The following is a 72,089-nucleotide window of genomic DNA, read 5'->3' as shown; positions in this document are numbered from 1 at the left end:
TGTCAATATTGAACTTTTGTCTTGAATCTTTCAGATCTGAATATTCATACCACAATTAAGATAATTACATTGAAATTATGCCAAGTAGCATTCCACATCAAAAATTCTGTTTTTATCATTTACCTACTCGAGGACGAGCAGGAATTAAGCTTGGGGATGCTTGATACGTCTCCAACGTATCTATAATTTTTTATTGTTCCCTCCTATATTATATCATGTTTTGGACATTATTGGGCTTTATTATACACTTTTATATTATGTTTGGGACTAACCTATTAACTAGAGGCCCAACCCAGAATTGTTGTTTTTTGGCTATTTCAGAGTTTCACAGAAAAAGAATATCAAACGGAGTCCAAACGGAATGAAACCTTCGGGAACGTGATTTTCGGAAAGAACATGATCCCGAGGACTTGGACCCTACGTCAAGAAAGCAACCAGGAGGGCACGAGGTAGGGGGGCACGCCTACCCCCCCAGGCGCGCCCTCCACCCTCGTGGGGCACATGTTGCTCCACCGATGTACTTCTTCCACCTATATATACCAACGTACCCCAAAACTACCAGATACGGAGCCAAAACACTAATTCCACCACCGTAACTTTCTGTATCCGTGAGATCCCATCTTGGGGCCTTTCCGGAGCTCCGCTAGAGGGGGCATCGATCACTGAGGGCTTCTACATCAACACCATAGCCTCTCCGATGAAGTGTGAGCAGTTTACTTCAGACCTTCGGGTCCATAGTTATTAGCTAGATGGCTTCTTCTCTCTTTTTGGATCTCAATACAAAGTTTTCCCCCTCTCTTGTGGAGATCTATTCGATGTAATCTTCTTTTACGGTGTATTTGTTGAGACCGATGAATTGTTGGTTTATGATCAAGTTTATCTATGAACAATATTTGAATCTTCTCTGAATTCTTTTATGTATGATTGGTTATCTTTGCAAGTCTCTTCAAATTATCAGTTTGGTTTGGCCTACTATATTGATCTTTCTTGCAATGGGAGAAGTGCTTAGCTTTGGGTTCAATCTTGCGGTGTCCTTTCCCGGTGACAGTAGGGGCAGCAAGGCACGTATTGTATTGTTTCCATCGAGGACAACAAGATGGGGTTTATATCATATTGCATGAGTTTATCCCTCTACATCATGTCATCTTGCTTAAAGGGTTACTCTGTTCTATTGAACTTAATACTCTAGATGCATGCTGGATAGCGGTCGATGTGTGGAGTAATAGTAGTAGATGCAGGCAGGAGTCGGTCTACTTGTCTTGGACGTGATGCCTATATACATGATCATACCTAGATATTCTCATAACTATGCTCAATTCTGTCAATTTCTCAACAGTAATCTATTCACCCACCGTAATACTTATGCTCTCGAGAGAAGCCTCTAGTGAAACCTATGGCCCCCGGGTCTATTTTCCATCATATTAATCTTCCAATACTTAGTTATTTCCTTTGCCATTTATTTTATTTGCATCTTTATTTCTCCTTATCATAAAAATACCAAAAATATTATCTTATCATATCTATCAGATCTCACTCTCGTAGGTGACCGTGAAGGGATTGACAACCCCTTTATCGCGTTGGTTGCGAGGAGTTTATTTGTTTGTCTAGGTGCGAGGGACTCGTGCGTGGCCTCCTACTGGATTGATACCTTGGTTCTCAAAAACTGAGGGAAATACTTACGCTGCTCTACGGCATCACCCTTTCCTCTTCAAGGGAAAACAAACGCAGTGCTCAAGAGGTAGTAAGAAGGATTTCCGGCGCCATTGCCGGGGAGTCTATGCAAAAGTCAACATACCAAGTACCCATCACAAACCCTTATCTCCCGCATTACATTATTTGCCATTTGCCTCTCGTTTTCCTCTCCCCCCCACTTCACCCTTGCCATTTTATTCGCCCTCTCTCTCTCCATCCTCCCTCTCTTTCTCTATTTGCCTCTTTTTGTTCGTTTCTTGTTTGCTTGTGTGTCGGATTGCTTGCTTGTCACGATGGATCAAGATAATACTAAATTGTGTGACTTTACCAATACCAACAACAATGATTTTTTAGCACTCCGATTGCTCCTCTTACTGATGCTGAATCTTGTGAAATTAATGCTGCTTTGCTGAATCTTGTCATGAAAGATCCGTTTTCCGGCCTTCCTAGTGAATATGCCGCTACCCATCTAAACAACTTCGATGATTTGTGTGATATGAAAAATAAGAAAGATGTGGACAATGATATTGTTAAATTGAAGCTATTTCCTTTTTCGCTTAGAGATCGTGCTAAAGCTTGGTTTTCGTCTTTGCCTAAAAATAGTACTGATTCGTGGAATAAGTGCAAAGATGCTTTTATCTCTAAGTATTTTCCTCCCGCTAAGATCATCTCTCTTAGAAACGATATTATAAATTTTAAGCAACTTGATCATGAACATGTTGCACAAGCTTGGGAGAGGATGAAATTAATGGTACATAATTGCCCAACACATGGTTTGAATTTTTGGATGATTATACAAATGCCGGATTGAATTTTGCTTCTAGAAATCTTTTAGATTCGGCCGCGGGAGGCACTTTTATGGAAATCACTTTAGGAGAAGCTACTAAACTCCTAGATAATATTATGGTTAATTATTCTCAATGGCACACTCAAAGGTGTACTAATAAGATAGTGCATGTGATCGAAGAAATTAATGTTTTGAGTGGTAAGATGGATGAACTTATGCAATTATTTGTTAATAAAAGTGTTTCTTCTGATCCTAATGATATGCCTTTGTCTACTTTGATTGAGAATAATAATGAATCTTTGGATGTGAATTTTGTTGGTAGGAATAATTTTGGTAACAACGCGTATAGAGGAAACTTTAATCCTAGGCCGTATCCTAGCAATTCCTCTAATAATTAAGGTAATTACTACAACAATTCTTATGGAAATTTTAATAAGATACCATCTGATTTTGAATCTAATATTAAAGAATTTATTACCTCGCAAAAGAATTTCAATGCTTTGATTGAAGAAAAATTGCTTAAGATTGATGAGTTGGCTAGGAACGTTGATAGAATTTCTCTTGATGTTGATTCTTTGAAACTTAGATCTATTCCACATAAGCATGATATCAATGAGTCTCTCAAAGCCATGAGAATTTCCATTGATGAATGCAAAGAAAGAACCGCAAGGATGTGTGCTAAGAAAGATTGCTTTATAAAAGCGTGTTCTTCTAGTTTCCGTGATAATAAAGATGAAGATCTAAAAGTTATTGATGTGTCCCCTATTAAATCTTTGTTTTGTAATATGAATCTTGATAATGATGTGACTGAATATGATCCACCTTTACCTAGAAGACGTTCCAAAAATTCGAAGTCTTTATATCTTGATGCTAAAATTGTTAAAAGTGGGATTGAAGAAGTCAAAACTTTAAATATTAATGAACCCACTATTTTGGATTTCAAGGAATTTAATTATGATAATTGCTCTTTGATAGATTTTATTTCCATGTTGCAATCTGTGCTAAATTCTCCTCATGCTTATAGTCAAAATAAAGCCTTTACCAAACATATTGTTGATGCTTTGATGCAATCTTATGAAGTAAAACTTGATTTGGAAGTTTCTATCCCTAGAAAACTTTATGATGAGTGGGAACCTACTATTAAAATTAACATTAAATATCATGAATGCTATGCTTTGTGTGATTTTGATGCTAGTGTTTCCACGATTCCAAAGACTTTGTGTGATTTGCTAGGTTTCCGTGATTTTGATGATTGCTCTTTAAACTTGCACCTTGCGGATTCCACTATTAAGAAACCTATGGGAAGAATTAATGATGTTCTTATTGTTGCAAATAGGAATTATGTGCCCGTGGATTTTATTGTTCTTGACATAGATTGCAATCCTTCATGTCCTATTATTCTTGGTAGACCTTTCCTTAGAACGATTGGTGCAATTATTGATATGAAGGAAGGGAATATTAGATTCCAATTTCCATTAAGGAAAGGCATGGAACACTTCCCTAGAAAGAAAATTAAATTACTTTATGAATCTATTATGAGATCCACTTATGGATTGCCTTCCAAAGATGGCAATACCTAGATCTATCTTCGCTTTCATGCCTAGCTAGGGGCATTAAATGATAGTGCTTGTTGGGAGGCAACCCAATTTTATTTTTATTCCTTTCTTTTTGCTCCTGTTTAATAATAAATAAATAATTTATCTATCCTCTGTTTTGGTTGTGTTTTTTGTGTTTAATTAGTGTTTGTGCCAAGTAGAACCGTTGGGAAGACTTGGAGAAAGTCTTTTTAATCTTGCTGTAAAAAACAGAAACTTTAGCGCTCACGAGAACTGCTGCCATTTTTATTTGGAAAGCGATAGTTAGTTAATTTTTTTTGAAGATGATTAATAGATAAATTCGTCACGTCCAGAAATTTATTTTAGAATTTTTGGGGTTCCAGATCTTGCGTTAGCTACAGATTACTACAGACTGTTCTGTTTTTGACAGATTCTGTTTTTCGTGTGTTGTTTGCTTATTTTGATGAATCTATGGCTAGTAAAATAGTTTATAAACCATAGAGAAGGTGGAATACAGTAGGTATAACACCAATATAAATAAAGAATGAGTTAATTACAGTACCTTGAAGTGGTGTTTTGTTTTCTTTCGCTAACGGAGCTCACGAGATTTTCTACTTTAAGTTTTGTGTTGTGAAGTTTTCAGGTTTTGGGTAAAGATTTGATGGATTATGGAACAAGGCGTGGCAAGAGACTAAGATTGGGGATGCCCATGGAACCCCCAAGATAATCTAAGGACACTAAAAAGCCAAAGCTTGGGGATGCCCCGGAAGGCATCCCCTCTTTCGTCTACTTCTATCGGTAACTTTACTTGGAGCTATTTTTTATTTACCACATGATATGTGTTTTGCCTGAAGCATCTTGTATTATTTGAGTATTTATTTGTTAGTTTTCCACAATAATCCTTTCTGCACACACCTTTTTGAGAGAGACACTCATGATTCATAAATAGTTAGAATACTCTATGTGCTTCACTTATATCTTTTGAGTTATATAGTTTTTGCTCTAGTGCTTCACTTATATCTTTTAGAGCCCGTTGGTGGATTTGTTTTATAGAAACTTTTGTTCTCTCATGCTTCACTTAGATTATTTTGAGAGTCCTACAAAACAGCATGGTAATTTTCTTTAATTTTTTTAGGCATTCAAGATCAATAATAAAATTTTCTTATGAGTGTGTTGAATACTATGAGAAGTTTGATACTTGATAATTGTTTCGAGATATGGAGATGGTGATATTAGAGTTGTGCTAGTTGAGTAGTTGTGAATTTGAGAAATACTTGTGTTGAAGTTTGTGATTCCCGTAGCATGCAGGTATGGTTAACCGTTATGTGATGAAGTTGGAGCATGATTTATTTATTGATTGTCTTCCTTATGAGTGGCGGTTGGGGATGAGCGATGGTCTTTTCCTAAAAATCTATCCCCCTAGGAGCATGCGCGTAATACTTTGCTTTGGCAACTTGTAGATTTTTGCAATAAGTATATGAGTTCTTTATGACTAATGTTGAGTCCATGGATCATACGCACTCTCACCCTTCCACCATTGCTAGCCTCTCTAATACCGCACACCTTTCGCCGGTATCATACACCCACCATATACCTTCCTCAAAACAGCCACCATACCTACCTATCATGGCATTTCCATAGACATTCCGAGATATATTGCGCATGCAACTTTCCACCGTTCCGTTTATTATGACACGCTCCATAATTGTCATATTGCTTTGCATGATCATGTAGTTGACATAGTATTCGTGGCAAAGCCACCGTTCATAATTCTTTCATACATGTCACTCTTGATTCATTGCATATCCCGGTACACCGCCGGAGGCATTCACATAGAGTCGTATTTTGTTCTAAGTATTGAGTTGTAATTGTTGAGTTGTAAGTAAATAAAAAAGTTTGATGATCATCATTTTTAGAGCATTGTCCCAAGTGAGGAAAGGATGATGGAGACTATGATTCCCCCACAAGTCGGGATGAGACTCCGGACTAAAAAAAAGAGGCCATAAAAAAGAAGAAGAGAAAAGGCCCAAATAAAAAAATGAGAGAAAAAGAGAGAAGGGCCAATGCTACTATCCTTTTACCACACTTGTGCTTCAAAGCAGCACCAAGATCTTCATGATAGAGAGTCTCCTATGTTATCACTTTCATATACTAGTGGGAGTTTTTCATTATAGAAATTCGCTTGTATATTCCAATGATGGGCTTCCTTAAAATGCCCTAGGTCTTCATGAGCAAGCAAGTTGGATGCACACCCACTTAGTTCTTTTTGTTGAGCTTTCATATACTTATAGCTCTAGTGCATCCGTTGCATGGCAATCCCTACTCACTCACATTGATATCTATTAATGGGCATCTCCATAGCCCGTTGATACGCCTAGTTGATGTGAGACTATCTTCTCCCTTTTTGTCTTCTCCACAACCACCATTCTATTCCACCTATAGTGCTATGTCCATGGCTCACGCTCATGTATTGCGTGAAGATTGAAAAAGTTTGAGAACACCAAAAGTATGAAACAATTGCTTGGCTTGTCATCGGGGTTGTGCATGATTTAAATACTTTGCGTGGTGAAGATGGAGCATAGCCAGACTATATGATTTTGTAGGGATAACTTTGTTTGGCCATGTTATTTTGAAGAGACATAATTGCTTAGTTAGTATGCTCGAAGTATTATTATTTCTATGTCAATATTGAACTTTTGTCTTTAATCTTTCGGATCTGAATATTCATACCACAATTAAGAGAATTACATTGAAATTATGCCAAGTAGCATTCCACATCAATAATTCTGTTTTTATCATTTACCTACTCGAGGACGAGCAGGAATTAAGCATGGGGATGCTTGATACGTCTCCAATGTATCTATAATTTTTTATTGTTCCATGCTATATTATATCCTGTTTTGGACATCATTGGGCTTTATTATACACTTTTATATTATTTTTGGGACTAACCTATTAACCGGAGGCCCAGCCCAGAATTGCTGTTTTTTTGGCCTATTTTAGGGTTTCGCAGAAAAAGAATATCAAACAGAGTCCAAACGAAATGAAACCTTCGGGAACGTGATTTTCGGAACGAACATGATCCAGAGGACTTGGACCCTACGTCAAGCAATCAACGAGGAAGGCATGAGGTAGGGGGCACGCCTACCCCCCAGGCGCGCCCTCCACCCTCGTGGGGCCCATGTTGCTCCACCGACGTACTCCTTCCTCCTATATATACCTACATACCCCAAAACTACCAGATACGGCACCAAAACCCTAATTTCACCGCCGTAACTTTCTGTATCCACGAGATCCCATCTTGGGGCCTTTTCCGGAGCTCCGCCGGAGGGGGTATCGATCACGGAGGGATTCTGCATCAACACCATAGCCTCTCCGATGAAGTGTGAGTAGTTCACTTCAGACCTACGGGTCCATAGTTATTAGCTAGATGGCTTCTTCTCTCTTTTTGGATCTCAATACAAAGTTCTCCCCCTCTCTAGTGGGGATCTATTCGATGTAATCTTCTTTTGTGGTGTGTTTATTGAGACCGATGAATTGTGGGTTTAAGATCAAGTTTATCTATGAACAATATTTGAATCTTCTCTGAATTCTTTTATGTATGATTGGTTATCTTTGCAAGTCTCTTCGAATTATCAGTTTGGTTTGGCCTACTAGATTGATCTTTCTTGCAATGGGCGAAGTTCTTAGCTTTGGGTTCAATCTTGCGGTGTCCTTTCCCAGTGACAGTAGGGGCAGCAAGGCACGTATTGTATTGTTGCCATCGAGGATAACAAGATGGGGTTTATATCATATTGCATGAGGTTATCCCTCTACATCATGTCATCTTGCTTAAAGCGTTACTCTGTTCTCTTGAACTTAATACTCTAGATGCATGCTGGATAGCGGTCGATGTGTGGAGTAATAGTAGTAGATGCAGGCAGGAGTCGGTCTACTTGTCTTGGACATGATGCCTATATACATGATCATACCTAGATATTCTCATAACTATGCTCAATTCTGTCAATTGCTCAACAGTAATTTGTTCACCCACCGTAATACTTATGCTCTCGAGAGAAGCCTCTAGTGAAACCTATGGCCCCCGGGTCTATTTTCCATCGTATTAATCTTCCAATACTTAGTTATTTCCTTTGCCATTTATTTTACTTGCATCTTTATTTCTCCTTATCATAAAAATACCAAAAATATTATCTTATCATATCTATCAGATCTCACTCTCGTAGGTGACCATGAAGGGATTGACAACCCCTTTATCGCGTTGGTTGCGAGGAGTTTATTTGTTTGTGTAGGTTCGAGGGACTCGTGCATGGCCTCCTACTGGATTGATACCTTGGTTCTCAAAAACTGAGGAAAATACTTACGCTGCTCTACTGCATCACCCTTTCCTCTTCAAGGGAAAACCAACGCAGTGCTCAAGAGGTTGCACTCCTCGTCTTTTACCACACACTCGCACCGCTCGCCGTCTGCTTGTCGCTGTGCTCGCCACCATGGCCGCCCTACCTGCCTGCTTGTGCGCGCGTGTCCGAAGCCGTGGGAGCTCGTCGCTGACGCCGCGGGAGCTCGTCCAGATGGGAGACGGCGAGGCCAGGGAGCATACGGGACGGCGTCCACGTGCAGCGAGCTCTGGCTTCCTGTACGCGCGGCGGCTGGGCGTAGCTGCACGAGTGCAGCCGGGACGACGTGGGCGTGGCCGGGGTGGAGGAGGAGTGTGCGTGGCCGTGCTGAGCGGAGGAGGAGCGCGCGGTGGCCGGGCGGAGCGGCGCGGGCGCGGCCGTGGACACCCGCCTGGACGGTGCTGCTAGGACGACGTGGGCGTGGCCGAGGCGAAGGAAGAGCACACGTGCCCAGGCCGGAGGCGGAGCTGGAATGGCTGTCCAACTACATGGGTAAGGGTGAGGGGAGCTTCGCCACCAAGAACCTACACAAGCTGCAGCTCATCTCCGGCATCCCGTCGGGCGGCTTCCCCTCGGGGAATGGGCACCTGCTCCGGCGGCCACCGCCGCCACGTCGCAGCCCGACATCTTTCTGCCGGAGGGCCTCATCCCCAAGGCCCGTAGCATGATACTTTATTCAAACAGCAAGAAAAACAAAAGAAAATGGCATTCTAAGAATGGCAAGCATCATGTGAAATAGTAAAAACTTAGGATCAACCGAAACTAACCGATAGTTGTTGAAGAAAAAAGGTGGGATGCCATCCGGGGCATCCCCAAACTTAGATGCTTGAGACTTCTTGAAATATTATGTTGGGATGCCTTGGTAATCCCCAAGCTTGATATTTTGTGTCCCCTTAATTCCTCTCGTATCACGGTCTCCCTAAATCTCAAAAGCTTCATCCACACAAAACTCAACAAGGACTCGTGAGATAAGTTAGTATAAACCATTGTCAAAACCTTATCACACTCTACTGTAGCAAATCACTAAAATTATTATTCAACATTGCATACTAAATGCCTCTGCATATTTAATAGTCCTATCCTCAAATAGAATCATTAAAGAAGCAAACATATGCAAACAATGCAAACATAACAGCAATCTGCCTAAACAGGACAGTCTGTAAAGAATGCAACAACATCCATACTTCCCTAGCTCCAAAAATTATGAAAGAAAATTCCCATTGTAGTAAATTTATCAGAGCTTAATATGAAAAAGGTTTCAACATTTAATCACATTCTGACTTTTCTAGGGAATTATTGCAACAGCGGTAACTTTCTGTTTTCAAACAGCAACATGTGGACTTCTAAAATAGGCATAGTAAAGGCTATCAATGCCACATTTATTGAAATAAAAGATGCAAAATATTGTTCTAAATAACAGCAAGCAAATCTTGTCGTGATCCGCCGCTGCCAACCACCCAATGGCGTCCACCGGTCCATTAGCTGCCGCCTCTGCCGTCCCGCTGACGGCGCCCTCTGGTGTGGCTCCATCGCCAGTGTCCTATGGCGCGGCCCTACCGCCGCTGGCGCTCTCCGGCTAGCCCCGCTACGGGCCCTCTGGCGCGGCTCCGCCGCCGGCATCCTACGGATCGGCCTGATGTCTACTACACAACCTTCTTCTTGTAGACGTTGTTGGGCCTCCAAGTGCAGAGGTTTGTAGAACAGTAGCAAATTTCCCTCAAGTGGATGACCTAAGGTTTATCAATCCGTAGGAGGCATAGGATGAAGATGGTCTCTCTCAAGCAACCCTACAACCAAATAACAAAGAGTCTCTTGTGTACCCAACACACCCAATATAATGGTAAATTGTATAGGTGCACTAGTTCGGCGAAGAGATGGTGAAACAAGTGGTATATGGATAGTAGATAAAGGTATTTGTAATCTGAAATAATAAAAACAGCAAGGTAACTAATGATAAAAGTGAGTGTAAACGGTATTGCAATGTGTTGAAACAAGGCCTAGGGTTCATACTTCCGCTAGTGCAAGTTCCCTCAACAATACTAACATAATTGGATCACATAACTACCCCTCAACATGCAACAAAGAGTCACTCCAAAGTCACTAATAGCGGAGAACGAACGAAGAGATTATGGTAGGGTACGAAACCACCTCAAAGTTATTCTTTCCAATCAATCCGTTGGCTATTCCTATAAGTGTGACAAACAGACCTCGAGTTCGTACTAGAATAACACCTTAAGACACAAATCAACCAAAACCCTAATGTCACCTAGATACTCCAGTGTCACCTCAAGTATCCGTGGGTATGATTATATGATATGCGTCACACAATCTCAGATTCATCTATTCAACCAACACATAGAACCTCAAAGAGTGCCCAAAGTTCTACTAGAGAATCACGACGAAAACGTGTGCCAACCCCTACGCATAGCTACTGGTACATACCCTCAGCCCCAATAAGATAACTCCAAAGGGGAAAATCAATTCATTACAAGAGAGAAGAGGGGGAGGAGAAACATAAGATCCAACTATAATAGCAAAGCTCGCGATACATCAAGATCGTATCACCTCAAGAACATGAGAGAGAGAGAGATCAAACACATAGCTACTGGTACATACCCTCAGCCCCGAGGGAGAACTACTCCCTCCTCGTCATGGAGAGCACCGGGATGATGAAGATGGCCACTGGAGAAGGATTCCCCCTCCGGCAGGGTGCCGAAACGGGTGTAGATTGGTTTTCGGTGGCTATGGAGGCTTCTGGCGGCGGAACTCCCGATCTATTGTGTTCTCTGATGTTTTTAGGGTATATGGAGATATATAGGCGGAAGAAGTACGTCAGGGGGGCCACGAGGGGCTCACGAGGGTGGAGGGCGCGCCCCCCTGCCTCGTGGACTCCTCGCAGGTCCCCCGACGTGCACTCCAAGTCTTCTGGGCTTCTTTCGTTCCAAAAATGAGTTCCGTGAAGTTTCAGGTCAATTGGACTCCGTTTGATTTTCCTTTTCTTCGAAACCCTAAAATAGGGTACTCTGAGTTAATAGGTTAGTCCCAACAAATGATATAAAAGTGTATAATAAAGCCCATAAACATTCAAAACAGTAGATAAAATAGCATGGAGCAATAAAAAATTATAGATATGTTGGAGACGTATCACGGCCCTGCCACCGCCGGCGCTCTCTGGCCAGTCCGTCGTCACCCCGTCGCCGACGCCGCCTCTACCTGTCGACCCTTTGTTGTTTCACGGGGCGTTTGACGCGCCCATTCCCACGTACGGGAATCCTATGTACGGGGCTCCGCTCGTGTACGGATCTCCCGGATACTCGTGGGGTCGTCGGCAGGCCAGCACTCGCAGTAGCCTGACGGCGCCCAGTACCTACAGCATCTATCAGCGGGCTAGCAGGTTTTTCCGGCGGGCCATCCGGTCTACCTGGTACCAGAGTCGCAGCCGGGGCTACTACGCATACCGTTTGGAGAGTACCCACTGCCGCAATTGAGCGGTGGCTACGGCCTCCCCATGGCGTCTCCGTCCCCCTCGCCGGCCCTGCCGCCGGCGCCCTGGGACCCGCTGCTCCTCCCCGCACTGCATGCCGCTCCTACGCCGAATAACTACACTAGAGGTGGTGATTGGTACATGGACACCGGTGCTAGGGCTCACATGTTTGCTCATCCTGGTAACCTTGCCTCCTTCACTCCTGTCTTCACCGACCGTCGCATCATTGTCGGCGACGGTTTCACACTTCCTATCACACACATTGGCCCACTTATTTTCCTTCTAGTTCTTCTCCATTATCTTTGTCTAACATACTTGTGTCACCCCATCTTATTAAGAATCTCATATCCGTTCATTGTTTCACTCGTGAAAATCCTGTTACCGTTGAATTTGACGAGCTTGGTTTTTGTGTCAAAGACGCTCGAACCAGGATGGTACTTCACCGATGTGACAGCCCTGACGAGCTCTATCCGGTGCACTCGTCTTCATCCACCACCATCACACTAGTTGCTCTCTCCGCTGGAGTCAATCTCTGGCACGCTCGCTTGGGTCATCCCAATCCCGTCACACTTCGTCATATTCTTAGGAGTTTCAGTTTCAGTTGCAATAAGATTGAGGATCACACTTGTCATGCCTGTCGAGTCGGCAAACATGTTCGTCTGCCGTTTAACAATTCCACCACCATTGCTTCTTTTCCTTTTCAGTTGATTCATAGCGATGTGTGGACTTCTCCGTTTCCCAGTAACTTGGGCTATTTATATTATCTCGGTCATTCTTGATGATTATTCTCATTATGTGTAGACTTTTCCTTTGCGTAGAAAGTCGGATGCACTCTCTACCTTGACGGCTTTTTACTCCTATGTCCGCACGCAGTTTGGGCGTCCCATCCTTGCGCTTCAGAAGGATAATGCAAAATAGTTTGACAACCTCGCTTTCCGCACCTTTTTGTCGCATCACGGTACAGTTTTCCGCCTCACATGCCCGTACACTTCACAGCAGAACGGTCGAGCCGAACGCGTCCTTCGCACTCTAAATGACTATGTTCGCACGCTCCCGTTTCATGCCAACGTGCCGTCTCGTTTCTGGCCGGACGCACTCGCCACTACATCAGTTCTTCTTAACATTAGACCCTGCCGCCCATGGTGGAACTACGCACCTCACCATCTTCTCTTTGGTACGCCCCCATCTTATGACGACTTGCGTATTTTTGGGTGTCTTTGCTATTCCAGCACCGCCGACACTGCTTCTCACAAGCTTGCACCTCGATCTGTCGCTTGCATCTTCATCGGCTACCCCTCTAACTCCAAGGGATATCGGTTCTATGATCCCGTCTCCCACCGTGTGTTTACTTCCTGACACGTTTACTTTGATGAGCATGTATTTCCGTTTCATCAGGTACCCCCGGCTGTTCCTCCCGCCACCAGTGACGCGGGCTCCTCGACGCCTCTCCCAGGGCGCTCGTGCGCCTCTCTTGTCCCGCCCCTGGCTTTGAGGCGCCCTCCCGCATGCGGCGCCTCCTTCAGCCGCGCCGCTGGCGTCCCCGGTGCCCGCGGCCCCCGCGGCTCCCTCGGCGCCCTTGGTGCCCCGGTGCTCCCGCCCCCCCGGCCCCCTCGGCGCCCCCCTCGGTGTCCCCGGTGCTCCCGCCCCCCGGCCCCCTTGGTGCCCCCGGCCCCCTCGGCGGCCCCGGTGCCCCCGCCCCCCTTGGCATCCCCGGCGCCCCCGATGCCCCCCCGGCACCTCTGGCTGGTCCGGTCACCCGCGCCCGTGCGGGCATTTTTTTCCCGAGCTCGCGCTACGCCTCGGATGACTACGTGCATGCGGCGTCCACCTCTGAGCCGTCGCCGTTGCCGTCCTCCGTTCGAGCCGCTCTTCGTGACCCGCTCTGGATGGCTGCGATGCAAGAGGAGTTTGACGCCCTATTGCGTAACCGAACGTGGCAGCTTGTTCCTCGTCCCAGCATGCGAACGTGATTACCATAAAGTGGGTCTTTAAACACAAGCTCCATCCTGATGGTACCCTTGATCGCTAGAAAGCGTGCTGGGTCGTTCGTGGCTTCCGACAGCGTGCTGGCATCGACTTCACCGACACCTTCGCTCCGGTCGTCAAGCCCGGCACGATACGCACGGTTCTCCACCTTGCGGTCTCCCGTGCTTGCCCGGTGCACCAGATGGATGTCTCTAACGCCTTCCTCCATGGTCACCTCTAGGAGCAGGTCTTCTGCCAGCAGCCCATCGGATTTGTTGACCCGGCGCTTCCCGACCACGTGTGCCTGCTTTCGCGGTCCTTGTACGGACTCAAGCAGGCTCCACGCCCTTGGTACCAGCGCATCGCGGCGTTTCTCCACCAGCTTGGGTTCCGCTCTACCCGCTCGGACGCCTCGCTCTTCGTCTATCATCAGGGCTCCGACACGGCCTACTTGCTGCTCTATGTCGATGACATCATCCTGACGGCATGTACGGCTGGTCTCCTCAGTCAGCTCACGGCTCGTCTTCGCGCGGAGTTCGCCATCAAGGACTTGGGTCCTTTGCACATCTTCCTCGGTGTCGAGGTGGTGCGTCATCCCGATGGCTTCTTCCATCATCAGCGGAAGTACGCTCATGAGCTCCTGGAGCGCGCCAGCATGCTTAACTGCAAGCCCGCCGCTACGCCTGTTGATTCGAAGGCCAAGCTTAGTGCCACGGATGGTTCTCCTGCTTCGGATGCTGCTTTCTATCGGTCTATCGTTGGTGCTCTTCAGTACCTCTCTCTGACCCGACCGGAGATCCAGTGTGCCGTGCAGCAGGTGTGTCTTCATATGCATGCTCCTCGAGACGTTCACTGGGCTGCGGTCAAGCGGATTCTCCGCGATGTCTGTGGCACTATGGATCTTGGCGTCACGCTTCATGCCTCTGCCGACACCGCCCTCACCGCCTACTTCGATGCAGACTGGGCGGGATGCCCTGACACTCGTCGCTCCACCTCGGGCTATTATGTCTACCTTGGACCCTCACTCATCTCGTGGTCGTCCAAGCGGCAGCCTACGGTCTCTCGTTCCAGTGTTGAGGCTGAGTATCGCGTGGTGGCCAACGCCGTCGCCGAGTGTTTGTGGCTTCGCCAGCTGCTTCAAGAGATTTCTTGCCCTGTTGACCGTGCCACGGTGGTCTACTGCGACAACATCTCAGCGGTCTACCTCTCCGCTAACCTGGTGCATCATCGACGGACCAAGCATGTTGAGTTGGATATTCATTTTGTTCGGGAACAGGTGGCCCTTGGCCATATTCGTGTTTTACACGTCCCCACTTCCCAACAATTTGCAGATATCATGACCAAGGGCTTGCCTACGGCATCATTTGAGGAGTTCCGGTCCAGTCTTTGCGTTAGCTACGCTGCGGCTTCGACTGCCGGAGGAGGGGGGTGTTGAGTATGTGTGTTATGTGCATATTGTGTATTTGGCCCACCTCCTACTTTTCTTGTATAGTTGAGGTCCGTGGTCCACCTTTGTACATCATATATACGTGCCTATGCACGAAGAGCAATACATCGTCCAATCATAATCTTACAGGGGGCAAAGAGTGGATAGTTTTTCAACCCCAGACTAAATGTTTCGCCGGCAGCCCTTCAAGCGGCAAAAAAATGGCTCCTGAGAGGCTCAACGGCTGGTGATGCTGTTAGGTGTGTAAGGCCAACTCCACCGCACGACCCCAAATTGTCCGGGGCTGTCCGTTTGAGGTAAAACGGACATACGAGACGTCCCAACGCGCGACCCCATCCTAAAAAAACGTCTGTTTCTTGTCCGCCTCGACCCATTCTTGGAGCAAACTTGGTCTGGGTTTGGGTCTGAAACGGACACGCCCGGACGTTTTCTGCGTGGTCCTCGTCCGCCCCTGTCCCTTTGCATGTGACCCCCGGCCCACCTGTCATTGGAACCAGATGGGCCCGGCTGCCCACCCACCCGTCCTTCTCTCTCTCCTTTTTCTCTCTCTCTCCCTCTCTTCTTTTGCAGCCGGCGGCCACCTCCACGGGGCCACGACGGGGCGACGGGCGGCGGGGCGCGGCTGCGGGCGTGGTGGTGGGCGACGGGCGGCGGGGCGAGGCGAGGCGGTCCGGGCAAGGCGGGCGCGGGCTTGGTGGCGCGGGCGCGCGGGGCGGAGCGCGCAGGCGCGGTTGAGCTCGCGGCTGGGCGCACGCGGGCAGCGGCGTGCGAGCGCGAGCGCGCGGGGCGGAGCGCGCAGGCGCGGCCGAGCTCGCAGCTGGGCGCGCGCGGGCAGCGGCGAGCGAGCACGAGCGGTGGCGACAGGGAGCGGGGGCGCGCGGCAGCGGCAGGGGCATCCGCATGCGTGGCGGGGGCGCGGGCAGGCAGGGCGCGCGGGCGGGCGCGGGCGGGCGGTTGCGCAGGCGCAGGCGAGCGCGCTCGAGCGTAGGAGAGCACGCGCGGGCGCAGGCTGGCGCGGGCAGGCGGGGGTGCCGGCGGGCGCGGGCGGGCGGGGGCGCAGGCAAGCGCGCGGGCGCAGGCGAGCTGGCGCGGGCGGGCGGGAGCGCAGGCGAGCGCGTGGGCGGGCCGCGCTCGCAAGCGAGCGCGTGGCGTGGCGCCGGCGGGCTCGGAGCAACGCGGGCGGGCACGGAGCGGCGCGGGACGCGGGTGGAAAACGAGGCGGACGTTTTGGAGTAGAGCTGCGCGTTGGGCGCCTCCAACTTAACCCGGACATGCATATCCGTTTTGTCACCCATTGCCATCTCAAACGGACAGAATCCGAATAAAACATACGTCCGTTTGGGGTGATGCGGTGGAGTTGGCCTAAGGTCGCCGTGGCTCCACCCCTTGGCAAATATGATGAGACCTGCATGTCATGCGTGATCCAGATCCATCCATGGGCCACATCCACATGTAGTACAGTACCGTCCCGATTGACGTACGTAGCCCCCTGACGGGCGGCCTGACCGCCAGCCAAAACTGACTGCCAGCATCCGTACAATCTGGCCGCATTGTCGATCAACCGACCCATCAGTCTCAGGCTTAATACCATAAATGAATGTTGAAAAGCGAAAACGGCCCAGGCTTAATCTGTGCGCCACACGACAGCTCAAGTGGACAGGCATTTGATATCATCATGCATGCTCTTGATCGGCTAGCTAACTAAGCTAGCGTGAAGTGGTGCCCACCCTAGTGGCCGACCAATCACGGACAAGGTTAAAGGAAGAGTCTACAGCGAAGCCCGGACATAAAAAGGATGTATATACGTGCTCAACACTTGTCGAGTACCCAGCGTGAAAATAGTACAAGTATATGTACTAGCAGTTGCTTTGCTGTGGAACATGAGATGGAATAGCGCGACAGGTTGGTTAGCTTTGATGTGCGACATGTGATCAGCTATTGCACGTGGAATCATGACTATTTCTTTAAAATGGATTTTTAGAAAGTCTACAATAAAGTGAATTGCCATTTCTTATAGAATAGACTATGTGAATTGCCCTTTCTTAGAATAGACTATGGGAATATGGATTTGACTTACCTGAAGGAAACAGGTGGAGTCATGTCTAGCGTCGCCTTCACCTTCTCCACCGAATTTTCCCTCCCTCAGTTTCTCTATTTTGGTTTCCTTTTGGTTATTTTGGTAATCTCAACAGACACCACACAAAAAAAAAACTACATAAATAATTAACTTGAAATAATCAAAACAAAATTGATACTTTCCAAAACCATGTCATGCTTTAATTCAATAAAAAAATCAATTCTTACCAAAATTTCAACTCAATCGAAACTTTCTTTCCCTTCGCCTACACATACTTAAATCAAATCAAATATTACAAAATTCCAAATAAATCGAAATTTTACTTGTCTTCCCGTACAAGCTCTCAAATAAAACTAGATAACACCCGCGCGTTGCTGCGAAACTTTTAGCAATGAACTTTTGGAAAAATAAAATTAGAATATAGGAGACTAGTACTGCATGATTAAACCTAGAGCTTAATAGAGGGTGGATGCATGTTATATTGTCTGGTGACATTAAAGTTCAATTATTTAATGTTGAAAAATAAAAATAAAATGAATGATGAGAAGGGCTTTCATGTTCTTCAATTGTGCGGACAGCTTTGCATGTAGTAGAAAGTAAAAAAGTTGAATTGCTACATGGGCATTTGATGATTCGGAGGGGGTGCACGTGGTGAAAAGTTGATTGGTTGCATGCACTTGATAATGTGGATGGCTGCATGTGCATTTAAATGATAAGTGGTTGTGTGGGATATATCTGATAATGTGGATAGCTTGCATGTTAAGATAAATAAGATAGTGAGGTTGAACTTTTTAGGTATATAGGATTAATATGGGTTTTTTCTTTCCTCTCTCCCAAGGCGGCTTGGAAAAGGCTTCCTCCCCTCGATCTCCTCCAACAAGCCCGTAGATTCGCCTCCCCTCCACCTGCCGCTCCGACGGCTAGTGGCGGGGAGGAGAATCCCGGTGTCTCTACTCCCGCTAGTAGATAGGTAGGGTTTTAGTCCTCGCGGGAGCGGTTTTTGGACGGATGGCGGTGCTCCTTCTTCGAGTCAGCCTTTCGGGCTCCGATCCTCCTCAAGTTCGCCCATTGGGATGGATTAGACGGAGCTCCGGCGTAGATTCCTGCCAGTTCCTTGGCGTGGCGAGGTTAGGGTTACTTGTTGTGCGTACGCAACGGCGATATTTGGTGTCAAGTTCTTTAGATCGATTAGAGGAGTCAAAGGCGACGGCTGCGGCTCCAGGGCGCTAGTCCTTAGGGGCACGTGCATGAAGACTTCCCGCTGTCATCGACAAGGTCAGGCAGACTTCGGCATGGGAGCGGCGATAGCGGGGTGTCGACGGCTCGTTCTGGCGGCGACAATGGCCGTTTAGTGGTCCATGGACTTTGATATGATTTTTATTATGTTTGAGGTGCCTTGTACTTCCGGTGAATCTTTATAATAGATCTGATCCATTTCGCAGAAAAAGGTATATTGGATTAAATCTTATCAAAATCTTTAATACGACGAGTATAAGGTATACGTGAGACATGATTGATGTTGAACCACTAAAATATTTATGCCTCTGTTGCAATCCACATGTAAATAGCTAGTCTGTTCAAGCTATCAGTGTCGGGGTAAAAGTCGATGATGATATTGGTCATTTCGTGTAAACCTAAAATAGATTACATAGAGTATTTTATGTCACCAACTCTATTCAACATTCTTATTGATATTCTTGCATTGCTCATAGCAAAGGCTAAGATGGATGGCCTGGGTGGGTGCCCACATTGGGTCCATTAAACTAGTCATTTGACTCTTTGAGCAATTGTTTGCGCTAAAAGAAAATCACAAAAATGAATTATTCTGTTTTGGACGGACACATGTAAGAGAGGATTATCTTTACAAACAACTTTTCGGCTACGACATTCGTAAGCTTCCATTTAGCTACCTAGGATACTTATTCACTATCGAAAGCATGCAAATAAAGAGTGAAGGTGGATTGCAGACATGTTTGAAAAGAAAAATTAATGTCATGCAAAGGATATTTGGTCCTAGTAAATTTGTAATCACTATCCTATCTATGTTCATGCTCTCATTCTTTGAAGCACCAAATGGGGTGCGAAAAATACTTTATTATCGATCCAGTTTTTCCGGTAAAGTGAGAAACTTAAGAAAAATAATACCGCTTAGCGAAGTAAGGTATATTGTGTTGGCCTGAAGACTAAGGTGGTATGTGCATTAGGCCCCTTGAGATTAAGAAAACATGATTGCTTAGAAAATGGCTACATGAGCTTGTTACGAAGGAGGAAGGTGTGTGGCTACAGTTATTCTGCAACAAATACCTTCACTAAAATACTTTGTCTCGAGTCACGTCTCAGCCAACAGACTCACCTTTTTTATTTTTTTTATTTTTTGAAACTGGGCAAAAGATTTGCCTCTTTCATTGATTAAGAAGAAGGTTTAGAGTTTTTGGCCAAAGGCCGAATTACAAGACATCACTCTCGCGGCACTACAGTAATCAAATATTTGGCCCCTGCAAGGCAAAACACTTTGAAACATCTTTGATTCTTGCAACAAGAACCCCAACCAGCACCGCGGTGTTACGGAAGACGCGTGCATTCCTCTCGTTCCAAATTTCCCACGAGATCAACATAATAAGAGACATCATCGCCCGTCGAGACTGCGACGCGTTGGAGTCAATGAGGTTCCACCAGGCTTTCACCGAATGGACCGTCACCCAAGCTGAAGGGTTCACATCAACCAATCCAAGCCAAGATTTGATCATTTCCCAAACTCGAACCATGTAGCGGCATTGGAAAAGGAGGTGAGCCGCAGTTTCCTGAACTTGCTTGCAGAGGGGGCAGCGATCACAGTTAGTCCATCCACGGCGTTGGAGCCTGTCGGCCGTCCATATCCTATTGTTGATCACAAGCCAAGCAAAGAATTTTCATTTGGGGGGAGCCCAGATCTTCCACACCAACTGTTGCATGTTGGAGTCAACTAAGCCCAGGAACTGGACCTTGTAGGCCGAGGACGCGGAGTAAGAGCCATCATTAGAAAGCTTCCAAGAGATAGAATCAGCCACGTCGGGGTTGAGGTGCACCACAGATAATTTCTCCCAAAGGTTGACAAACTCGGTCAGGTGTGTAGCAGAGGTGATCCCGTCTGTTTTGACTTGAGAGACCCAGAAGTTATTATTCAAAGCCTTCTGAACCGAACATCCCCTTCTTTTTGATAGGTCAAAAATCATCGGGGCGATGTCTTTGGGTCTCATGCCATCTAGCCAAGCAGACTCCCACTTTTTTAGAAGGGCTTGATGAGAGCAAAGCGTGTGTTATTTAATAGAGGATGTTTTATATGGTTGATGATAGTTCTACTACACTATTTTTGAAGGATATATGGTTAGGTGATACACCACTCACACTTGCAGAAAGAGGTGTTCATTGGTACATTATTCGTTAAATATCCAGTTGAGATAAATCCCTCTCTTCTCCTCTTTCCATATTATCAAGTTGAAGAAACATTTGCTAGATAATGATGTTCAAATTGACAAATTTGTTGGAAACATGCCCTAGAGGCAATAATAAAGTTGTTATTGTCATATTTCCTTGTTCTTGATATGTGTGTTATTAACCATGATATAATTGTATTAATCGGAAACTCAAATACATGTGTGGATACATAAACAAATACTACCTCGTTGATTAAAGATGGTTAAGGTTTCCTAACCATAGACATGAGTTGCTAGTTAATAATGAGATCACTTCATTATGAAAACGATGTGATGGACAAACCCAATCATAAGCTTAACATATGATCGTATCACTTAGTTTATGTGCTACATATTCTTAATGTCAAGTATCTATTCCTTAAACTATGAGATCATGACACTCCCTAAAACCGGAAGAATGCTTTGTGGGTATCAACCAAAATTTCATAACTGTGTGATCATAATGGTACTCTTCAAGCATCTCAGAAGGTATTAGTTGGGTTGCATGGATAAAGATTGGGATTTTTCACTTCATGTGACGAATAGATATATCTGGGCCCTCTCGGTAATACAACATCCTAAGTAGCTTGCAACCATGTGACAAATGTGTTTGGTTATGCGGATATTGTATTATAGAACAAGTAAAGAGATATGGCCAGTAACAAGATTGAACTAGGTATGGATTGGATCTTGAGCAAGTAAAATATCGTGAAAAAATGAATGGAATACATGGTTGCTTCAATCGTCGACATTGTCACTACTAGGGAAAACCTTATACACAGAACTTTAGCAGTAGCGCTTGTTAAAAAAAGCATCTAGTGCTAACTAGCAGCGGCGCATTGGCTAAAATCGCGCTACAGATACATATGTAGCAGTAGCGCGTCTAACGATAAAAGCGCTACTAGTAAAATTCCCACTGTTAAGCCGATAGGCTACACATAGTAGTAGCGATCTTATAGAAACAGGGCTACCACTACTTATTTTGTAGCAGCGAGTTTACGAAGAAAGGCGCTACTGCTAATGAAAACAAAATTAAACGGAAAGCAAATAAAAAAGAGAAAGCAATAGCACTAGCGTGTGTTCAGAAATGCGCTATAGCTACCATAGCAGTAGCGCACTTCCTGTAATGCGCTACTGCTACTTTTGACTTAACCACGCGGTTTGTTCTTCCGCACGGCCACTTCCCCCAAATCTCAACTCCTCCATTGTCGCCGCCTTGCATCGCCATCGGCCGCCACATGCTCTCCCGTCGCTCTCCTCACACCCTCGACGCCACCCCCGACCCCGACCTCGATGCCGCCCCCGACCCCGACCTCGAGGCCACCCTCCGCCACACGCCCGAGCCCCGACCCTGACCTCGATGCCGCCCTCGACCCCAACCTCGATGCCGCCCTCCGTCGTGCGCCCGAGCCCCGACCCTGACCTCGACGCCGCCTGCCCCTCCCTCGCCACAGGCACCCGAGGTGAGCACGCCTCCTCCTCCCCCTCCCCTACCTCTGCCTAGCTAAATTTCATAGGGTTCATCAAATTAGTTAGGGTTCATCAAATTAGATGGTAATTAGGGCAGTAGTTCCTAGGTACTAATTAGTTAGTAAGAACTAGGGCAGTAGTGTTTAATAGAATTAGTATGAAATTTAATAGAACTAGTTGAACTAGTTTTTTTAGTAAGAACTAGTTGAATTAATAGAACAAGTTTAGTTTTAGTAAGAAAATTAATATAACTAGTTGAACTAGTTTATTTTTAGTAAAAACTAGTTTATTTTTATTTATAGTAAGTTTATTTTTAGTAAGAACTAGTTTAATTAATACAACTAGTTGAACATGTCACATTTGTTGTTATTTTTTTAGTTAAAGCAATTATTCCCGCATCGACGTCAACGATGCCTATCCCGCATCCTCATCGTCAACTCAGCGGAGGACACCTGCTTGACCAGATGGGCCATGTCCGGGACTAGGCTCCGCCGGGCTGGTACTGGGAGGCGCTAACTACCGGGGGCACAACTTGGTGAGGAGCCAGCCCGTCGTTGACCCAAACCTTCTTTGGTGGTGGTCGCGTGGGCCAGTGACAGTGCAGAGGCTTGAGGACCCCACAGAGGTGGTACGTCATCGTGTCAGCGAGGAGGACGCGCACATCCGTCGCTACTTGTTTGCGTTGAAGCATAGGTTCTCCAATACCTGGCAGGTTCTCTAGGGATCTCACTTGAGCTATGATCCTGTGATGGTTCCTTCTCTTTGGGTGTCCACCGCCCGTGCCGATACCCGTCGTGCGCTAGGGTTTTAGTTGTATTAGTGATGTTATATGTATGCTACTATTCGGGATGTATTAGTGATAATATTCGACGATGTACGGACGCAAGAGATGATTTACTTTTTCTTATTGAATGCATGATAATTTGATTACTTATTTATATTACGATTTGGTTTTGCTTATTGAATGCTCAAATTGGAGAAGTACTTCTATTTTGAATGCTCAAATTGGACCCCCACTATGCAAGGCGTATGCATTTGATTAGTTGATAGCTTATAGGGTTTTTTTTGTAGAAATCTAGGAGCCCCTCCATCATCCCCGTGGTCATCCCCGTCACCGACCCCCTCCGACCTCGAGGCGAGACCAGCCAAATCTCCATGTCAATATGAGTCCTATAAGATATTTTGAAATGTTTTGCTCATATTTTCAACCATTGAAATGCAATGACCATCAAGTTTGAATGTTCATATGATGTAGATAAAAACATGTATATCTTGTGTTGCTCAAATAGGATATGTGCTCGCCCCAAGTGGCCGGTCATGTTTGCAGGTTACACCTCCGAGTGGCCTATGTTTTGCCTGAGTGTTGATTAATTTCCGTTCCGACAAAGTTCAGGCGCTCGATATGTCCTTTTTTTAGGAAAGGTCATGCCGGATTTTTCTGTGAATTCTGGCATGACTTGTGCTAGAATATGTAGGAAATATCGAGTGGCTTGGATCTTGTAGAAAAATAATTAAATGACATTTTGGGTTGACTTTAAGAAAAAGACTCGGCAGACCGATAGTCAACCCATGATGAATAATAATGATCTAATTTAGGTTTTGTAGTACATATATTGAATTGTACAAGTTTAATCTTTGAATTATGAACATAGGAAATGTCGTCATCGGACGAGAAAGTCTCCCGAGGGAGTGCAGCTGGTGCAATGACGACCGAGGTCTGTGCGACAGGCCTCACCTGGACGAAGATCTGCGCTTCAACATTAAGCTCCAGGAGACCTTCGATGTTAAAAAGGTACGCAATGACGACAAGTGTTTTTTCGTAATTAAGCATGACTTCAACTATTTCAACATGTAATTTTCATCTTTTACAATTAGAGTAGCTTATACCATGCCATGCAAGACGCTATGACTTGGAGAGGATGGGTTTTGAAGACCATGAAAGTCTCGAAACAAAGAAAATTCACCTAAGGACCCATCATGATATGGATTTTGAAGTAAATATGTACAATTCTCAGACCGTAACCCATTTTGGTTGCACAAATTGGGAAGCACTTTGCAAGATGTATGGTTTTTATGAGGGTATGCTTGTCACCATGGATCTTGGTGATCCAGACATCGACCAAGACAATATGGAAATTTGGGTCCTTGTTGACATGCTTCCAATTCTACCGCTATGTGAGTTTCTCAAACATAGTTATTAACTAATTTATATCATTTATTTTAAAATAGTTGACAATTTATTTCCATTGACAACTTATTTTCATTCTTCAAACAATGTGCGGAAGATGGTAGACAGAACCCACTACACCGATGGCTCAGAATTAACCTATCAGGAGAAAAATCATCTGAATACATTTTGTACTGATCTTGAGAATTACAATATCTATTCTAAAACTCCTCCACATTATGGTCAATACGTGCCACCAGTGCACGTGTTGAACCACGGTAACATCCATGGAGATGCCATGGTAAGATTTTTTACTATTACGACATCTGTGCATCTTTTTGCATAAATTCTTCTAATACTGAACTACATTGCTAACTACGAAGTTATTATTATGTTTTTCAACAGAAAATCCCGAAGGATTGTGTGCCTCATCTGATGTATCAGCATGGTCACCTTGATGTTTGAACATACGGCCAGGTCATCCTACGAATCTCACCTGTCCATATCGGATTTCGAAAACCAGTGAAGACATGAAAATCAAATAATGGAAAAATGTATGTACAGTCGTAAGGAGGTACTTGTAAGCAACATTGTGCGAAAGGCAAGAATTGGAGACAGGATAATCTCCATTCTCCATAATGGAGACTCAGGGCTTATCTTGTTTTATGATATTTTACCTAAGAGAAGGTAGTAGGTCCTATGAGAGAGAAGTAGGTCCTAAATACAATGTGTTATTATGTGGTACAATGTGTTAGAGTTGATGATGATGAGGAGTTGTGATTATGACTAGTGACCAACTTGCTATATGATGTCTCATTGATGAAAATGATGATCATGAGTAGGTGTTATATGACAATGATGTATTATGATGATAAGTTGTTAATGATATGATGATGATATTTATTATATCATTGGGTGAAAGAACCGTAGATTTGTTTCAAGTGGATGGACATCCACTTGAAACTAGTCCACGGTTCTTTCACCGAGTAATGTAATAACTCATCAGTGGTGTGCGTCGGTCCTAAATAAACGGTTTTTACCCCTTTCCGCGACGGCATTTGGAACCGTCGCCAAGTGAGTGTGTGCGATAGGGTATCCTTCCCACACGACCCAAAAATCGTCGGGGATAGGCCCTCCTGGGACCCAGGCTGGGGCCGTGTGCGATCGGGCGCGGCATAGAAACCCAATCATTTTCGTAGGTATGTACATCCCACACAGTGAATCTCAGAAATCATTTCTGTAGGTATGTACATCCCACATGGTGAATCCTAGAAATCATTTCCGTAGGTATGTACATCCCACACGGTGAATCCTAGAAATCATTTCCGTACGTATGTACATCCCACACGGTAATACGAGAAAATCATTTCCATAGGTATGTACATCCCACACGGTGAATCTTAGAGAAACATTTCCGTTCGTATGTATATCACACACAGTCAATCCAAGGAATACATTTCCGTTCTTATGTACATCCCACACAGTCAATCTAGGGAAAACGTTTACGTTCGGACATAAATCCCACACAGTTTTATGTGTAGGCTCGTGTCTGAAAGTTGTAACTATCAAACACGGTCTTCCTTGGTTAACTGTTTGCTTTTATCAACTATATCACACACGATTTGATGAAGAAAACTGTGTGGCATTGGGCTATTCATCGCAACCACTTTTATTTCTAGAACCGTTTGCAAAGGTCCATGACACATTTAGCAGGTTTATTAGTTTACAATTAATAATTCCAGTATTACACAAATTCACATTTCATATCGAACATCTTTTTGCCAATTTCATATCAGGCACATAAATATATTATAACATCACAGTACGGTAGCTACATGAAAACAGCACAGTACAACATATAGTTAGTTCAACTTCATAAGAACAGTATATTCATTTCCCTAATTGAGATCATCCAAGCTCGTCTTATCCACCTCTGCTTTCAGTTCAGTAAGAACCCGTTTTGCACGGGCCAACTGGGGAAGTGCCTCCTCCTTCGCCAACACCATCTTAGCAAAGTCTTTAAAAAAATATGAGCTCATTCTCCACCTTCAACTTTTTATCCCGCATCTTGAAATATGCTTCAGCATTGACAAGACTTTCTCTAAGACTAGCTGTGTTCACTTCCTCATACATGCTCTAGAGCTTCGTTAGGCACATCTTCAAAGACTGTGGCCACTCTTGATCAACCCACTCCAAGTAAGAACACTTCCGTTCATCCTATAATATTTAAAACTAGATCAGTAACAATTGTAGGGGAAATGGATTTATAGCAACATAGAAAATCACCAATGCTTATTTTGAAAAACTGAAGAACCATGCTAATTATGACATATCTTCTCAAAAAGATCAATGTGCAAATGAAATAATTGGTACTGAGGCAACTACCAAATTCTGGAACATCAGAAGCTATAATTAACTACAACGATGCTACAAGTTCTTACTCTTGTACAATAAATAACAAATTGAACATTTTATGAGGAAGGTAAATATAACTGCAACAGCATAGCGACAGTGTTTGGATGACAGCAAATTGATACTAACAAGTGTGTACATGCACAAATTTAGTAACATAGAACTAATAGCACAAAGGTCATCCACTATGTATGCCAAAACTGGTGTAAAGACAACTGTTGCTACATCTCGCATCGGTGCCCTGAACTGGCGAGCCGATGCAGCGGAAAAAAATCATGGACCCGAACTCTGGAGCATGTAGTTGCTCTGATGCCTAGTTCCTTCATGCCATAAAGATTTTAGTATTTTACTGCTTGGCTGCTCGGATGTGCGGACCAAAGTTGGCTGCACAAACTGTTGAAGCGGTGCCAAATAATTTTCTAATGGCACCGCTGATGAGATGGCAACAATTTAAGATACTAGGTACAAACTGTGACACTGTTTTAGGACGCGTTTGTTTGAAGGTGTGGTATGAATGGGTTGGGACCGTGACAGTGTCTGAATCACATCTAACAAATGATTTGTAACAACGAAAGAGGGTCTAACCTTCTCTACACATGCCAGAAACTTCCTCCCAGTGTCCACGGAATCAAATGCAAGTAGCTTCACGCATGGAGATTGATGGTGACAACGAGCAGATAGATCTTCCGCCACCCACTCCATTCGTTGCCACTGATGGTCTTAGGGAGCTACAAGAGGAAGAAACGACTCAAATTGACCTCTGGGTAAAAATCCTTCATTCCAAGTCATAACCCGAGAGAGAGAAGAGAGGCATACCCGGGTGGTGAAGGAGTAGTCGCTGGAGGAGGAACCGTGGGAGATGTCTTTGAAGAAGACCATGGCGACCCCGGCGGTAGGATGCGAGACGGTGAGAGCGAGGAAGCGGCTATAGCTTAGCAAGGAAGGAAGGAAGGAGGAAACAGGGGAAATGTGACTTGTGGTCGGGGAGAAAAGGGGGTGGGGAAGGGGGGCGGGGTAGATATTTTGGCAATAGGCCAAAATTTTGGAAATGTGGAGGGAAACTTTGCGCACGGTGCCGCCGGATCATTCACTTTGAACGATTGTGTGCATCGCAAACGATTCTTCTGCTTTACATGCATGGGATGAGTTTGATAATTAAAATTTTGGTGGAAATTTCCCTGGGTACGTCATTGCATAATTTAACATCGCTTACTAATTTGGGCACACAAAAGAGCATACATCAGACAAACCACACTTACTGAATCGAGCAATTTTAGTAATTACACAGAGCCAGTTGACCTAAACATTGCTCTAACAAAAGACCAGCATTAAAAACAAAGCCTGAGTACGCATAATTAAAAATCCGCCGTCGCGCCGGCCTATGCATCACCGGTGTGAGATGAGACATCGATGACTTGTCCTGGCGACATGCCGCCGTTGGTGGACTCCGCGTCCCCCCTGCTGAAGTCGACTGTGTCCTCGTCCTCATCCTCGTCCTTGGCGCCTCCCTCAAGGTTGTAGTACTCGTAGTAGTGGTTGCGCCAGAGCTCGCGTTGGTACTCCACCGCCGATTCCTCGACAGACAGACTCTTCTCTACATTGACCTCAACCACGCGCAACTCCTCCTCCCGGCGCTCCTTGATCTCCGCCGCCTCCTGCATCTCCAGCTCCCGCTCGACGACCTCATGAGGAAGCAGGTGCTCCATGGCCACCGCCGCCTTTTCAGATGTGGGTTGCATGTTGGAGTCCGAGGTGGCCTAGAATATCTTGGCGTGTGCATCCTCGACCTTGGCATGGATGGCCTCGACCTGGGCCAGGGTGACATCAGCGGCACGGACGGCAGCTCGAGCGCTCTCGGCGTTTGCAGCCGCCGTCGCAACAGCAGCTGCAAGTGCAGGAATGGGGATCGGGATTCGTGGATTTGGGGGTTGCCGGCACTAGAGCAGGCGAACCGGCGAAGCTTAAGGAGGGAGACTTAAATAGACCAAGATAGTTTCATCGAAAACGGTTCCTAGAAAACAACAATGTGTGATGTTGTAGATATTTTTTATTAGCTGTGAAAGACAAATTTAGAATAAAGTGCTAACGGATGGTATTTTAAATGAGCGAGAAATTTTGTAGTACTAATACAACTGTCATGTCAAATTTTGGAAAATTTCAGGGGTCATTTGACCTTCTAAGACATTTAAGTGATTTTCTAGCCATTTAATGACCATAATTCAAATTTGAACTACATGTACATGCAACAGCTAACCATAACGGTTTGATTACTCATATTTCATGTACTTGTTTGCGATTTAATTCCATGTGCAGTAAATTGGAAAGAATTTTCAAACATATTGGTCTAACAGCTATGACACAATTAAGCATGGAGTGACATGGCATTTTAATTCCAAAAAATTAAAAAAATTAGAAACACATGAAACCTTGGTTGATGTAATGTCATGCCACTAAGACGATGTGGTAAAAAAATTGGCATGTTTGATCAAAGTTTGGACACACACCCCTCACAAACCGGAGCAACTCACTAGAAGGCTCGTGGTTCTGAGAGGGAACAATGCATGTTTGTTGACGAACCAGATATAGCTTACTCTTATGGCCTTCAAATTTTTTTCTACGTCTAACGTGCACTACTACAACTGTATTGTGAAATTTTTGAAAATTCTAGGGGTCATTTGACCTTTTAAAGACATTTAAGTGATTTTCTAGCCATTCAATGACTGTAATTGTCACGACCGGTTTTCCAATAAAAATGTTTATTGAGAAACCAATCTTTTGAGTCCAGTATGAGAAAAATCCTCCTTACTGGTAGACAAATTCTTGATACAATAAACCGGTAGCATAAAATATATTACAGGGTCGAGCTACGGTTGCTCAACCAAATTATTACAAGCACGCCAATAATTATACATAATGGCGGATATGACACAGTGGTGTGGAGGCATACTACTGACTCGAGGATAGGGTGGTGGTGGAAAATCACAGCGGGGAGTGAGATACATGACTCTAAAACTGGCATCTCATCGAGCGTCGAGGTGAGGCTTGATGAATTTATTTGGTAGCGGAAGCGGATATAATATAGTGACCAAATCCAGGGTCGCACGAGACTGACTGGGATTCCTCTAGGCGTCGGACTCGCTATCAAATTCTTCATCCATGAGATCGCCTTCGTCAGCATCTAGCCAAATCAACAAGCCAGGTGAGTACTTTGAAAGTACTCGCAAGACAGTTCGGACGTAAGATATAACAAATGCATGCATGGATGCGTCATGATTAATTTAGCAATGCTCATTCAAAATTTAGCAAGCAAGGTAAGTAAAAAGGGAATCGGCGGTAGTCCGCCTGAAAACCCAACAAAAAGAAATAATAGGAAACCGATCAGGTGTCTGAAGCGACGCCTCGAAGGGTGAACAAATAAATAAAGATCATGCCGCAGTCGGGCGTCTAAGCGACACCACGTAAAGGGCTTAAACTGAAAATAAAAGACATGCGTGCCACAGTCGGACGTCGGGGCTACATCACAGAAAGGGCTTATATTGAAAGTAAATAACAGTACTGCCGCAGTCGGACGTCTGAGCGACATCGCAGAAAGGGCTTTTATTGAAAGTAAATAATAACAACGCCACAGTCGGACGTCTAAGCGACATCGCAGAAAGGGCTTTTATTGAAAGTAAATAATAACAATGCCACAGTCAGACGTCTGAGCGACATCGCAGAAAGGGCTTTTATTAAAAGTAAATAATAACAATGCCACAGTCGGACGTCTGAGCGACATCGCAGAAAGGGCTTTTATTCACAAGTAAATAATACTCATAATAAATATTCAATTCATGATAATAAACGGGTTAGTCCATCCACAGGAATAAACATTTAACCGGACTTAGCACTCATGTGATTCACCGGAGTCTCTGTCATCAAAACTGACATTTGTCAGGATAAGATAATACCGAACTTGGACATGGAATAGATGATTCAAAGGAATATATGACTCTGCAGAGTTTGTACAAATTTTTTTTCCCACAGCCAACGAATTTCCGTAGTCACGAAGGACTAGTTCCGTTTACGGTATTTCGGAAGAAAACACAGCTAGCCAGTACACACCCATCCTACCTCTCGATGCTAGGAATCACCCTAGACATCGTCCAAGAAAAACTTTTGAGATGGGGAGATCACAATCTCGAATAGCATGGAATCAAATTTATATACGCGCGCTCTAAGGGGTGCCTCTCTCGGTCCCAACCAGAAACACCCATGCCCCCTGACCGGATGACTGGCTTTAATCCAGGGCCATGGAACCATCATCACGGCCTCTCCTTTTTGGTGTGTACCAAGAAAGCGGTTTGCAACTTACTAAGCCATATTCCTTGCGGAAAACATGTGGTAGTACAGGGAAAGAAAATGGAAGGAACTGGACCGATATGGGTTGACACTGAAGTCATATAGTCTGGCATAAGACTGGCATGCTACAACACTGCCATCTTACCCATCCTCATGCCAACACATGGCCATGCATAATCACATCCATCCACTTATGGATTTTTGAAACTCACTTGCCTCAACGTTGCATGTAACATGACATTCGTCGGTATGCTCATCAACATGCCATGAAACTACTTAATGCAAACATGCCAAAACAATCATCATATCAAAAGTTCAAACATGCTTGCCTGGTTCAGAGTAGTCGGAGCCTAGCTAGGTGAAGTTTGCGGTCCCGTCACCTCCTTCGGTATCTACGGTATAAAGAAAATATACGCGCTATCGTGAATACCGTGAGGTGCACAAAAATTTCTCCAAATATTTTTCAAATAAATCTGATAAAAAACTAGACAAAATTTCAAAGAGGACAGAAAAAGAATCAATCAAAAATACTCTTTTGTTTAAAAGTTATTAGTGTTTTTGTCCAGGGGCCTATCTGTAATGAAACAGAAACTTTCCAGGGTTTTCTTTATAAAAACAGAAAACGCTTCAGTCCCGAATACGTCAGTCCAGTGGGGAAGACGTACTTTGCCCAAAGGCGTTTCCAGAAAACGATTCAAAAAGAATAAAAAGCCGACGGGGCGGACCCACCCGTCGGTTTTGAAAATGAAAACAGAGAGTTGGCGCCAGAGGGCCGCGGCGATCGCCGGCGGCGATCCATGGCGAGGCAGGAGGATCGGAGGGTACCTCCATGTTCAGGGCGTCATTCCGCATCGGTTGGTGGTGGTGGTGGTCGCCGGCGAGCACCACGTCGACGGCGGCCCTTGCTCCGGCGGACGGTGGTTCGGGCGTTGATGGAGCTCGCCAAGGAGGGCTGCAAGGATCGAATCGAAGTGGGGGTTAGCTCTCTGGTAGCTAGAGGAGGTTACTGACGGAGTTTGAGCGCCGGGGATGGCCTCACCGGAGTGAAACGGGGTGGAGGCCGAGGCGGAACGGAGCGGCCGGAGTTGGGGGAGGAGACCTCCTCGAGGTCCTCCTAGTGGCCTGGCGGGGCGTTGGTGAGGTGCAGTGGTGGTGCGTGCTCGAGGGTGAGCTCGGGGTCCCCTTTTATAGGCGATCCGAGGCGGTGGCCGTGAACGGAGTTCTCCGGCGATGGATTACGGCGGTGCAGTGCTTGGTCGGGAAGGTTCAGAGGTTGAGCGTCGTCGTGGATGTTCCCTGGTTCCATTTAGGTGCTAACCGCAGCGGGATTTGGTTGCTTAGGGGGAGCTCGACGGAACGGGGCGGCGCGGGCCCGTCGGCGGCAGGGAGCGCGCTATGTGCGTGCCGCGCCACGGCGACGGTGCTGCATGCATGCGCTGGCGAGGAAATGGCCACGCGGAGCCACCAGGGGGTTTGGGCGGCGCCGAACGGCGTTATGCCGCCGTTCTGCTCCCTGTCGGCAGCTACGGTGGTTCGTCCGCCGCAAGACACGCCGGCGCAGGCGGGCCAGGGTGCCACCGACACCAGGAACGTGCCAAGCGCGCGTGTGAGGCTCCGGACAAGCAAGATAGGCCGTGAGCAATGTGCCAAGTGCACTGTGAGCATGTGACTGAATTTCTGACGAAGATCGACACTGAAACTCTGAACTTAACTGAAGATGAACAGAAACAGTGCATGCAAGGTGTTCGACAGAATGATCTAGGCATGTAGGGATTTTTCCTTGAGTTGAAACTTGGTGGGGTGGCCTCTCATTGCACCAGGAGGCTGCCTGAATTTTGGTAGAATTTTTGGAGAAGAGGAGATATGAATTTCACCAAATTTGGCAAATCTGGTCCAAACTTACAAAGACTGAAATTTGAAAAATTTGAAAAGAGGGAGAGTGGATCAAGATGGTTCTGGGTTGTCGATGCTAAGGACAATCTAGAGGAGTTGGTTTGAGATAAAAACTCAAAGGCAATGAGGTACTTGCTTTGAAAATCACTCAGGCTCATAATGAAAGACAGAATTGTTTTGGGAGGTAAAATAAATGAAATAAAATTCAAAAATGGTTTGGACTTGATGGGACAGAGAATTTAGATTGTTCAAAGGTGGAGGGAGGGATTTTGAGAAGATTTACTATAGGAGACATGGTAAAACCAGGGGTGGTTTTCAAGAAACAAAAACCTCAAAATTCATAGAGTTCTTTTTATAAGAAAAAGAATAATTTCCAAAAATATACTTTGAGAAGGGAACCATCAGAGAAAGAGTTTTAAATGATCAAACACCATAGTTTGAAGAAGATACAAAAATAAAAATCCTTGCCAAAGAAGTTTTTAAGAGAAAGGTTTTCTGGAAAAATTTTAAATGGCCTCTTTTCAAAAACCAACAAAGTTTTTGCTGAAAACCAAATAAAATTTTTGGAGTGTCACAGTAATTCAAATTTTAACTACATCTACATGCAACGCATAACCGAAACGGTTTGAAAAATCATATTTGCGTACTTGTGTGCGAGTTAATTCCATGTGCAGTAAACTAGAAGGAATTTTCAAATGTATTTGTATCACGACATGGACACATGCATGAATATGTATGCATGGAGTGGCATGGCATGTTAATTCCAAAAAATTCAGAAACACATGAAACCTTGGTTGATGTAATGTCATGCCACCAAGATGATGTGGTAAAGAAATTGGCATGTTTGACAAAATTTTGGACACACACCCCTCACAAACCGGAGCAACTCGCTTGAAGGTTCGTGGTTCCGAGAGGAACAATGCATGTTTGATGACGAACTGGAGATAGCTTCCTCTTATGGCCTTCAATTTTTTTCTACGTCTAACATGCACTACTACAACTGTAATGTGAAATTTTGGAAAATTCTAGGGGTCATTTGACCTTTTAAAGACATTTAAGTAATTTTCTAACCATTTAATGATTGTAATTAAAATTTGAACTACATCTACATGCAACGCCTAACCAAAACGTTTTGAAAAATCATATATGTTTACTTGTGTGTGAGTTAATTCCATGTGCAGTAAATTAGAAGGATTTTTAAACATATTGGTCTCACGACGTGGACACATGCATACGTATGCATGGAGTGACATGGCATTTTAATTCAAAAAATAGAAAAATGATGAGAAACACATGAAAACTTGGTTGATGTAATGTCATGCCACCAAGATGATGTGGTAAAGAAATTTTCATGTTTGCCAAATGTTTGGACACGCACCCCTCACAAACCGGAGCAAGTCGCTAGAAGGTTTGTGGTTCCGAGAGGGAACAATGCATGTTTGATGACGAACGGGAGATAGCTTCCTCTTATGGCCTTCAAATTTTTTCCTACGTTTAATGTGCACTAATACAACTATCATGTAAAATTTGGTAAATTTCAGGGGTCATTTAACCATTTAAAGACATTTAAGTGATTTTCTAACCATTTAATGACCGTAATTCAAATTTGTACTACATCTACATGCAACACCTAACCATAACGGTTTGAAAAATCATATTTTTGTGTACTTGTGTGCGAGTTAATTCCATGTGCAGTAAATTCGAAGGAATTTTCAAACATATTGGTGTCAAGGCATGCACACATGCATGGAATACATGCCATGACATTTTAATTCCAAAAAATTAAAAAATGATCAGAAAAACATGAAACCTTACTTGATTTAATGTCATGCCACCAAGATGATGTGGTAAAGAAATTGGCATGTTTAACGGAAGTTTGGACACACACCCCTCACAAAACTGAAGCAACTCGCTAGAAGGTTCGTGGTTCCGAGAGGGAACAATGCATGTTTGATGACGAACGGGAGATAGCCTCCTCTTACGGCCTTGAATTTTTTTCAACGTCTAACGTGCACTACTACAACTGTAATGTGAAAATTTGGAAAATTCGAGGGGTCATTTGACCTTTCAAAGACATTTAAGTGATTTTCTAACCATTTAATGATCGTAATTCAAATTTGAACTACATCTACATGCAACGTCTCACCAAAACGGTTTGAAAAATCATATATGTGTACTTGTGTGCGAGTTAATTCCATGTGCAGTAAATTAGAAGGAATTTTCAAACATATTGGTCTCACGACATGGACACATGCATACGTATGCATGGAGTGACATGGCATTGTAATTCAAAAAAATATAGAAAAATGATCAGAAACACATGAAACCTTGGTTGATGTAATGTCATGCCACCAAGATGACGTGGTAAAGAAATTGGCATGTTTGACAAACGTTTAGACACAGACCCCTCACAAACCAGAGCAACTCGCTTGAAGGTTCATGGTTTCGAGAGGGAACAATGCATGTTTGATGACGAACAGGAGATACCTTCCTCTTACGGCCTTCAAATTTTTTTCCTACGTTTAACATGCACTAATACAACTGTCATGTGAAAATTTGGTAAATTACAGGGGTCATTTGACCTTCTAAAGACATTTAAGTGATTTTCTAACCATTAATGACCGTAATTCAAATTTGAACTACATCTACATGCAACACCTAAACCAAACGGTTTGAAAAATCATATTTTTGTGTACTTGTGTGCGAGTTAAAAAAATCATCAGACGATGTAAATATCGGGTGTTGAAAAAAGAAAATGTAAAGATCTGGCAAGACAACCGGCCCCCACACGATTGGCAGTCTATCTCATGGCTCGAGGTTTGGTAGGTGAATGGCGAGGATCATTAATCAGACACGGTTCTGCATTGGAAACCGTCAACTATTATATTTACACACGGATTTTGGCTATTATGTTCACACACAGATTTGCTGCGGGAATTGTGTGTAATTCAAACTACAGTACTCATAAATTCCGGAGACCGGCGTGTGTACTGTCCCCGTCGATCTAGATTCCGGCCTCCAATAAATACTACCTTGCTGATGTCATCCCGCCTGCATTCTCATTTACATCCTCCCCTCGCTCGCCCTCTCTCTCTCTCTCTCAAATCTATGCCATGGCGCCACCGGTCTGCCCACGCGCCGATGAGGAGTCGCCGCCGCCCGAGGATGCTCACTCGATTAGCAGGAACGAGGATCCCTACACGCCGCCTGACGAGGTTGCGCCGGACCCCCCAACTTTGGATTGGTTTTGCGGCCAGTACAATCTTTGTCTATGGAAGTCGCTGCCGGTGGCTGAGAAAGCCAGGCAAGTGGCGTTCAAGAAGGAGATGGCGGAGGAGTAAGCCAGGTACCAGGCGGCCTGTGAAGCCCGTGATGCCGCCTGGAAAAAGGAGGCGGTGGAGCTTTGGGGGCGGGTGAGGGAGCCCTGGATTAGGGGGTCTCCGGACAGCCGGACTATATCCTTTGGCCGGACTGTTGGACTATGAAGATACAAGATTGAAGACTTCGCCCCGTGTCCGGATGGGACTCTCCTTGGCGTGGAAGGAAAGCTTAGCAATACGGATATGTAGATCTCCTTCCTTGTAACCGACCCTGTGTAACCCTAGGCCCCTCCGGTGTCTATATAAACCAGAGGGTTTAGTCCGTAGGACAATGACAAGCATACCATCGGCTAGCTTCTAGGGTTTAGCCTCTACGATCTCGTGGTAGATGAACTCTTGTAATACTCATATCATCAAGATCAATCAAGTAGGAAGTAGGGTATTACCTCCATCGAGAGGGCCCGAACCTGGGTAAACATCGTGTCCCCCGCCTCCTGTTACCATCCGCCTTAGACGCATAGTTCGGGACCCCCTACCCGAGATCCGCCGCTTTTGACACCGACATTGGTGCTTTCATTGAGAGTTCCACTTTGTCGTCCCCGTAAGGCTTGATGGCTCCTTCGATCATCGGTAATGATGCAGTCCAGGGTGATGTTTTCTTCCCCGGACACATCTTCGTATTCGGCGGCTTCGCACTGCGGGCCAACTCGCTTAGCCATCTGGAGCAGATCGAGAGCTATGCCCCTGGCCATCAGGTCAGGTTTGGAAACTTAAACTACACCGCCAACATCCGCGGAGGCTTGATCTTCGACGGATTCGAGCCCATGTCAGGTGCGCTGCACAATCACGGCGAGCATGACGCAACTCTGCAGTCGGACAGTGTTCGGGAGATCACACCTACAACTACTCCGGCCCTCAATCCGAAGAAAATTGCGCCATCCGAGGACGGGGGGATAGACCCCGCCATGGAGGCCACACTCTCAGTGGCGATGGAGTCGGATACTGACTTCAACCCTCATGAGAGTCGTGTTGCCGAACCACTGGATTCATCTCCGGCCACAGACTCCGAGTCGTCTGCGTCTGTGCCTATCGAATCCGATTGGGCGCCGATCATGGAGTTCACCTCCGCGGATATCTTTTAGCACTCACCTTTCGGCGACATGCTAAATTCATTAAGGTCTCTCTCCTTGACAGTAGATCCTTGGCTGCACTATGTCCGGCTAGAATGGGATGCAGACGACGAAGAAATTCGCTACCCACCTACCACCCACTTAGTAGCCTCTGTCGACGATTTAACTGACATGCTCGATTTCGACTCCGAAGACATCGACGGCATGGACAACGATGGAGGAGAGGAACAGGAACCAGTGCCCACAGGGCGCTGGACAGCCACTTCACCACATGACATATACATGGTGGATACACCCAAAGAAAACAATGACGAAGAATGACAGGATGCAGCGAAGAATAGCTCCCTCGAGAAGCAAGGAAGCGTTGGCATAGGCGCCGCTCAAAATCCCGCCTCGGCAAAAACAGCGATAACAGTGCAAGAGAAAATAACACTCCAGTCAACTCCAGAGGAAACGACGACCACATTGACCCGGCGGCAGAGCACGATGAAACTGCAAACGGTGAACATAGTACGGATCCGATGTCCGAACAAGGCAACGCCGAGGATAAACCTCATCAACCCCCCTCTGGGGAGGAAAACAGTCTGGACGAAGAAGCACACATCCTCCCGAAAAGGCACTTGGAACAAGAGAACCTCCGCAGAAGGCTTATTGCCACAGCGAGGAGTCTAAAGAAGTAGAAGCAAAGGCTTAAGGCCGCACAAAATATGCTCAACAGCAGGTGGAACAAAGTACTAGACAACAAAGAAAAGTATGGTGGAAGTTACCACACAAAGAGCTATCCAAAGCGCAAGCTATTACCTGAATTCGACGATGAGGCCGTAGAGCCCACACGGCCGAAAAATAAAACGGCCAACCGGCCGGATCAACCACCTTGTGGCTGCGATAGAGCGGCTAACAAGGCCGCACATAAGTCAACACACGATCTACGTGAGGACTTGCGCCAAAAATCCAGTATGACCAGATCCATCTATATATGGATCTAGGAAGCGCGCTCCGGCACAAAAATAAAACTGAATACTACAACTGTCCGAACGCCATGATACATCCAAATATAGGGGTGCCGCACACCCCCTATGTTTCACCGATGAGGTGCTGGACCACGAATTTCCAGAAGGATTCAAACCAGTGAACATAGAGGCGTACGACGGGACCACAGATCCTAGGGTCTGGATTGAGGACTTTATCCTCCATATCCATATGGCTCGTGGAGACGATCTCCATGCCATCAAGTACTTGCCCCTCAAGCTTAAAGGACCAGCTCGGCACTGGCTGAAAAGCCTCCCCGAAAACTCAATTGGAAGTTGGGAGGAGCTCGAGGATGCTTTTCGGGCTAATTTTCAAGGGACCTATGTCCGACCTCCGGATGCAGACGATTTAAGTCATATAATTCAACAGCCTGGCGAGTCAGCCCGAAAGCTTTGGAACATGTTTCTCACTAAGAAGAACCAAATCGTCGACTGCCTGGACGCTAAAGCCTTAGCAGCTTTCAAGCACAGCGTCCGAGACGAATGGCTCGCCAGACACCTCATCCAAGAAAAACCGAGAACAATGGCAGCCCTGACAAGCCTCATGACCTGCTTTTGCGCGGGCGAAGATAGCTGGTTAGCCCGCAGTAGCACCAGCGACCCAAGCACATCCGAAGTCAGGGATGGCAATGGAAAACCACGACGCAGTAAAAGCAAGCGTCGAAATAAAGAAGATAGCCCAGATAATACGGCGGTAAACTCCGGATTCAGGGGCTCTCGACCAGGTCAGCGGAAAAAGCCTTTCAAAGGCAACAGAGATGGACCGTCCAGCCTAAACAAGATTCTAGACAAACTATGTCAGATTCATGGCACCCCCAATAAACTTGCAAATCACACCCACAGAGAATGCTGGGTCTTCAAGCAAGCCGGTAAGCTAAATGCCGAACATAAGGGGAGGGAGACACCAAGCAATGATGAGGACGAACCTCGCCAGCAAAGCACTGGAGGACAAAAAAAAATTCCCACCAGAGGTTAAAACAGTAAACATGATCCACGTGACGAAGAGGAGAAGCAAACATGCACTCCGAGACATGCGCGCCGTAGAGCCCGTCACCCGTAAGTTCAACCCCGGTTGGCCTGCGCGATCACTTTTGATCGCAGGGATCACCCGACAAGCATTCGGCATGAAGGATTGGCTGCCTTGGTGTTAGACCCAATAATAAATGAATACCATCTCACACGAGTCCTTATGGATGGCGACAGTGGTCTAAATCTGATATATTTGGACACAGTCTGCAAAATAGGGATAGACCTGACAAAAATCAGCCACAGTAATACTACCTTCAAGGGAGTAATACCAGGCCCAAAGGCCCGCTCCATGGGCTCTCTAATACTAGAGGTTGTATTCGGTTCATCCGACAACTACCGAAGTGAGAAGTTAGACTTCGACATTGCTCCATTCCGAAGCGGCTATCAAGCACTACTCGGAAGAACAGCTTTCGCTCGTTTTAATGCAGTACCACATTACGCTTCTCTTAAGCTTAAGATGCCTGGTCCATGTGGCACCATCACAATTAGTGAAATATTGAGCGTTCTCTATGCACGGAAGAACGTGCGGCGGCTTTAACAGCCGAGCACTAGACGGCCTCACCAACCAAAATAAATGACAGGTCGTCAAGACCGCGGACACGGTTAGACGAGTCCGGTGCATCACTAGATATACCTGAGATTGGTTTGATGGTTAAACCCTCATAGATGGTACCATGGGCTTCCCACGTATAATCAAGGCTAGTTCGGCTCAACTTGACCTATCTTGAATTTTAATGGTTTATCGAGAATAACCAATTTTTTTGGCACGACAACTTTCACCTAAGTTCTTCTCTTTTATAAATGACAATCGTGCTACACCCATCCAGGACACGGCACAATGGAGACACAGGCGCAGACGTGCAGCAGGGACCCGCTCAAAGGTTTCTTTTCAGATTAAGACCCTGCGTAAACCATTTTTACTGTCTCTTGTTGTTCACATCCTCCGGATACTCAATACAACCGAGAAGGATGCTGGCGTTATTTGCATTTCGCCACGTCAGAATATTGCACGTACCTGGACACTCGGGGTTTATTATTAAGGGCATTGTTCAGCCCGGAATATGTTATAAAGACCGAATACCTTAGGGAGTGTTCGGCGTCGTGAGTTTGGCCTTATATGCATCAGCTCCGAATCATGTATTTGGTCAAATGTTGGGTTTTCCCGGCTCCCATGTTTTGCTACCTTACGTTCCGCTCTATCGGCTAAGGCGACATCGGGAGAACTACTGTGTTTGTGGCCTGGTTCATCCGGATGAGCACCTCAGTAGAGAAAGCCGAAAACTGACTATCATGATAAAGCGTGAGACTAGTCAACCACTCGATGACTTAGCGGAATCTTCGGGATTCCCCCGCATTAACGAAGGACCGTTTCCCGGTCATGTACGTACGCACACTGTATTCGGACGAGCGCAGAGGTACCAGGGGCTATATAGTAGTCCCACCGTCAAACTCCTATGGCTAAGTGAAAGTGTTAAGGCAATATAGTCTGATTGCCTCGTTCGCTACGCCACCACCTCTTTAATGGACCAAGACGTTGGATCAAGTGTGAATACGCGTTTTTTGCGAACACCCCCGCATTATATGCGTGGGGGCTGAAGCCGACGACTGCAAACTTTCAGGTTATATACATATATACATAAATGGCCGCACAGGAGGCATCATAATACTTTCAGGCACAAGAATAAACACAACCTTTATAATTCAATAAAAAATTGTTTTTACAATGGGAATACATGTCACTAGAACATAATATTCTTCGAGCACTGAGCCTCTATTAAACGAGCGCCTTCAAGGACTTCTTCAAAGTAGTGCTCGGCAGATACTCGGCCTACGGCAGAACTCTGGGTTGCAATAGCGGTGGCCTCCATCTCTGCCCAGTATGTTTTGACACAGGCAAGTGCCATACGTGCAACCTCTATGCACGCCGACCTCTTCATAGAGTCGATGTGTGGCACAGCACCAAAGAACTGTTGCACCAAACTAAAATAACTTTTCGGCCTTGGCCCTTCCGGCCACAGATGATCCACAACAGACCTCATGGCAAGCCCAGACAACCTATGGAGCTCGGCCCACTCGACCATTTGCTCATTCAACAGCAGCAGATGCACAGGAACATGGAACCGTGACCAGAATAGCCTTTCCACTTCACGATCTTTTTGATCCTTGAAGTACTTGGCCGCATCGGCAGCACTGGCTGCCAAATCCACGTATGAGTCTGCAGAACTCCATAGTTGATCAAGAGGGGCATACTTCAGATCTCCGAACTTCGTCCGCAACAAAAAGGGCTTCCCAGCCGCGATATCTCCAGCTTGACGCAGCTCCTCCTTCACCGCTCTGATTTTAGAGCGGGCTTCCTTGGCTGCTACCATGGCCTTCTCCAGGTCCGCCGCCTTCGCCCGGCTTTCTTTTTCAAGAAGCTGGTAACGATTGGCGGCATCTTTCAACTCAACGGCCATCTTGGCTATTTTTTCCTTGCTTTGGCAATGCGCAGCCTGTTCGGCCCTCAGCTCTTTGATCACCTTTAGAGCGACCGCATCACTATTCCTGGCTTGTTCCTTGGCTCGGGCAAGTTCCGCCCGAAGGTCTCCACGGCGGCAGCTCCATCTGCAGTCACAACAAATTAAAGATACTAGCATCATGCTCCTCTTACCATGTGTTGATCACCGGAGAAATCACATACCCCATGCCTCGTCGAGCCGCTTGTTGACAAGCACGATGTCGGCATCTACCGCATCAAGTTGCCGCTTCAGCTCGGCAAACTCACCAGTCCGACTAGCCACAGGACCTTCAGCCACCTGCACATGAAGGCGGCCTGATTATTACCTGGGACTATGATCCTCTATTTGTCGCCGTTCTCAACGGCAACCAGAGTCTTAGGGGCTACTATCTGCATAGGGCACACCTAATGTGTGCGGTACTGTAAAAAACATACACTATTTCACGTACCTCAAAGCCTTTCAGAAGACTCATAAAAGCTTCATGCAACCCACTTTCGGCGGATGAAATCCTCTCAATCACTGTACCCATTAGTGTACGATGCGCTTCTAAGATGGCCGCTTGCTCCAGAAGATCCTTCAGTGTGTTCGATCGCACACCGGACGGTTCCGGACTCTTTTTGTTGCTCTCTTTAGGAGCCAAATACTGAGGACTTCGGGTGGCTGAAGGATTACCCTCTAGCCTTGGCGGATTAGGAGAAACCCTCTGCGACGACACTTCAGGGTCGCCCCCCTCATGAGGCGGGGTGGCATGAGGAGGTGTATCGCTCTCCATCATCTCCGGAAGAAGATCCCCCGAAGACGAACTCTATCGAGAAGGGCTACGATCCGAACTACAAGATACATGCTTTGGTTATTGTCTTCAGAAGTAATGTAGGATATTTTTACTATTAAGTACTTTTTGTTTACTTACAGCTCGGTAGAGGGCTGATCCCCTTGCGGGCACTGTGCAGCAAGAGTACCCTCCGAGGCAGGACCCTATGGCGAAGATTTCTTCCCCCGTTTGGAAACCTTTGTTTTCGGGTCTTCAGAGGTGGTCCTCTTCCTTCCTTGGGGAGAGGGAATTTCAGATTCTTCTCCCTGGTTATCCTCCTTCGCGGAGGCCCTAATTCCCCCGGTTTGGATGAATAATGAGTGAGGCCTGCTTTCAGCCTCTTTATTCCCGCCTTTATCTTCCCCTGAGGGCGCCTGATAAGGCGCCGGCTCAAGCATTCTGGCCAGTACTGGATCTGCTGAGCCTTCGGGAAGGGGGGCCGAATACCTAATCATCTTCACCTTTGTTTCCCAGTCCTGGTCAAAGAGCAACCTTTTAGAATGATGTTGTGATAAATAAATAAACAATGCGTTCGGCCACGAGATTACTTACTTGGGTATCTGGACGATTGCAGCTCAGACCCGCATCCTCGGTGGCGTCCGGACAACTTGTTTGTGGTCCGAAGAACAATTTGTACATCTCTTCGAGCGTCATGCCGAGGAAGTGCTGAATAGTTCGCGGTCCTTCCGGGTTGAACTCCCACATATGGAGGGGTCGATGTTTGCAAGGCGGGACTCAACAAACTAGCATGACTTGCATTACCGTGGCCAGGCTGACATCTCTCTTGAGGAGATCTCAGATGTGACTCTGCAATATCGGCACATCATTTACTAGCCCCCAGTCCGGCCCCTTGTTGATCCATGACATCAGTTGTGGAGGGGGGCCCGAGCGGAAGGCAGGGGCGGCTACCCACTTGGTACCCTGGGGAGCTGTGATATAAAACCACTCCCGTTGCCATAAACTAGACACCTCTGGGAAGGAACCCTCTGGCCATGGAACATCAGCGCTTTTGCTTATTGCGGCACCTCCGCATTCTGCGTGTCGCCCCCCGATCATCTTCGGCTTCACATTGAAAGTCTCGAGCCACATGCCGAAGTGGGGGCTAATGCGGAGGAAGGCCTCACACACGACGATGAACGACGAGATGTGAAGGAGGGAATCCGAGGCCAGGTCATGGAAATCCAGCCCATAATAGAACATGAGCCCCCTAACAAAGGGATCCAGAGCGAGGCCTAGCCCTCGGAGGAAGTGAGAGATGAATACAATGCTCTCGCCGAGTTCGGGAGTGGGAATGACCTGCCCTCGAGCAGGCAGCCTGTGCGAGATTTCACCGGTCAAATACCTGGCCTCTCTTAGCTTCTTAATGTCTTCCTCTGTGACAGAGGAAGGCATCCACTGACCTTGAAGTTTGGATCTGGACATGGTTGAAGGTCTGAAGCGCCTGACCTGAGCCTTGGGTGTTGGAACTCGAGGCGGGGGAAGGATTCGATTGAGTACGAGAGGGAAAAAAGGATAGGCCTTGGCCTCTTTATAAAGAGGGTGAATATCAAGCGTCCTCCTCGTGGCCGTTTGGGACTTTCCTAAAATTGAGGAGTCATACCAACGGGCACAATTGGGTTACCCACGTCCGTATTGATGAGAATCCCGTAATAAGGGGGACACGATCTCTGCTTCGACAAGACGTGTCAAGAAAACTGCCTCGCGATATGTGCAGTGCTAGTTGAGAAAAACGGTTAGAATAATGACCGGGCCATGGCATGATGTCATGTTGCTAAACATGTCAGCAGATTAGATTTCTGGAAATATTATTCTCTCTATGGTGGTATGTGGAATTTGTTTTGCAAAGCCGGACACTATCCTTGTGTTCAAAATCTTATATGGAGTATTCGGAGGAAGAACCCGCCTTGCAATACCGAAAACAAATCTGCGCGCCGGACTCATCGTCATTGAAGCCTGGTTCAGGGGCTAGTGAGGGAGTCCTGGATTAGGGGGTCTCCAGACAGCCGGACTGTATCCTTTGGCCGGACTGTTGGACTATGAAGATACAAGATTGAAGACTTCGTCCCATGTCCGGATGGGACTCTCCTTGGCATGGAAGGCAAGCTTGGCAGTACGGATATGTAGATCTCCTTCCTTGTAACCGACTCTGTGTAACCCTAGCCCCCTCCGGTGTCTATATAAACCGATGGGTTTAGTTCGTAGGACAACGACAATCATACCATAGTCTAGCTTCTAGGGTTTAGCCTCTACGATCTCGTGGTAGATCAACTCTTGTAATACTCATATCATCAAGATCAATCAAGCAGGAACTAGGGTATTACCTCCATCGAGAGGGCCCGAACCTAGGTAAACATCGTGTCCCCCACCTCCTGTTACCATCCGCCTTAGACGCACAGTTCGGGACCCCTACCCGAGTTGCGCCGGTTTTGACACTGACAGCGGGCGCGTCTTCATGCTTAGGAGGTGTATGAAGACGGGTACTTCGTGAGGAAGGTCATAGGCGTCGGGCGCCTCATCGCTGCATGGAGGTGGGACGATAAGCTCTAGCGTGCCACCGACGAGGAGCTTTGGTGGGCGCCCAATGAAATGGCAAGATCGGTCGCGCGCGTCCGCCAGTAAGAGGCAGATCGGTACGTCAAGCATTGTGAGGTGGAGGAGTCAGAGTACTTCCTCTGCACAGGGAAGACGTCGCGCACCAGGGAGCTGCTGGCGAGGGGCTGCCGGAATACTGGCCCCAGGAGGAATTATTAGTTTTAGTATTGTTCGTTTTCAATTTTATGCATTGTACCTAGTAGTTAAGAATCATCATGTATATGTGATGATATTATATATATAAATATATTCTGTGATGATCTAATGAACAATATATATATATATATTATGAATTCCATTTTTATCTGTTTTTGTATACTAATTTGAATCTAGCTGTTATCATCCAAAAATACAGAATGAAAAGCATATACACACACATTGAAAGAGAACATATAAGAATGGAAAATAGAGTACACACATTGAAACAGAGCAATAAATAGAGGAATACTATGATTGTTGTGAATACAAAGCTATCCACGTCGAAACAACTTTTCAAAATAAAATGCGTCCATGAGACCATGACCAGCAACACTTGCCTAGGGTAGCTCTTGGCTATGCCTAAACTTGTGCACGCGTTCGTCCAAGCGGTCGACACGCTCGCGGTACATCTGGAGCGCGATCTCGAGCTCCAAGTTGGCTATTTCATCGGAGATCACCAGCTCAAGGATGCGACGACCATGTTCCTCTACTGCGCCCAGGTGGACACCCGGGCCAAGGAGGAAGTCGAGCCTATGGACCAGCGCGTTGGCATCCAGCGGGCCGCGGACAAGGCGAACAGCAGCACCCATGCGAATGGTGTGGCGGGCGTCTGGTGCAAGTACGGCGCTGAGGGCCTCTGCCAACTCCTGGCGAGGAATGGGGGTACTGACGGGACGTGTACCCATCTGCGACACCGTGTCGACAGCAGGCAAGCGCCGATGGATCCACTCTTGCTGTGCGGCGCGCCGCGCCTCTCGCTCTCCGGTGCTCCAGCGGTCTCGCCGTGCGGCGAGCCGCAGCCTATCGGCACGGACGCGCCTAGCTTGCTCTGCGGCGTGATACATCTCCAACGTATCTACTTTTCCAAACACTTTTTCCCTTGTTTTGGACTCTAATTTGCATGATTTGAATGGAACTAACCCAGACTGACGCTGTTTTCAGCAGAATTGCCATGGTGTTATTTTTGTGCAGAAATAAAAGTTCTCGGAATGACCTGAAACTTCACGGAGAATATTTTTGGAATATATAAAAAATACTGGTGAAAGAATCAAGGCCAGGGGGCCCACACCCTGTCCACGAGGGTGGGGGCGCTCCTACCCCCTGGCGCGCCCTCCTGCCTCATGGGCCCCCTGGTGCTCCACCGACCTCAACTCCAACTCTATATATTCATGTTCTGGGAGACAAAAACAGACAGAAGGATTCATCATGTTTTACGATACGGAGCCGCTGCCAAGCCCTAATCTCTCTCGGGATAGCTGATCTGGAGTCCGTTCAGGGCTCCCGAGAGGGGAATCCGTCGCCATCGTCATCATCAACCTTCCTCCATCACCAATTTCATGATGCTCATCACTGTGCATGAGTAATTCCATTGTAGGCTTGCTGGACGGTGATGGGTTGGATGAGATTTATCACGTAATCTAGTTAGTTTTGTTAGGGTTTGATCCCTAGTATCCATTATGTTCTGAGATTGATGTTTCTATGACTTTGCTATGCTTAATGCTTGTCACTAGGGCCCGAGTGCCATGATTTCAGATCTGAACCTATTATGTTTTCATGAATATATGTGACTTCTTGATCCTATCTTGCAAGTCTATAGTCACCTATTATGTGTTATGATCTGTTAACCCCGAAGTGACAATAATCGGGATACTTACCGGTGATGACCGTAGTTTGAGGAGTTCATGTATTCACTAAGTGTTAATGCTTTGGTCCGGTACTCTATTACAAGGAGTCCTTAATATCCCTTAGTTTCCAATAGGACCCCGCTGCCATGGGAGGGTAGGACAAAAGATGTCATGCAAGTTCCTTTCCATAAGCACGCATGACTATATTCGGAATACATGCCTACATTACATTGATGAACTGGAGCTAATTCTGTGTCACCCTATGTTATAACTGTTGCATGAGTGTAGGATCGAAAGTATGTCTAGAGGGGGGTGATTATACTACTTGACCAAATAAAAATCTAGTCTTTTCCCAATTTTAATTCTTGGCAGATTTTAACAACTTAGCACAAGTCAAGTAATCTACCAACACATGCAATTCTAAGAGTATAGCAGCGGAATGTAAAACAATTGCATATGAAGGTAAAGGGAGGAGTTTGGAGGGAGCAAACGCAATGTAGGCACGGAGATTTTTGGCGTGGTTCCGATAGGTGGTGCTATCGTATATCCACGTTGATGGAGACTTCAACCCACGAATGGTAACGGTTGCGCGAGTCCACGGAGGGCTCCACCCACGAAGGGTCCATGAAGAAGCAATCTTGTCTATCCCACCATGGCCATCGCCCACGAAGGACTTACCTCACTAGGGTAGATCTCCTTGCCCGTACAAACTCCTTGGTTCAACTCCACAATCTTGACGGAGGCTCCCAAGTGACACCGAACCAATCAAGGAGACACCACTCTCCAAAAGGTAATAGACGGTGTGTTGATGATGAACTCCTTGCTCTTGTGCTTAAAATGATAGTCTCCCCAACACTCAGCTCTCTCTCATCGGATTGGATTTGGTGGAAAGAGGGTTTGAGTGGAAAGCAACTTGGGGATGGAATATCTTCACCTCAACACAAGTATAGGTGGTTCTCTCTCAGAAAAATATATGTTGGAAGTGTAGGCATGTTCTGATCGCTCTCTCCATGAATGAAGAGTGGGTGGAGGGGTATATATAGCCTCCACACAAAATCTAACTGGTACACACAAATCACCAAACTCGGTGGGACCGAATCATGAAACTTGGTCAGACCGATTTAGTTCAAAATGTGTATGTTAGGATTTTTGGTGGGACCGACATGTCAACTCAGTGGGACCGATTCCATTAGGGTTAGGGCATAACGTAATCTCGGTGAGACCGATTACACAAATTCGGTGGGACCGATTTTGGTAATAGGCAAACAGAGAGTTGGTCAGGCAAACTCGGTGGGACCGATTTGCTCATCTCGGTTAGACCGAAATGTTACGAATGGGAAACAGAGAGTTTGCATTGCAATCTCGGTGGGACCGATCGCTCATCTCAGTTGGACCTAAACATTACGAAGGGAAACAGAGAGGTTGCAATCCCATCTCGGTGAGATCGAGATCCCTATCAGTGAGACCGAAATGACTAGGGTTTGTGGTAGTTGCTATGTCAAGTGAACTCGGTGGCGCCAGGTAGGAAATTTTGGTGGGGCCGAGTTTGACTTTTGGTTTGGGACATATGTGGATGTGAGAAAGTAGTTGAGGGTTTTGGAGCATAGCACTAAGCATTTTGAGCAAGTAACTCATTAAGCAACACCTCATCCCCTTTTAATAGTATTGGCTTTTCCTATGGACTCAATGTGATCTTGGATCACTAAAAGTAAAATGTAGAGTCTTGAGCTTGAGCCAATATGTCTTCTTAGTATTTTGAGGGGTCCAGTTTCTAATCCATGCCATGCCAAACATTGAGCTTTCCTGAAATATTTATCTTGAAATAACATTAGCTCAATGGGCTATATGTTGTTAGGAATTACCAAAACCACCCAGGGATAGTTGCACTTTCAATCTCCCCCTTTTTGGTAATTGATGACAACATATAGATCAAAGCTTCGAAAAATGATAATAAGATTGAAAAACATCGTCGCTTTGAGAAGTATGTGATAAGCAAGAGCTCCCCCTAAATTTGTGCATTATTTAAAATTTTCTTTTGAATGCAAATGCACAATCCATTAGGATCATGGGTTACTCTTCCATGTCACATACATCTTGGTGGAGCGCTTAAAATGATAGAAATTAAAAGCATGCACTCATTACCAAGCAAGTGAATGATCATATATTGATATAAAAGATAGTATCATCTAAACAAGCATTAAGGTAGCAAATGATCGATCACATGATCACACAAGTATCTCACATAAGGACATAAAGTATCTCACACAATAAAAATTTCAACCAAAGGCAGAGAAGCAAATCACTCTCTCGAAGCCTATGGTCTATATATATTTCTCCCCCTTTGGCAACAAGTTACCAAAAAGTTCAAATATGCATAGTGCTATGCGTCTCTCAGGCTTGGTCTTCGGGAGGTGGTGTAGAGAGAACTCCAAGGACGAAGGCATCCGTTGATGTAGTTGGAGCTGGTGGAGTGGCTGCTAGAGGTGGTACTAAGGCTGCGGCTGCAGGTGCTGATGTTGTAGCTCTAGAATCTGTCACTGGCATGACAGCAGACCTCTGTCCTCTAGGCACTCGCTAAAATGCATCTATGGTTGCCTTGCCTGTCTTCTCTTATGCTTCCTCCTAAAGATGATCAACTACTGTTTGAATCTCAGTTACCTTCAGATCAAGATCATAAAATTTAGTTTCTATGATCCTCTCCAAGCTCTCCTAGTTTTGAGTCAGGGTGTCCAAGCCCTTCTCAATCCTTAGTGTAGACTGGATCAGATATGCAAGTTGACCTTGCTTGCTCTTCGGGAAAACCTGAGATGCCTCTTCAACACTTGGCATCTTGACAGCTTTCTCAGCCTTTGCTTTGGCTCTTTTCTCCTGTGCTTGAACTGATGATGGTTCCTCCTCATTCATCACAATAGTATTATCTTCAAAATCAGGATACAGGGGTAGATGCTTCGTATCCAACAAATATGTTCTTGTGCCCATCTTGGAGTTGATGAGCTGCTGAATGTGTAGAGCATACCCACAACTTCTCTTCTGGTCAGCAGCAGTCCTCTTGATTGTCTCTACAATCAGACTCATGACCTTGAACTTCTGAGGGACATCAAAAAGCTGTAGCAGGTTGATAGAGTGCCCTCTGATCATCTTGTGATCTCCTAACTTGGGTAGCAGAGTGTGCCTTAGGATCTAGTTGATAGTAGGCAGACCAAACAACAAGAAATGTACAGATCCAAGCTTGTGAGTCTCCAAAGCTTTATCTGGGATCTCCTTGTACATGTTAGCCATAGTGTTGTGGTCCTTCTTCTTCTTGGCATACACATCCAAGTCATCTTCATGTTCTGCTGGGGCATTTATCAATTTTTCCCATTATTCAATTGTGGATTGGTACCTAGTACCTTCTGACATCCAAATGATCTTCCCATCTGGGTAAAAGTGAGCAGTGGAGTAAAACTGCATGATCAGCTCATCATTCCATTTTCTGAGCTTCTGTCCAACAAACTCATCTACTCCACATGCTTTGAAGCAGTCATAAACTCCTGGGAAGTGATCTTAATTCTCTTGGATGAATTCCCAATCAACCCATCTCATGTCACACACAATGGGCTTCTTGTCAAGCAGAATAGTTTCATAAAAGTCTTGTTGTTCCTTTGTGTGAAACCTATAGTCAACTGCAGTCCTTCTCCTCACAGCATAGGGATCAGACTGTTTCCACAATCTCAGTCCTGAATCTTTCCTGATGTGCATGTTCTCAGCGACTGGATGAGCATCATTGTGGTCTGGAATCTTGGGCTTCAATTTTCTCAAAATAAGAGACTCATCATCTTCTTCAGCTTCAGGCACTTGGGCCTTGTTCTTTTCTTCAGCAAGAATACTTCTATTGTTCCTCTTGGGCTTAGGAGGCTTTTGAGCTTGAGCTTTGGGGGCAGCTTTGGGCTTTGATGTTGCAGCCCCTGACTTTATAGCATCTCCCATAAGCTTCTAAGCTTTGGATGCTGGAGCATCCTCTTCTTCTTCTTCTTCTTCTTCTTCATCTTCAGAGGGATCTTTCATTATGGAGGGCTTGCCAATGACTCTGGCAATGGTCTTCTTGACTCTTTCCTTCCTTTTCTTGCCTTCTCCACCTTCTTTGGGTTCAAGAGTGAACTGCATTGTTTCTTGAGTAGACGCTCTGGCCTTAGACATAGGAATTCTCTTTGTTGGAGCCTTCCTATTCATCCCTGGCTTAACTATAGCAGCTGTGCCATACTCCTTTTTTAGCACCTTCTTCTTGGAGCTTACTTCCTCCTAAGTGGCAACATAATCCTCATCCTCAAATTCCGTGGTTCTCTTCTTCCTAATCTGGTGGCCGCCTTTGGCAAGTTGCTGGGAGTGCTCCTGCTACCATCATCAGAAGTGCTCAAGGGATCTGAACCCTCACTCAGCTGCATATGTTCCTTAGACTTGTTCTGACTGTCACTCTGATCAGACATCTCTGCAAACTCACTGACAGTAGACCCTGTGAATAGATGTAGATGAGATAGAGTGGATGAGCATCACAAAGTGCAGAGTTTTTGCAAAACAAGTGACTTAAAAACTTAGTTTTAGTTCTCCATAGAAAGCATTTCGGAGCTAGCAATTTGTAAACTCGATGATACCGAAGCAGCTTTTGGAACCTAAACTAGTGAACTTGGTCAGACCGAGTCACAGTTCGGTGGCACCGATACTGCTAGGGTTTCACAGAGAATTGAACTCAGTCACACCGATTTGCAGTTTTCGGTCAGACCGAAAATTGCAAGTGCTATGGCCTAAGCCAAATCGGTGAGACCGATTTCTACAACCCGGTCGGTCCAAGATGAGTTCGGCGGAGACCTAACCCTAAATCTTCAAATCAAACTTAACCTAAAGGATGTTTTCAGTGGATAGAGTGTTTGCGTACGTGGTAAGGATCATGGCAAAAACAATGTGCTATGAATCAAAGGTAAAAGGATAGCACAAAGGTCGAACCCATACCCTAGTTCGGTGGGGGTTCGCTACGGCGACAACGGCGGAGCAGATTTCCGTTGACGGCGACGAAGACCAGCGGCGGGAGGTCGCTGGCAGCGAGGAGACGATCCCGAGAACCGAGGAGGCAGAGAAGGACACGCGCGGGGTGAAGAGTTTTGGAGAAATTTCCAAAATTCAACCCGTGAGTATATATATCCCGACCCTATGAGTGTGACCGAGTGGAACAACTCGGTGGCACCGAGATGCAGACTCGCAAGCGGTTACTGCAACTCGGTGTGAACGAAAAGTTCAAATCGGTTGCACCGAGATTGAAAACCTAGATCAACTTAGTGATCTCGGTGTGACCGAAATGGATGACTCGGTCATACCGAAACGCACAAAGAGGTTTTGGAAATTTAAGTCTATGATGAATTGGGGACTCCGAGTGCTCCTCACACAGAGTGCTTCGAATATGACTTGATCAAACTTTGTGATGTAGCATGAATAGGGTTTGAGACGAGAAAAGCATAGATAGCTAGAGGAAGTCCTTAGGCATTCTTGTCCATCCATTTGGCAAAAGAGAAAAGGCCAAACAATCAAGGCAACAAATGGATGTCCTCGAATGAGTAAAACATGCAACCAACATGCTCACACAATAAGATGGAAAATGAAATATGTGGCAAAGCATGCACAATCACTCAAATTTCTTACTTCTGGCAAGACTCTTGTAAACACCTTTCTCTATAATTCCCTTCAATAAGCTATTTTCTTGCTCAAGTGTAACTTGGCTAAGAGATTCATTAGTGGAATCAAGATAACTACTAGAAGCAATAAAATTGGTTTTAGCATGATTATTGTTACTACCAGAAGAAGAATCTTTCTTGTTCTTATTGCTAGATTTAACTTGAGCCTTGTAAGTAGACAAGAGTAAACACTTGGCATTGTAAGAAGAACTTTTCTTGCGAAGATCATCATTGATTGCCTTTAAGAACTCATGCTCTTGCTCAAGGTTGAGCTTTTCAAAGCGTAGCTTCTCATGAGTCTTTAAAATTTCTCGATGATCTTCCAAGGTAGTTTCATGAGCTAACTTAAGAGTGTTTTATCTTGATTAGCATGATTAATAGCAAGTGCATCATAGTTTTCATAATTAGAGTTGTCAACAAGTAAAGCATCATCACCTAGCAAATCATCTTCATCACTATTGAAATCAACATACTCGGGGTGTGATACCTTTGGGCCTTTAGCCATGAAGCATCTTCCAATTCCTTCATTTGGTGACTCAAATATGTCGTAGGAGTTGGTTGACACAAGTTCTAGACCGGCAACACCTTCACCTTGAGTGTATTCGGAGTCGGAGTGATAACTTCTTTCGGAGTGATTGTCGGAGTCGGAGCCGGATACCCATTCACCAACATGAGCTTGATGTCTTCATTCTGTGTAGTTCCTTGATGATTTGTCCTTCCTTTCCGAATCCTTGCTTCTCCGTGATGTTCTTTGTTCATAACGGTCATCTCTACTCCTTCTCTCTCTTGGTGGTGATTCTTCTCTCCTACTCCTTCTTTTGGAAGAATCTTCTCTTCTTTTGTAGGAAGGCGTACACTCATTTGAGTAGTGTCCGGGTCTTCCACAATTGTAGCAATTACTTTCACGACTTGAAGATCTTTTGTCATTGTAGGACCTTGACTTGGAACTTCTTTCCTTGCTTCTACTCTTGTAGAACTTGTAGAAATTATTCACCATTAGGCTCAATTCTTCATTGAAGGCTTGTTTCTAACTTGATGATGTGGAAGCATCACATGAGGCTTTGTAAGCACCACTTGACTTGTTGTGGAGCTCTTCCTTATCCTTAAGTGACATCTCATGAGCAACAATTCTTCCAATGACTTCCGTTGGATTGAGATCTTTGTAATTGGGAAGGATTTGGATCAATGTGCACACGGTATCATATTTTCCATCCAAGGCTCCTAGGATCTTCTTGATGATGAATCTGTCGGTCATCTCTTCACTTCCTAAGACGGCAATCTCATTTGTGATGAGAGCAAGCCTAGAGTACATTTCAGCAACACGTTCACCATCCTTCATTTTGAACTTCTCGAGTTGACTTTGAAGCACATCCAATTTTGATTCCTTGACGGAGTCGGTACCTTCATGCATATCAATCAAAGTATCCCAAATTTCCTTTGAATTCTCAAGACAGATGATTTTGTTGAATTCTTCGGGGCACAATCCGTTGAAGAGAATATCACAAGCTTGAGCATTGTATTGCAACATCTTCAACTCTTCCGCGGTAGCTTCACGGTTCGGTTCTCTCCCATCAAAGAATTCACCTTGCAAACCAATACACACAATAGCCCAAACGGCGGGGTTATGTCCAAGAATATGCATCATCATCTTATACTTCCAACTAGCAAAATTGGTACCATCAAATTGAGGACCTCTATGGTGGTACTTTCTGTCGCTAGACGCCATACTCTCCTAGGTTGTGAAACCAAGGCTATGATCACCAAAAGATATGGGAATCAAAGCAAATGGAGACCAAAGCTCTGATACCACTTGTAGGATCGAAAGTATTTCTAGAGGGGGGGTGATTAGACTACTTGACCAAATAAAAATCTAGCCTTTTCCCAATTTTAATTCTTGGCAGATTTTAGCAACTTAGCACAAGTCAAGTAATCTACCTACACATGCAATTCTAAGAGTATAGCAGTGGAATGTAAAACAATTACATATGAAGGTAAAGGGAGGAGTTTGGAGGGAGCAAACGCAATGTAGACACGGAGATTTTTGGCGTGGTTCTGATAGATGGTGCTATCGTACATCCAAGTTGATGGAGACTTCAACCCACGAAGGGTAACGGTTGCGCGAGTCCACGGAGGGCTCCACCCACGAAGGGTCACAAAGAAGCAACCTTGTCTATCCCACCATGGCCATCGCCCACAAAGGACTTGCCTCACTAGGGTAGATCTTCACGAAGTAGGCGATCTCCTTGCCCGTACAAACTCCTTGGTTCAACTGCACAATCTTGACAGAAGCTCCCAAGTGACACCTAACCAATCTAGGAGACACCGCTCTCCAAAAGGTAATAGACGGTGTGTTGATGATGAACTCCTTGCTCTTGTGCTTCAAATGATAGTCTCCCCAACACTCAGCTCTCTCTCTCATAGGATTGGATTTGGTGGAAAGAGGGTTTGAGTGGAAGGCAACTTGGGGAAGGCTAGAGATCAAGATTTATGTGGTTGGAATGAAATATCTTGACCTCAACACAAGTGGAGGTGGTTCTCTCTCAGAAAATATACGTTGGAAGTGTAGGCATGTTCTGATGGCTCTCTCCATGAATGAAGAGTGGGAGGAGGGGTATATATAGCCTCCACACAAAATCTAACCGTTACACACAAATCACCAAACTCGGTGGGACCGAATCATAAACTTGGTCAGACCGATTTAGTTCAATATGTGGGCGCTAGGATTTTCGGTGGGACGACATGTCAACTCGGTGGGACTGATTCCATTAGGGTTAGGGCATAACGTAATTTCGATGAGACCGATTACACAAATTCGGTGGGACCGATTTTCGTAATAGGCAAACAAAGAGTTGGTCAGGCAAACTCGGTGGGACCGATTCCGTCATCTCGGTTAGACCGAAATGTTACGAATGGGAAACAGAGAGTTTGCATTGCAATCTCGGTGGGACCGATTGCTCATCTCAGTTGGACCGAAACGTTACTAAGGGAAACAGGGAGGTTGCAAGCCCATCTTGGTGAGACCGAGATCCCTATCGGTCAGACTAAAATGACTAGGATTTGTGGCAGTGGCTATGTCAAGTGAACTCGGTGGCGCCGGGTTGGAAATTTCGGTGGGGCCGAGTTTGACTTTTGGTTTGGGACATATGTGGATGTGAGAAAGTAGTTGAGGGTTTTGGAGCATATCACTAAGCATTTTGAACAAGTAACTCATTAAGCAACACCTCATCCCCTTTTAATAGTATTGGCTTTTCCTATGGACTCAATGTGATCTTGGGTCACTAAAAGTAAAATGTAGAGTCTTGAGCTTGAGCCAACATGTCTTCTTACTATTTTGAGGGATCCACTTTCTAATCCATGCCATGCCAAACATTGAGCTTTCCTGAAATATTTATCTTGATATAGCATTAGCTCAATGGGCTATATGTTGTTAGGAATTACCAAAACCACCCAGGGATAATTGCACTTTCAATGAAGAATCACATCCGGCATAATTATCCATCAGTGATCCATTCCCTACGAGCTTTTCACATATTGATCTTTGCTTAATTACTTTTCCGTTGCCACTGTTACAATCACTACAAAACCAATACTGTTACTTTTGCCATCGTTACCGTTACTTCCATATTACTTTGCTACTAAATACTTTTCTGCAGATATTAAGTTTTCCAGGTGTGGTTGAATTGACAACTCAGCTGCTAATACTTGAAAATATTATTTGGCTCCCCTTGTGTCGAATCAATAAATTTGGGTAGAATACTCTACCCTCGAAAACTGTTGCGATCCCCTATACTTGTGGGTTATCACGGCGCGCCATCGATCATGTTGTGCGTCGAGCTGCAGCCTGTCGGCTCTGACATGCCTATCTTGATCCGCGGCGCTCAAGCGCCATGCGCCAAAGGTCCGCTCAACCCTGGCGATGACGCGCAACACAGCGTCATCCATCGCATTGTCGGGGGGTGCCTCAGCCTCAACGGGTCGTGGGGCCTTCTCGTTTTCCTCGTCGATGAGGTTGGTGGTAGAGGCGGCACTTTGGTGGGTTGGCATGCTTGGAAAAGGTGGATGTGCTACAGGATGCGCTTGTCGCCTCCATGTGTCGCGCGCCCCCTATGCGCAATATAGCAGGGTTGCGGGAAACAGGTGAGGAAATGGCGGGAAATGGTGGCATGTTCATAAAACGCCATCAATTAATGGAAACTTAGCATCAAGCTAGCATAAGAGGTATATGATCATCAGATGAACACAGACCACACTAGGGATCCCATCGGTGATGAATTCATCAATCCCAAACGGTTGAAAACTAGCAAGCGTTTGCCCACAAGACATACGACCTATTCCATCACAAATAGGTCGGATGGATCAACTGTATGCCACGTATCGCACATTGTCAAAAAGTAACGCGGTAGACCTTCGTTAACATGTGTTCAAAAACAAGGACCTCGAGGTTAACCTAATTTAACATTGACACAACTTCCCATCTAGTCATCCATCCAATGGCTGCTCCAGCCTGAGCACACTTAACTTGCTAGTTTTCTTACATGAGCTACTGGTGGAACAACTAGTCCTTGCTGATATGAATGCCTCTTCGCATCCGTATGGAGTATCCGGATGACCGCCCGTCCCATGATGGCGAATAGATGTTGTGTAGACAAAGCATCTCACATACGTCTTATTAGAAGCAACCATCTGCGTTATTATCGGTCTTCACACACATTTCTGATTACAGTCATGTTTGCCGCATATCAGACACATCTTGTTATATTGAACCGTTTCTGTTCTCTTGCCTAATCACAAACAGTTCATCCTAGTGAACCGTATGTTGTACATCGCACACACCTTGATCGGGCTGTCCGTTTCTTTTGTGTTGCCTAATCACAAATAGTTCATCCACGTGAACTATATGCTGTGTATCGCACACGCCTCCATCTGGCTGCCCATTTCTTTTGTGTTGCCTCATCGCAAACAGTTCATTGAACTGAACCGTATGCCCTTCATCGCACATGTAACTAAAACCTGAACTGTGTTTGATGCATCCGTCATCGCAAATGTTTTACACATTTCTAATGGTTTTCATACAACACCGTTTTGCGATCATTGCATCGCACACAGTTTCTTGAATGGTCTCTGATCGTAGTGTTGCGTTAGCAGCATCCTGCAGTAGTGCATTATGATGTAAAAACAAACTCTAAATTGCTGATGTATGAAAACTTGTATAAAGGTGTATGAATACAACATGAAATAAAAAGAAATATAATACAAAATAGTAGTAGTAGCGCGGGCTGCAAGAGGCGCTACTAGTAGTTACCAGTAGCATCTTTTCAGAGAAGTGCTACTACTAAGTGGATATAGCAGTAGCGTAGTTCAACCCAAGCTACTGCTAAGCTTGAGCTGTAGCGCCATACTAGTAGCGCCGCCACCCGCGCTACTAGTATGCCTAAAACCTGCGCTACTGCTAGGCTTTTCCCTAGTAGTGTGTGGTTCAAACCGATAAAGATCTTCGTTGAATATGTGGAGATCATTATGGACATCGAGGTCCCGCTATTGATTATTGATCGGAAAGTTGTCCCAATCATGTACGCATGTTCTCTAACCCGTAGGGTAACACACTTAACGTTCGGTAACGCTAGGGTAGTAATGGGATAATCATAATGGTGAGACCAAAGATAGTTCAGACTTCAGAGTCTCGTATGGGATCCGGCACATCACGAGAAGCTTCGGAATGGTCCAGAGACAAATAAAACATATATGAAAAGTATTTTTTGGCTTATCGAAGAAGTTTGAGATTTTTTGATATTGTATAGGGAAGGTTCTAAAAGGTTTCGCAATGGGGACCACCAATGTTGAGGCACGCCCCCCCCCCCGCCCTAAAAGGAATAGGATCAAATCCTGAAGGGATAAGATCAAGATCCCTAAAAAGGAGGGATCACAACCGGTGGGGAAGGAAGGAGGAGATTTCCTCCCCCTTTGGTGTGCATCCCTTAGAGGCTTGGAGGAGGAGCCAGGCCTCCTCCCTCACACCTATAAATAGATGAGGGAGGGGCTGGCTACAACACCTAACATCCCGGTTGTTGGACGGCTCCCTCTCGCTCCATACATCCGTCGTCCATGCAGTTTCTAGCGAAGCTTTGCCAGAGTTCCACCATAACTCCACCACCACACTGTCATGCTGCTGGCCTAGATTCCATCTACCTCGCCCTCTCCCTTGTAGGATCAACATACTTCACGGAGCCATACATGTGCATATCTCGAACGTGTCATTTGTGTTGTGCTGGATCGGATTGGATCGAGAAGATAGTACGACTATGCCAACCATGTTCATTAGAATGTTTCCACTTTCGGTCTACAAGGGCATGTAGACTTTCCCCACTCGATGCTAGAATCTAGTAGATTATATCTTGAGTTGATACGTAGGATTTTTTTTTATTTTCCATGCAACGATTCCTAACAAACATATCTTCTAGTTCCTGAACTAGCATAATATGGCACTACATAGCTAGAAGTTAATTCAACTATTGATTTATAAGGGAAGTCTCTCAAACCACTAATATGACCAAAGAAATTCCCCAAATTGTCTCTACCCATAAGATGATCCCTCACACTTAATATCATGAGAAAAGTGTTCTCCCATAGTATGCACCATTGCGAAAGTTTATATTTTTGAAGCACCTCATGATGATCGGGTGTGATAAATTCTACGTTCACATACAACGGGTGTAAGCCAAGTTTACATATGCATAAATGCTTTGGTTAACTTGACGATCCTACCATGTACAAACATGCCCGAAACACATCGAACCGAAAGGTTAAACATGAGTCATATGGATGATATGATCAACATTTTGATGTTCACCATTGAAACTAATCCATCTCACATGATGATCGGACTTGGGTTAGTGGATTTGGATCATGTATCACTAAACAACTTGAGGGATGTTGATTTAGGTGGGAGTTCATTAGTAATTTGATTAATTTGAACTAATTTTAATGAACATAGTCTAAATGTGTTTGCAAATATGTTGTAGGTCAGTGGTTCGCAAAGTAGCTCCGCTCTATTTCAATGTGTCCCTAGAGAAAGAAAAGCCGAAAGATGATGGAAGAAACTTTGCGGACTGGCTCTGTAATCCGAGGATTATCCTCACTACTGCATAGAAGGCTTATGTCCTTGATGCACCACTCGGTGCGCCACCCTCTCCCGAGACGTCTATAGATATTGCGAATGTCTGGTAGACACGGGCTGATGACTACTTGATAGTTTAGTGTGCCATGTTGTACGGTTTAAGAGAAAAGGCTCCAAATATGTTTTGGGCACCACAGGGCATATGCGATGGTTGAGGAATTTAAAATGGTATTTTAGGCTCACTCCCGTGTGGAGAGGTATGATTCCTCAGAAAAATTCTTTAGCTGTAAGATGAAAGAGAGCAACTCCGTTAGTGAGCACTGATGTCTACTACACAACCTTCTTCTTGTAGACGTTGTTTGGCCTCCAAGTGCAGAGGTTTGTAGGATAGTAGCAAATTTCCCTCAAGTGGATGACCTAAGGTTTATCAATCCGTAGGAGGCGTAGGATGAATATGGTCTCTCTCAAGCAACCTTGCAACCAAATAACAAAGAGTCTCTTGTGCCCCCAACACACCCAATACAATGGTAAATTGTATAGGTGCACTAGTTCGGCGAAGAGATGGTGATACAAGTCGTATATGGATAGTAGATAAAGGTATTTGTAATTTGAAATAATAAAAACAGAAAGGTAGCAAGTGATAAAAGTGAGCGTAAACGTTATTGCAATGATAGGAAATAAGGCCTAGGGTTCATACTTTCGCTAGTGTAAGTTCCCTCAACAATACTAACATAATTGGATCACATAACTATCCCTCAACATGCAACAAAGAGTCATTCCAAAGTCACTAATAGCGGAGAACGAACGAAGAGATTATGGTAGGGTACGAAACCACCTCAAAGTTATTCTTTCCAATCAATCCATTGGGCTATTCCTATAAGTGTCACAAACAGCCCTAGAGTTCGTACTAGAATAACACCTTAAGACACAAATCAACCAAAACCCTAATGTCACCTAGATACTCCATTGTCACCTCAAGTATCCGTGGGCATGATTATACGATATGCATCACACAATCTCAATTCATCTATTCAACCAACACATAGAACCTCAAAGAGTGACCCAAAGTTTCTACCGGAGAATCACGACAAAAACGTGTGCCAACCCCTATGCATAGGTTCATGGGCGGAACCCGCAAGTTGGTCACCAAAACATACATCAAGTGGCACATGGTATCCCATTGTCACCACAGATATCCACGGCAAGACATACATCAAGTGTTCTCAAGTCTTTAAAGACTCAATCCGATAAGATAACTCCAAAGGGGAAAATCAATTCATTACAAGAGAGAAGAGGGGGAGGAGAAACATAAGATCCAACTATAATAGCAAAGCTCGCGATACATCAAGATCGTATCACCTCAAGAACACGAGAGAGAGAGAGATCAAACACATAGCTACTGGTACATACCCTCAGCCCCGAGGGAGAACTACTCCCTCCTCGTCATGGAGAGCACCGGGATGATGAAGATGCCCACCGGAGAAGGATTGCCCCCTCCGGCAGGGTGCCGGAACGGGTCTAGATTGGTTTTCGGTGGCTACGGAGGCTTCTGGTGGCGGAACTCCCGATCTATTGTGCGTTCTGGAAGTTTTAGGGTATATGGAGTTATATAGGCAGAAGAAGCATGTCAGGGGAGCCACGGGGGCCCCACGAGGTAGGGGGGGGCGCCCTAGGGGGGTGGGCGCGCCCCCACCCTCGTGGGCATTTCCCGTATCTTCTGACGTGGGGTCCAAGTCCATCAGGTGTGTTTCCTTCCAAAAATAACTTCTCCAGTTGATTTCGTTCCGTTTTGACTCCGTCTGATATTCCTTTTCTTTGAAACACTGAAATAGGCATAAAACAGCAAATCTGGGCTGGGCCTTCGGTTAATAGGTTAGTCCCAAAAATAATATAAAAGTGGATAATAAAGCCCAATATTGCCCAAAACAGTAGATAATATAGCATGGAGAAATCAAAAATTATAGATATGTTGGAGACGTATCAAGCATCCCCAAGCTTAATTCATGCTCGTCCTCGAGTAGGTAAATGATAAAAAACATAATTTTGATGTGGAATGCTAGTTGGCATAATTTCAATGTAATTCTTCCTACTTGTGATATGAATATTCAGATTCGAAAGATTCAAGACAAAAGTTCATATTGACATAAAAATAATAATACTTCAAGCATACTAATAAAGCAACTATGTCTTCTCAAAATAACATGGCCAAAGAAAGTTATCCCTACAAAATCATATAGTCTGGCTATGCTCTATCTTCACCACACAAAATATTTAAATCATGCACAACCCCGATGACAAGCCAAGCAATTGTTTCATACTTTTGATGTTCTCAAACTTTTTCAATCTTCACGCAATACATGAGCGTGAGCCATGGATATAGCACTATAGGTGGAATAGAGTGGTGGTTGTGGAGAAGACAAAAAGGAGAAGATAGTCTCACATCAACTAGGCGTATCAACGGGCTATGGAGATGCCCATCAATAGATATCAATGTGAGTGAGTAGGGATTGCCATGCAACGGATGCACTAGAGCTATAAGTATATGAAAGCTCAACAAAAGAAACTGGTGGGTGTGAATCCAACTCGCTTTCTCACGAAGACCTAGGGCATTTTGAGGAAGCCCAACATTGGAATATACAAGCCAAGTTCTATAATGAAAGATTCCCACTAGTATATGAAAGTGACAACATAGGAGACTCTCTATCATGAAGATCATGGTGCTACTTTGAAGCACAAGTGTGGTAAAAGGATAGTAGCATTGCCCCTTCTCTCTTTCTCTCATTTTTTTATTTTTTTTATTTTTTTATTTGGGCCTTTCTCTTTTTTTCTGGCCTCTTTTTTCTCTTTTTTTATTTGGGCTTCTTTGCCTCTTTTATTTATTTTTCGTCCAGAGTCTCATCCCGACTTGTGGGGGAATCATAGTCTCCATCATCCTTTCCTCACTGGGACAATGCTCTAATAATGATGATCATCACACTTTTATTTACTTACAACTCAAGAATTACAACTCGATACTTAGAACAAGATATGACTCTATATGAATGCCTCCGGCGGTGTACCGGGATGTGCAATGATGCATGAGTGACATGTATGAAAGAATTATGAACGTGGCTTTGCCACAAATACGATGTCAACTACATGATCATGCAAAGCAATATGACAATGATGAAGCGTGTCATAATAATGGAATGGTGGAAAGTTGCATGGCAATATATCTCAGAATGGCTATGAAAATGCCATAATAGGTAGGTATGGTGGCTGTTTTGAGGATGGTATATGGTGGGTTTATGGTACCGGCGAAAGTTGCGCGGTACTAGAGAGGCTAGCAATGGTGGAAGGGTGAGAGTGTGTATAATCCATGGACTCAACATTAGTCATAAAGAACTCATATACTTATTGCAAAAATCTATTAGTTATCGAAACAAAGTACTACGTGCATGCTCCTAGGGGGATAGATTGGTAGGAAAAGACCATCGCTCGTCCCCGACTGCCACTATAAGGAAGACAATCCATGAATAAATCATGCTCCGACTTCATCACATAACAGTTCACCATACGTGCATGCTACGAGAATCACAAACTTCAACACAAGTATTTCTCAAATTCACAACTACTCAACCAGCATGACTCTAATATTACCATCCTCATATCTCAAAACAATCATCAAGTATCAAACTTCTCTTAGTATTCAACACATTCATAAGAGAATTTTATTATTAATCTTGTATACCTAGCATATTAAGATTTTAAGCAAATTACCATGCTATTTAAGACTCTCAAAATAATCTAAGTGAATCATGAGAGTTCATCTATTTCTTCAAAATAAAACTACCACTATGCTCTAAAAGATATAAGTGAAGCACTAGAGCAAACAACAAACTACTCCGAAAGATATAAGTGAAGATCAATGAGTAGTCAGATAATTATGCAACTATCTGAAGACTCTCTAAAATTTAATAATTTAAGATCTTGGTATTTTATTCTAACAGCAAGCAAAGAAAAATAAAATGACATCTAAGAATAGCAAACATCATGTGAAGAAGCAAAAACTTAGGATCAACCGATACTAACCGATAGTTGTTGAAGAAGAAAGGTGGGATGCCAACCGGGGCATCCCCAAGCTTAGACGCTTGAGAGTTCTTGAAATATTATCTTGGGGTACCTTGGGCATCCCCAAACTTGAGCTTTTGTGTCTCCTTAATTCCTCTCATATCACGGTCTCCCTAAATCTCAAAAGCTCCATCCTCACGAAACTCAACAAGGACTCGTGAGATAAGTTAGTACAAACCATTGCCAAAACCTTATCATACTCTACTGTAGAAAATCACTAAAATTATTATTCAACATTGCATACTAAATGCCTCTGCATATTTAATAGTCCTATCCTCAAATAGAATCATTAAACAAGCAAGCATATGCAAACAATGCAAACATAACAGCAATCTGGCTAAACAGGATAGTCTGTAAAGAATGCAGCAACATCCATACTTCCCTAGCTCCAAAAATTATAAAAGAAAATTCACACTGTAGTAAATTTATCATATCTTAATATGCAAAAGGTTTCGACATTTTATCACATTCTGACTTTTCTAGGGAATTATTGCAACAGCGGTAAACTTTCTTTTTCAAACAGCAACATGTGGACTTCTAAAATAGGCATAGTAAAGGCTATCAATGCCACTTTTATTGAAATAAAAGATGCAAAACATTATTCTAAATAACATCAAGCAAATCCTAACAAAATAAATTGACGCTCCAAGCAAAACACATATCATGTGGCAAATAAAATTATAGCTCCAAGTAAAGTTACCGATGAACGAAGACGAAGGAGGGGATGCCTTCCGGGGCATCCCCAAGCTAAGGCTCTTGGTTGTCCTTGAATATTACCTTGGGGTAACTTGGTCATCCCCAAGCTTAGGCTCTTGCCACTCCTTATTCCATAGTCCATCGAATGCTTACCCAAAACTTGAAAACTTCACAACACAAAACTTAATAGAAAACTCGTAAGCTCCGTTAGTATAAGAAAACAAAATACCACTTCAAGGTACTGTAATGAACTCATTCTTTATTTATATTGGTGTTAAACCTACTGTATTCCAACAACTCTATGTTTTATAAACTATTTTACTAGCCATAGATTCATCAAAATAAGCAAACAACACATCGAAACAGAATCTGTCAAAAACAGAACAGTCTGTAGTAATCTGGATCAAACGTATACTTCTGGAACTCATAAAATTCTCAAATAAATTGCTGGACCTGAGGAATTTATCTATTAATCATCTGAAAAAAGAATTAACTAAATAGCACCCTCCAAATAAAAATGGAAGCAATTCTCGTGAGCGCTAAAGTTTCTGTTTTTTACAGCATGATCAACAAGACTTTCCCCAAGTCTTCACAAAGGTTCTACTTGGTACAAACACTAATTAAAAGCATAAAACCACATCTAAACAGAGGATAGATGACTTATTTATTACTAAACAGGAACAAAAAGCAAGGAACTAACATAAAATTGGGTTTCCTCCCAACAAGCGCTATCGTTTAACGCCCCTAGCTAGGCATGATGATTTCAATGATGCTCACATATAAGATAAGAATTGAAACATAAAAACATAAAGAGAGCATCATGAAGAATATTACTAGCACATTTAAGTCTAACATAATTCCTATGCATAGGGATTTTGTGAGCAAACAACTTATGGGAACAATAATCAACTAGCATAGGAGGGCAAAATAAGCATAACTTCAAGATTTTAAGCACATAGAGAGGAAATTTGATATTATTGCAATTCCTACAAGCATATATTCCTCCCTCATAATAATATTCAGTAGCATCATGAATGAATTCAACAATATAACCAGCACCTAAATAATTCTTTTCATGATCTACTTGCATAGAAAATTTACTACTCTCCACATAAGCAAAATTCTTCTCATTCGGAATAGTGGGAGTATCATAAGAGACATGAATTTGATATTTGATATTTAAATGACCATGTTCATTGCAAAGTTCAGAAGTATGGGTAAGATATCTTAAATTTTCAGCACATTCATCTAGCTCTTCTTGCAATAATTTGGTTTCTAAGTACTTATGCCTCTTGCAATATCTATCTTCCCTATTTGGTGTGTACTTGCAAACCCAGTCTACTCCACAAAAATTGACATGTTTATAGGAGGCATTTTCATCATAACTAGCGCAATCATCATTAGCATCATGGATATTCAAAGAATTCGTACTAACAACATTGCAGTCATGCTCATCATTCAAATATTTAGTGCCAAACATATTAGAGATCTCTTCTTCTAGCACTTGAGCACAATTATCCTTTCCATCATACTCACGAAAGATATTAAAAAGATGAAGCGTATGAGACAAACTCAATTCCATTTTTTATAGTTTTCTTTTATAAACTAAACTAGTGATAAAACAAGAAACTAAAGGACTCGATTGCAAGATCTAAAGATATACCTTCAAGCACTCACCTCCCCGGCAACGACGCCAGAAAAGAGCTTGATGTCTACTACACAACCTTCTTCTTGTACACATTGTTGGGCCTCCAAGTGCAGAGGTTTATAGGACAGTAGCAAATTTCCCTCAAGTGGATGACCTAAGGTTTATCAATCCATAGGAGGCGTAGGTTGAAGATGGTCTCTCTCAAGCAACCCTGCAACCAAATAACAAAGAGTCTCTTGTGTCCCCAACACACCCAATAGAATGGTAAATTGTATAGGTGCACTAGTTCGGCGAAGAGATGGTGATACAAGTGGTATATGGATAGTAGATAAAGGTATTTGTAATCTGAAATAATAAAAACAGCAAGGTAGCAAGTGATAAAAGTGAGCGTAAACGGTATTGCAATGATAGGAAATAAGGCCTAGGGTTCATACTTTCGCTAGTGTAAGTTCCCTCAAGAATACTAACATTATTGGATCACATAACTAACAAAGACTCACTCCAAAGTCACTAATAGCGGAGAACGAATGAAGAGATTATGGTAGGGTACGAAACCACCTCAAAGTTATTCTTTCCAATCAATCCGTTGGGCTATTCCTATAAGTGTCACAAACAGCTCTATAGTTCGCAATAGAATAACACCTTAAGACACAAATCAACCAAAACCCTAATGTCACCTAGATACTCCATTGTCACCTCAAGTATCCGTGGGCATGATTATACGATATGCATCACACAATCTCAATTCATCTATTCAACCAACACATAGAACCTCAAAGAGTTCCCCAAAGTTTCTACCGGAGAATCACGACGAAAACGTGTGCCAACCCCTATGCATAGGTTCATGGGCGGAACCTGCAAGTTGGTCACCAAAACATACATCAAGTGGCACGTGGTATCCCATTGTCACCATAGATATCCACGATAAGACATACATCAAGTGTTCTCAAGTCTTTAAAGACTCAATCTGATAAGATAACTCCAAAGGGGAAATTCAATTCATTACAAGAGAGAAGAGGGGGAGGAGAAACATAAGATCCAACTATAATAGCAAAGGTCGCGATACATCAAGATCGTATCACCTCAAGAACATGAGAGAGAGAGATCAAACACATAGCTACTGGTACATACCCTTAGCCCCGAGGGAGAACTACTCCCTCCTCGTCATGGAGAGCATCGGGATGATGAAGATGGCCACCGGAGAAGGATTGCCCCCTCCGGCAGGGTGCTGGAACTAGTCTAGATTGGTTTTCGGTGGCTACGGAGGCTTCTGGCGGCGGAACTCCCGATCTATTGTGCGTTCTGGAAGTTTTAGGGTATATGGAGTTATATAGGCAGAAGAAGCACGTCAGGGGAGCCACGGGGGCCCCACGAGGCAGGGGGCGCGCCCCCCACCCTTGTGGGTAGCTCCCGTATCTTCTGACGTGGGGTCCAAGTCCATCAGGTGTGTTTCCTTCCAAAAATAACTTCTCCAGTTGATTTCGTTCCGTTTCGACTCTGTCTGATATTCCTTTTCTTCAAAACACGGAAATAGGCATAAAACAACAAATTTGGGATGGGCCTCCGGTTAATAGGTTAGTCCCAAAAATAATATAAAAGTGGATAATAAAGCCCAATATTGCCCAAAACAGTAGATAATATAGCATGGAGAAATCAAAAATTATAGATATGTTGGAGACGTATCAAGCACGTACTCAAAATTTCTGGGTATGCCAGTTGGGAGTTAACATTCCTGATGAAGTAGCAATTGAAAGGATTCTCCAGTCACTGCCACTAAGTTACAAGGGCATTGTGATGAACTATAACATGCAAGGGATGGAGAAGACACTCCCTGATCTTTTCCCGATGCTTAGAAACATGGACGTAGAAATCAACAGAGAGCATCAAGTGTTGATGGTCAAAAAGACCACTGGTTTCAAAGATACTAAGGTAAAGAAAGGGAACTTCAAAAAGAATGACAAGTGAGTTGGTAATCACGTAAAGAAGCCCAAGGCTGGACCAAAACCTGACACTGAGTGTTTCTACTAGAAGGGGAATGGCCACTAGAAGTGTATCTGCCCCATGTTTTTGGCACATAAGAAAGCTGGCAACATCAACAAAGGTATATTTGATATACATGTTATTTATGTGTACCTTACTAGTGCTCGTAGTAGCACTTGGGTATTTGATACTAGTTCAGTTCATAATATTTGTCAGTTGAAACAGGAGCCACAGAATAAAGGAGACTAGCTAAGGACAAGGTGGCGATGGGCATCAGAAATGGCTCCAAGGTTGATGTGATCTCTGTCGGCGCACTTCCTCTATGTCTACCTTCGAGATTAGTTTTAGACCTAAAAAATTGTTATTTGGTGCATGTATTAACCATGAACATTATATCCGGATCTTTTTATCGCTAGACGGTTATTTATTTAAACCTGAGAATAATGGTTGTTCTATTTATATGTGTAATATCTTCTATGGCTATGCACACAATGTGAATGGTTTATTCTTGGTGAATCTGATATTAGTGATACACATGTTCATAATATTGATGCCAACAGATGCAAAGTGAATAATGATAGTACCACATACTTGTGACATTGTCGCTTAGCTCATATTGGTGTAAAGTGCATGAAGAAACTCCATACTAATGAACTTCTGGAATCACTTGAGTTTGAATCACTTGAAACGTGTGAACCATGCCTCATGGGCAAGATGACTAGAACCCCGCTTTCCGGTATAATAGAGTAGGCAAGTGACATGTTGGAAATAATACATACCGATGTATGCGGTCCAATGAGTGTTGAAGCACGTGGTGGATATCATTATTTCCTGACCTTCATAGATGATTTAAGTAGATATGTGAATATTTACTTAATGAAACATAAGTCTTAAACATTTGAAAAGTTCAAGGACTTTCAGAGTGAAGTAGAAAATCATCGTAATAAGAAGATACCATTTCCACAATGTGATCGTGGAGGTGAATATCCGAGTTACGAGTTTGGTGTGCATTTAAGATAATGCGGAGTTGTTTCACAACTCACGCCACCTGGAGCACCATAGCATAATGGTGTGTCTGAACGTCATAATCATACTCTATTAGATATGGTGCATTCTACGATGTCTCTTACTGATTTGCCACTGTTGTCTTGGGAATATACATTAGAGACAACTGCATTCACTTTAAACAGGGCACCATATAAATCCGTTGAAACGACATCATATGAATTATTGTTTGGCAAGAAAACTAAGCTGCCGTTTCTAAATATTTGGGGATGTGATGCTTATGTCAAGAGGCTATAGCCTGATAAGCTCGAACCCAAAGGGGAAAAATGCATCTTCATAGGATACCCTAAAGAGACAATTGGGTATACCTTCTATCACAGGTTCGAGGGCAAGATCTTTGCTGCCAAGAATGGATCCTTACTAGAGAAGGAGTTTATTTCGAAAGAAGTCAGTGGGAGGAAGGTAGAGCTTGACCAGGTTATTGAACCTTCTCTCTAATTGGAAAGTAGCACAACACAAAAAGATGTTCTTGTCGTGCCTACAATAGATAGAGAGGAAGCTACTGATGATGATCACAAAACATTGAATCAGGCTACTACTAAACTTCATAGGTCGACCAGGACACATACTACCCCTAAATGGTACAATAATCCTGCCTTGGACATCATGTTGTTAGACAACGATGAACCTACGAACTATGAGGAAGCGATGATGAGCCCAGGTTCTAAAAAATGGCAAGAGGGCAAGAAATACGAAATATGATCCATGTATGAAAACCAAGTATGGACTTTGGTGGACTTACCTGACGACCAAAAGGCTATTGAGAACAAATGGATCTTTAAGAAGAAGATATACGTTGATGGTAATGTGTCCGTCTATAAAGCTCGACTTGTTGAAAAAGGTTTTCGACAAGTTCAAGGGGTTAACTACGATAAGACTTGCTCACCCTTAGCGGTTCTAAAGTCTGTTAGGATTATGTTAGCAATTGCTACATTTTTCGACTATGAAATCTTGCAAATGGATGTCAAAACTGCGTTCCTTAATGTACCCATTAAGGAAGAGTTGTATATGATGCAACCCGAAGGTTTTGTCGATCCTAAGGATGCTAATAAGGTATTCAAGCTCCAGCAATCCATTTATGGACTGGTGCAAGCATCCCGGAGTTGGAATCTTCGCCTTGCTGAGGTGGTCAAAGCTTTTGGATTTATCCAAGCTTATGGAGAAGCTTGTATTTAAAAGAAAGTGAGTGGGAGCTCTATAGCATTCCCAATACTGTATGTGGATGACATATTAGTGATTGGAAATGATGTAGAACTTCTAGAAAGAATACAAGGATATTTGAACAAGATTTTTTTCAATGAAAGACCACGGTGAAGCAACTTACATACTGAGCATCAAGATCTATAGAGATGGATGAAGACGCCTGATAGGTTTGAAGAAGTTCAAAACACATACATTGACAAAGTTTTGAAGAAGTTCAAATACATACCTTGAAAAGTTTTGAAGAAGTTCAAAATACATACCTTGAAAAGTTTTGAAGAAGTTCAAAATACATACCTTCACAAAGTACATACCTTGACAAAGTTTTGAAGAATTTCAAAATAGAACAGTCAAAGAAGGGTTCTTGACTATGTTGCAAGGTATGAAGTTTAGTAAGACTCAGTGTCCAACTATGGCAGAAGAAAGAGAAAAGATGAAATTCGTCCCCTTTGCCTCAACCATAGGCTCTATCATGTATGCCATGTTGTGCACTAGACCTGATGTGTGCCTTGCCATTAGTATGGCTGGTAGGTGGCAACATGCATCTTACAGTATTAAGCCGAAATATAGTATTTTAATAAGCATGATGATATGAAGTAGATGGTATATTGGCTTCACGCTGCGTTTTAAAGGATAACAACTCAACCATCGTTTTATCCATAGTGGCGACAACACAATATAAGCCTTTTCCTTTGTCAGAGCGGTAGATTACTTGCAAGGTTGAACGAAACTATCATACACAACTCCCTCTTGAAGATCAAACCCCAAACTTGGCCAAAAGGAAGAACAATAGATGGGAGACCAATTATGAATAAGATTATGCAGCAAACAAACCAAATAGATCTAAAAAATATGGATGGATAAATATGATCATAAATTGACAATTCATCATTATCCCAACAAACATACCAATATATTACATCGGATGGATCATAATCATATAGGACAACTCATATCATCTTTGTATTGAGAAGTAGGATAGACAGAATCATGTAGCTACTACTACGGAACCATAGTCCAAAGGACAATACTGACGGGCTATCATGATGGCCTTCCAGTTGATGGAGATGACCATCAAGAAGAATTTCTCCTCCGGCCGAGTACCAGAAATGACCTCCAGTTTGGATCATCACAAAAAAAGGTGTACGATGACGTTAGATTAGGGCATAAAAATAATGGAGGATTTCAAAGGTATATAAAGACATAGGGACC

Source organism: Triticum urartu, chromosome 6, assembly GCF_003073215.2.
Source record: "Triticum urartu cultivar G1812 chromosome 6, Tu2.1, whole genome shotgun sequence".
In the NCBI taxonomy this organism is placed as follows: Eukaryota; Viridiplantae; Streptophyta; class Magnoliopsida; order Poales; family Poaceae; genus Triticum; species Triticum urartu.
The sequence above is the reverse complement of the archived record's forward strand: the minus strand, read 5'-3'. Positions refer to the sequence as shown.